Here is a 61,608-nt window from a genome sequence, read left to right as displayed (position 1 = left end):
GAAGTTAGTGAAAATCTCTGTGTGACAGTACCGCTTCCTCTAAGGGGGGCCTCTGGACCCTCAGGACCCGATCTCTTATCCTGAGAGACCGGGTTCTGAGGATGACAATGAAATGTCCTAACCACTCGCTCAGCATTGATATCTGAGGCTGGTACCCAAGTCCTCTCCTCAGGACCATAACCCTACCAGTGAACCAAGTACTGGAATGAACGGCAAACAAAACAAGAATCCACAATCTTGGACACCTGGAATTCTAAAGATCCATCGACTAAGACCAGAGTCAGATCTGTGGAATACATTATGGATTTTACAGGATGCTGGTGTGACGCCATGGGCAAGCCAGGGGTCACAGGTCACAACACCACACACACCCCCACCCCCAGCAGTTCACAGCAGACATCCTTAAAGTGACCTGCTTTCTGCCTCGGGCTCAGACTGACACACCAGGTGGGCGGAGTCAGGAGATGGAGACGCCCACCCTGGAGTGAGCTGGCCTGAGGCAGGAAACAAGCGAGGAGTGAAGTTCAGGAGTAAAGGAGAGAGGAAGTCTGCAGAGAGGCAGACGCAGATTGGGGCCTAGGTTGGAGCCTAGGGCCCCTGTGCAGTGGCGTCACGGACAATAAACTATCCCAAAACACCAATTCCTCTTTTCACTCACGGGCGAGGAGCGCCGCTCAAGTCCCCGGGATCCGGCCCATCGCTCGAGCCACCGAGCAGCGGCAGCGGCAGGCCGCAGCAGCCGCAGCGGCAGCCGGACCCGAGCAGTAGGGAGAGCGCGGCGTCCCCTCCTCCGCCCGCGCCACTGGTAATGTCAGACGGAAAGCAACAGGATTACTGAAAGCTGTAAGTTTGAATGGACGAATAAATCAAGGTCCTAACTTCAAAGAAGGTACCTTAAACTTAATGTGTGTTGGTAGATAACCACACCAGATCACCCACACACCGGTCCGGACCATGCACTCATCTACTGTCAGCCACTCGTTTATACTTAGAGCCCATATCCTGCAAATGCCGCTGAACCTTCTCTTATGTAGATGATTACATAGAGACCAATTGGTCCTCCCCAGGTACCCCTGATGAGTGCCCCTCCTGAAACGTACAGAACTGGGGATGTTGACCATAAACACAAGAAAAAGGAGACACCCCAGAAGATTCATGGTGATGATTATTAATGGCAAATTGTGTGAAGGAAAGAGGTCCACTCCTCCTGATTATCTGAAAGAAAGCAACACAAATACTGCTCCGAATGCAGATTCACCCAATCTGTTTGCCCATTAGACTGAGGGTGTACCGAATGAGATAGCTTAATCCCTGAGACTAGAAAGCTCTCCAAAACTTGGCAATAGACTGAATTCCTCTATCCGAGACAATATTAGGAGCTATAAGGAGTTTGACAATCTCCTGTACAAACACCTGGGCTAAAGTTTTGGCATTAGGTAAAGTTGTTGGGGTGATAAAATCTGTCATCTTTGGAAACCTATCCTCCACCACGAAAATGACCCTACCAGCAGAGGAGGGTAAACCCATAAAAAAATCCAAGGAAATGTCTATCCAAGCTTGGCTGGGAACACTCAAAAGGCCCCGTCACACTAAGCAACATCGCTAGCAACATCGCTGGTAACGAACAACTTTTGTGACGTTGCTAGCGATGTTGCTGTGTGTGACATCCAGCAACAACCTGGCCCCTGCTGTGAGGTCGTTGGTTGTTGCTGAATGTCCTGGGCCATTATTTAGTTGTTGCTGTCCCGCTGTGAAGCACAGATCGCTGTGTGTGACAGCGAGACAGCAACAACTAAATGTGCAGGCAGCAGGAGCCGGCTTCCGCGGAGGCTGGTAACCACAGTAAACATCGGGTAACCAAGAAGCCCTGTCCTTGGTTACCCGATATTTACCTTTGTTACCAGCCTCCTCCGCTCTCACTGTCAGTGCCGGCTCCTGCTCTGTGCACATGTAGCTGCAGGACACATCGGGAAATTAACCCCATGTGTGCTGTAACTAGGAGAGCAAGGAGCCAGCACTAAGCAGTGTGCGCTGCTCCCTGCTCTGTGCACATTTAGCTGCAGCACACATCAGGTAATTAACCCGATGTGTGCTGTAACTAGGAGAGCAAGGAGCCAGCGCTAAGCATTGTGCGCTGCTCCCTGCTCTGTGCACATTTAGCTGCAGCACACATCGGGTTAATTAACCTGATGTGTGCTGTAACTAGGAGAGCAAGGAGCCAGCGCTAAGCATTGTGCGCTGCTCCCTGCTCTGTGCACATTTAGCTGCAGCACACATCGGGTTAATTAACCTGATGTGTGCTGTAACTAGGAGACTGGGGGCTGGTCACTGGTTGCTGGTGAGCTCACCAGCAACTCGTGTAGCCACGCTCCAGCGATCCCTGCCAGGTCAGGTTGCTGGTGGGATCGCTGGAGCGTCGCAGTGTGACAGCTCACCAGCAACCTCCTAGCAACTTACCAGCGATCCCTATCGTTGTTGGGATCGCTGGTAAGTTGCTTAGTGTGACGGTACCGCTAGGCTGCAAACATCCCAGAAAAGGAGAGTGAGATGCTTTCGCGCATGCACAGGTGTCGCAGGCAGACACATAGTTTACCACATCCCTCCGAATCCTGGGCCACCAAGAGCGATATGAGATCCAAAATACCTTTAACCCCAAGGTAACCAATGAGAATAGAATTGTGATGCTCTCCCAAAACCCTAAGGTGAAGATTCAGGGGTACAAATGATTTGTTCACCGGAACTCCATATGCCGCATTACCCTGAGCCTAAGCGATTTCAGACTCCACATTAGTACTGAGCGTTGACACCACAACTGCCTTCTGAAGAACAGGGACAGGTTCCTCACAGGGTTCCCCCTCGGAAAATTCCTGAACAAAGCATCGGCTTTAATGTTTTTAGACACAGGATGATAATATGCAAAAAAATTAAACCTATTGAAAAACAATTATCACTAAGCTTGTCTCGGTGTAAGACACTTAGCAGACTCAAGGTAGAGAAGGTTTTTATGGTCGGTAAGTACTATAATGTAGCGCCCCTGAAGCCATCAGGGAGCTATAAGGTTCTGCATCCTCATCAGTATGCAGTGCCTACCCCCTAGGACAGGGGTGGGCAATTAATTTTCCCATGGGGCCGCATGAGAAATTGGGATGGTTTTAGAGGGCCGGACTAATATAATTAACTCAGTTTTACCCAATACTGTATATAGCATATATACTATCCCTTCATATACAAACAGTAAGTTACGGAGTGTGTGACCCCTCGTGGCCCTGCACGCACACATGTCCTTTTTCTCTCTGGCAGCACGGGTGTCACACGGATCGCACACTGATGTGATCTGTGTGACATCAGTGTGACAAATACCAGAGAAAACACGGGTCTTTTTAATAAAAAGATTTTCTATATTTACCTCTCTCCAGCGCTGCTGTCTCTGGCTCTGCTGCCTCCCGCTCCTTATCGCTGGTAATTATACTCACTGAATATTCACTGCAGTGAGCAGCTGGAAGCAGGGACAGCGCTGGGGACCGCATCACTGGGTGAGTACACAGGTGTGTGTGTGAGTTGAGAACCTGGAAGCCGGAGCATCTCGGGGACTCGTTACAGTTCCCAATGAACTCTGATGAACCCATGAAGCTGTAGCGTGGGTGTCGCAGGATGGTCATCAAAGTTCATTGGAAACTCTGATGACCTCCTGGAGGTCACTGTGCTTGCAGAATAGTCACCTGTCCCTGCGGTGATGTCCTCAACGGTGCTGTGCCCGGTGCTGTCACCACGATGCTCCCGCTTCCAGTTCCTGAGTGCGGTGAATAATCAATGAATGAGCGGTGGTCAGGAGCGGGAGGCAGCAGAGCTGAAGAAAGCAGGTAAATATGGAAAATCTTTTTATTTCACAGACTCGTGTTTTCTCCGGTACCTGTCACATGTATGCAAACAGGTACCGGAGAAACGCAATCAGGCCCTGTAATGGCGGTATGGCGCTGCAGGGGGCGGGGAGAGAGCACGTGGTACCTGATGTAACTCCAGTACCACTCGCAGTTACGGGCTTTTCTCTCTTTACATTTACATGCTGGCGGTACATCAAGGCTCGGATCTCACGCTGCACAGCTCTCTGTCGGCTCCCCGCCGCCGTGGCGGCCAGCTGTTGCAGTAGCGTCAGCACATCACTCATACAGTGCTCCATCACATTGGTTCCTAGCACTATCTTCGGGTTATGATCACTGGGTTCATTCATGATCACAATCATACCCTGGTGTTGCAGTTCAGCTTGCCCCACTGTCATAGCCACCTGTTTATACCCCACTTGGGTCAATGGGAGTCCATTAGCAGCAATTAGCGTTATACTAGTATCTGGGGGTGCCAGCTCGTCTGTCCCCCAATACCGTTGGTACAATGTGTATGGTATGGTGGTTAACTGTGATCCAGTGTCCAAGAGAGCCATCACCGGTATGCCGTCCACAGCCACGGGGATGATGGGCCGGGCCCCGATATACCGATCCCGCCAGTCTGGGGGGCCACGGGGTTCTACTCCTGAGGATTGGCCCGGGGCCCCAGGGGTTGCTCGTTTAACGGGCACTGTCGGAAGTAATGCCCAGGCTTACGGCACTTGTAGCAGGTTGGAGGTCTGCTCCGCAGGGTGTTAGCACTTCTCCGCTGCATCCAGGGGACATCCTCAGGGCTGTCGGCAAGCTGTATCTGTGCTGGAGGCTGAGATCTGGTCACAGGTTGGAGTGCAGCAAGAATCTTGGCGAGGTCTCCGTCCATGCGACGGACCTGGGCTGCCAGTTCCTCCATCGTGCTGCTTGGGGCTGTAGGTATTGGAGAGGTTGGTAGGGCAGGGGCCACCACAACGGGGGCCGTCTCAATGGGCCACGGGGCTGGCTCCAAGATTTCTGAAGCCGGGGGCTGGAGTGCTTTAATGGCCCGTTCCTTTAACACGGCAAAGTCCACATCAGGGTGTTCTAGGGCCCAGAGCCGGAGTTGTTTGCGATCCTCAGGGGACCTCATCCCCTGCACAAATTGCTCTACTAACATCTTGTTGCTGTCCGCCTCGTTGATGGGGTTCACCCGCTTTAGCGTGCGGAGGGCGGTTTGCAGACGTAAAGCATAGTCCCGAATGCTATCCACAGACCGTTGCCGGCACTGGTAAAACTGCATCCTCAGCTCAGCTTCAGTCCGGGTCTCAAAGGCAGTCTGTAGCTTCTCAAAGATGGTGGCTACAGAGAGCCGGTCCCCCTCGGCCCAGGTCTCCGCCTCCTGCTCAGCCGCACCGGTTAACTGGCCCAGCACTACCGCCGCACGTTGCTTATCGGTCAGGGGGTATAGTTCTAGCAACGGGTTAAGCTTTTTCCGGAAGACCTGTAAAGCATCAGGTCTCCCGTCATACTGCGGTAGCCAGGTAGCTCTGGGCGCATAGGGCAAGGAGAACGGCATCACCTGAGCGAGCGCGGGGGCCGCGGCACCTCCCGCCAGCGCGGCCGGGACCTGGGCAGGCCCATTCCCATCCACGGGTGCCACTGCGGCTGCGACCACCGCTCCTCCAGCGGCTCCGTCGGGCGCAGACATCTTGTTTCCGTCCCCCTTAGCCTCTTTCCGGCCCCTCCTCTATCGGGGCAGGGTTTTGGCCTTCGCGCCTCTGCTACTCGAGAAGACGCTCGAGCGGGAACTTTTCGCGCCAAAGATGGCGACTTCTGAAATTTTTCAGCCGGATACCTCCGGCGGTCACAAGGCGCACCTCTACCCAACGGCAGAGCGGTAAGATCCTGTTCGTGACCCCAAGTTGTCGCGGGCGGAGGAGGGGACGCCGCGCTCTCCCACTGCTCGAGTCCGGCTGCCGCTGCGGCTGCTGCGGCCTGCTGCTCGGTGGCTCGAGCGATGGGCCGGATCCCGGGGACTCGAGCGGCGCTCCTCGCCCGTGAGTGAAAAGGGGAATTGGTGTTTTGGGATAGTTTATTGTCCGTGACGCCAACCACGGCTGTGGTGATTGAGTGGACACCACCGCTGCTCTGTTTGGAGAGCCCGGGAGTGATGGTACGGAGCAGCCAGTTGTTGATTTGCCCCTCCGTGGATAGGGGTCTTGGTGCTCCCGGGGCCCGGTGATGGGGTTGGTATGGTGGACAGGCGGGTATGGGGCCTGTGGAGGTGCAGGGGCGCAGGGGCAGCGCTGTGCCGCACGGCACGGAGGTACTCACTCAGCCAGTAAACACGACACAGTTCTCGGTAAACAAACGGCTGGTTGGACGGGTCCCTCGGACGGTTCACGGTGCTGATGTTCCCTGCAGTTAGCGGTGACGGTCTTTTCCCTGCACCTATGAAAGTCTCTTTGGTAGCGATGGGTCCCCACCGGTTACCCACTCCTCGGCTTCAAGCTGGGCCGAAGGAGCTCTACTCTTGCCCGCAGGCGCTGGCCCTGGGAAACTGGTGCCCTGGCGGTGGTGGTGTCTCCCCTTCACGGTCGGGCTGTTGCCTTCAATCGGGACTTGGTTGTTAGGAGACAGAGGTCCCCTTCACTGACGGATTTGGCAAATTATGGCGACTCCTAGCCTTGCCGGGATCCGAAAGGCCCCTGCCCTGGTGCTGACTGTTCTTCGTATACTGCTCCAGTACCGCCGGGTCACCACCCGTCCGCGGTCCTTCCAGCAGCCTCCAAACAGACCCCCTGCAGACTATCACCGCCGTCTGCTGACCTTGCTGTCACAGTCCGGGGCACACACCCGGACCAACTTCAGGCTTTACTACTGTCACTTTTTACTCTTTCTCTCCAGCTCCTCTACCACTTCACTTCCTTCTACTTTCACTTCCTAAACTGTTCTGCCTGGTTCTCCCGCCTCCAGGGCTGTGAACTCCTCGGTGGGCGGAGCCAACCGCCTGGCCCACCCCCTGGTGTGGACATCAGCCCCTGGAGGAAGGCAACAAGGATTTTAGGTTAGCTTGGATGTACCTGCAGGGAATGTGGGGTGCATGTGATGTTGTGACCTGTGACCCCTGGCTTGCCCAGGGCGTCACACCTGGTCACGACAACCCTTTTTCTCAGGGAGCTACAATAACAGGATGGATAGTTCCCTCCAGAAAGTGTTGCAATTCCTTAAATGCTAATTTGATCGCAAGTAATTCCCTGTTACGATTGTGACGCCCTGGCAAAACCAGGTAGTCACAAATTAGGCCCCCACATAACACCTTCCCTCACAGGGTTACATACAGCCGACCTGAAACCCTAGTCACCCCCCCTCAGGGCAAGACAGGCACACCAGTGGGCGGACCAGGCGGTTAGGAAACGCTCACCTTGGGGTCTAGACAGCCCGGGGCGGGAAAACAGATCAGATCAGATCAGATGAGTTCTAGTCTGTAGTTCAAGTTGAGAGGAGTGGAGGCTGGGGGCTAGGTGTAGCTCCAGCGGAGGAGAAGTTCAAGTTGACTGGCGCCAGGGTTGGAGCCCTGGTACCTTGGCTAGGTGGCAGACGGTGGTCTCCGTCGGCAGGCGACGTGAAGACGGCAGCAGGAGATCCGAGGTGGACCGGGACAGGGTTGGAGCCCGCCGGTACTGACACCAGAGACCCGACCCAGAAATCGTGCACAGAGGAGGTACTCGGACCCTGAAGGCAGGACCGGAACCAACAGCCTAGCTAATCAACCAATTGAGGGCAGGATTATAGGTCCTGTCCCAACCAAAGTCCCAAAAGCAGACAACCACCCACAGAGAGGGATAGGGCAACCGTCAGGGCCCATAGATCCCATGGGTCAGCGTCGGCGGGCATGGCTCCTCAGGTACACAAAAAGCCGGGAGTGGACTCCCGTGTTCCATACCAGGAAGTCTAAACAAACAACAGAACTAGTGCAGAGGAAAAGACTGCGACCACCAGCCCGGGTGGGGGACCAGAGTGCAACCGGCCGCGGCGGCCGGCCACCAGCACCTTGGTTTACCAAAAGACTCGTGTGATTCATTTAATTGTGAGTAACCAAACATCCCCTGGTACGTCCGTGCGCGCAATCCCTTGCTATCGCCAAACCCTGCACAGAGACACTGGGTCCCGAGGCAACAATCCCTACCCACGGAGGGGTTAACATCTGGCTGCCACTACATCTCCCCCGGGGTGTCCCACAACAGCAGCGGTGGTGTCCCACTTCACCAAACACCGTGGGTGGCGTCACGAACTGAATATGGCCAAGCCCGTACAACTACGTCCCCCTTGTCATTTGGCGTGTCCGCGTGACCCCCGGGTCTGGAGGATCCCTCGAGCCACACAGCAGGTCCGGATCCGAGCAGCCCGGCTGCTACAGGCGTGGGGGCGGCACACCAATATCATAATTATGTGAAGCCCCGCCGGTGCTGTATCAGTGCATACCTTCAGGGACTCCACGTAGCTGGATCTGGTCACAGGTAGGGAATCTTCGGTTTTGATCGTGACGCCACTCTCAGATTTGCGGTCAGAGGGGACCGCCACTGCAGATTAGGAGGCACCTGGGGCTGATGGTGGGTGCAGTCGGGTGTAGTAGCCTCCTGAGAGTGAGGCAAGCCCCAGGGCCCTTTGTAAAGCTGTAGTACCACAAGTCGCAGAATGACCACACACAGGCAAAGTGTCTTTCAGGGTTTTTACTCACTTCAGGTGGCAGGGTGAGTAACCCGGGCGTAGCTGGGATGAACCAGGTGGGAACCAGGTATCCTTCCGGCTGACTGTATGAGGGTGACTACAAACTCGCCTTCCTTAGCCCTTGGTGGTTTGGGGTGACCCCGACTTTGAGTCCCTATGGGGGTCACCCAGGGAAGATGCTCCAAGCCTCTCTCCCCTTCTTGTTTTGCCGTGTGCTTGTTCCCCGGGCCAGGCCACTCCAGCCTCTTGCCTCCTGTGACCTATGGGCCCTACTTGCGGTTACGTGGCTGCGGCTTTTGGTTGTTGTGGTGTGGGCTGTAAGAGCCCCACACCGGCAGGTTTAGCAGGGAAAGGTGAATCTATCCTCGCTTCGGGATCTGCCGCCCGGTTGGGCCTGGTGCTCTCTAGAAGTCTCCTTACTTCCCACTCCGTTGCACTCGCTAGCTGAAGCTGGCTTTCAGGCAGCACTTCTAGTTGACCGTTCTCCCCCGTCTGTAGTCACTGCGCGGGCGCTGTTAGACAGCATCAGCCCCACAGGTCTGCTCCTCACTGAGCCCTCTGGAGTTCTCCGCTCTAACTGACTCACTGCTCCTCCTCTCCTGTTCTTGCCTACGCCACCTAGCAACCAGACTCTCCACCACACCCCTTGAGAGGAGATGGAGGCTTTTAACCCCCTGCCACTATTCCAGTGGAGGTATAGGCTTTGCCCCCTCCTGGGATCCCCAGGGGTCCTCTCATGGGTACATGTGTGAGACCTGATCACTATGCGCCTGTGTTCCACACCCCTGTCAGCCTTCTGGATTACCTGTATTGTACTGTCCCCAGCATGGGTGCAGTACTCAGTGGTGCCTGACCAGGTCAGGGGCGCCACATTCCCCCTTAGTTATCACCAGCACGTCCTCGGGCTGCAAGACAACATTTTAAAATGCATAAAACATTAAAACATGTAAAACATTTAAAAGCACCAGGTATCAGACATCACCACCCTCCACCCACAAGTCCGTTAACCCACCCAAAACCCTTTCACGTTGGCCGCGACTTCAGCCACTTCTGGCAGGATGTAGAGGCGGCTTTCATGGTCTGGTGGTCTTCAGGGTATACCTGGCCTGGTGGATCCGCGCCTTCAGCCTCTTCTGGCAGGATGCAGAGGCGGCCTCCACAGTTGGTGCTGACCAGGTACCCTCTTTGTGGTGGTGAGCCAAGGCCCCATAAACAGGCGTGCTCTCTGGTCGCAGGTGAGCCAAGGCCCTTTTCTACGGACGGGCCCCCCTGGTTGCAGACGAGCCAAGCCCCTAAACAGGCTGGCCCTGGTGGTGGTGCCACTGGTGTAACTATTTACACTGCGAGAGTTTGTGGCTATAGCAAGTTCATAGCCTTAAGTTTGTTTCTCACAATAGTTTTTGTGGGCGCATTTCTTAAACGTTGCAAACAAAACTTTCGAAACTTTAACTTCTGTACTTCTTTTCTGTACTTTACTTTACTCCTCTTTTTCACTAGGGCGAGGGCACGTAGGGCACTGGCACCTGTGACTTTCTTGCTCTTTGTCTCTGTCTTCATCTGTAGGATCTTTATCTTTCCGTTCTTGGTCTTCATCTGATTCCTTCTCTGTATCTGTTTCTTTATCTCTGTCTTGTCTTTCTTGTCTTTCTTGTCTTTCTTGTCTTTCTTGTCTTTCTTGTCTTTCTTGTCTTTCTTGTTGCAGGGGATGGCTGTAAGGTTTGTTGGGACATAGCGTTACGCCCAAAGCATACAGTCCTCGTTCGCCTTGATGCAGGGTGAACTGAACGGAATCTCCCATCTTTAGATTTCTGCAAGGGTGTCCTCTTGGCAGATGAGCGTTCACATCTCTGCGGTTTACAAATATCCCTTCTTTTATTCCTGGTGCTACAATGAAGCCATAACCACTTTTCAAGTTGAAATCTTCCACTACGCCATAACACAGGGGTCCTCTGGCCTGGGCTTTGGACTCTCTCAACAAACGCTTCTCTTTTAGGTCTCTGGCGGTGACTGCTCTCTGTTCAGGAGACTGTGGTGCTGGAGCAAACTGTGTTCTTCTGCGCCGTGTCTTGCGGGCTGGATCCATGCCTGTGGGCTCCCAGGTGAAGCTCTTAGGCAGCTCTTCTTCTGCAGAGGGGGTCAGGTCCTCCTCGTCCCAGCGGGAGTATGGCAGCATTTCCGGCTCTGAATACACATCTGCTACTGGTGGCACTGGAGTCGGAGTCAACCCTTCTGCTTCCTGGCCTCCTCTCCCCCTTAGTTCTTCCTGGCACTCCGGCTGTGGCAGTGCTGGGGATGGATGCTCTTCAGCCGGCCCAGGTGGGGGACTCTTTGGTGTAGCTGCTGCAGGAGTTAGCAGGAGACTCTTTGGGGTATGCGGAGGGGGTATGTATTGGCTCACCAACCATTGTGGAAATTTGGCCTCCAGGTCAGCCGTCATCTGCCAATATGCAGGGTCTTCACCCACCGTGGGCTGCCTATCAGGGACCTCTGTGGACCGGGGAGCGGTGTCTGCTCTGGCCTTACAGGCCGGGGTAAATGCTGAGGTAGCCTTTTCTTGGCGGGCCGCGCCTGGCATGGCGGCGGCCTGGTCTTGGCGGGCCGCGCCCTGTATGGCGGCGGCCTGGTCTTGGCGGGCCGCGCCCTGGATGGCGGCGGCCTGGTCTTGGCGGGCCGCGCCCTGGATGGCGGCGGCCTGGTCTTGGCGGGCCGCGCCTGGCATGGCGGCGGCCTGGATCAGTGTCGCTGTTGCAGGGGGCTCTGTGCAGGCTGGGCTGGACGTCGCTGCAGCAGTCTGGGCTTGGCGGGCCGCGCCCTGTATGGCGGCGGCCTGGTCTTGGCGGGCCGCGCCCAGGATGGCGGCGGCCTGGTCCTGGCGGGCCGGGCAGGGCATCGCTGCAGGGACTGGGTCTTGGTGGGCCGAGCAGGGCATCGCTGCAGCCGCTGGGGCTTGGAGGGCCGCACCTGGCGTGGCTGCGGCCTGCTTCAGCGTCGCCGCACCGGACGCCTCTTCAGGGACCGCGGACGTGGCAGCAGGGGTCGGGGCACTTGCGCGGGACGGGGCATCATTCGACTCACCCGTTGTTGGTAGCACTGGGGTCTGCGTCGTCGCCGTCCCGCCTGACACCCGGCATGCAGCTCTCCCTTCATAGGCCCGAACCGCCGCGGTCAGCTCCTGCAGTTCCATCCGTTCCTCCCGAATCTGCTCCACGACCCGGGTCTCCAGCCGGTTGCAAAACTGGGCCAGCTCTCGGTACCACCAGGCAGCGGAGCCTGGTTCTGGGTTCCTGCGGTCAGACGCCATTTCTTCTGCGCCGTCTTCTGCACGGTCTCCCAGCAGTGGACTCTTCGCTGCCTCCTGTAACAAGCTGTCCAGTTTCTGCTCTGCCTCTTTCAGCAGCTCCTCTCCCAGCAGCAGGCTTGTGGCTTCCTTTCCTTCCCGCCGTCTCTCGACGCTTCCACTCTCATAGCTGGCAAGGTCAGAACTCTGCAGGGGATCTCTGGGTAGCCACGCCTCTTCGTGGGCGGTAACTTCTTCCAGCGCGGGCTGTTGTTGTTTTTCAGCGCGCTTTTCATGGTGGCAATATGGCGGCGCTTCCAATTTTTCAAGCGGACCGCCCAGGCACATGGTCACCTGTCTGAACAGGTCTAGTCCTTATCCTGTTCGTGACGCCAGATGTGAAGCCCCGCCGGTGCTGTATCAGTGCATACCTTCAGGGACTCCACGTAGCTGGATCTGGTCACAGGTAGGGAATCTTCGGTTTTGATCGTGACGCCACTCTCAGATTTGCGGTCAGAGGGGACCGCCACTGCAGATTAGGAGGCACCTGGGGCTGATGGTGGGTGCAGTCGGGTGTAGTAGCCTCCTGAGAGTGAGGCAAGCCCCAGGGCCCTTTGTAAAGCTGTAGTACCACAAGTCGCAGAATGACCACACACAGGCAAAGTGTCTTTCAGGGTTTTTACTCACTTCAGGTGGCAGGGTGAGTAACCCGGGCGTAGCTGGGATGAACCAGGTGGGAACCAGGTATCCTTCCGGCTGACTGTATGAGGGTGACTACAAACTCGCCTTCCTTAGCCCTTGGTGGTTTGGGGTGACCCCGACTTTGAGTCCCTATGGGGGTCACCCAGGGAAGATGCTCCAAGCCTCTCTCCCCTTCTTGTTTTGCCGTGTGCTTGTTCCCCGGGCCAGGCCACTCCAGCCTCTTGCCTCCTGTGACCTATGGGCCCTACTTGCGGTTACGTGGCTGCGGCTTTTGGTTGTTGTGGTGTGGGCTGTAAGAGCCCCACACCGGCAGGTTTAGCAGGGAAAGGTGAATCTATCCTCGCTTCGGGATCTGCCGCCCGGTTGGGCCTGGTGCTCTCTAGAAGTCTCCTTACTTCCCACTCCGTTGCACTCGCTAGCTGAAGCTGGCTTTCAGGCAGCACTTCTAGTTGACCGTTCTCCCCCGTCTGTAGTCACTGCGCGGACGCTGTTAGACAGCATCAGCCCCACAGGTCTGCTCCTCACTGAGCCCTCTGGAGTTCTCCGCTCTAACTGACTCACTGCTCCTCCTCTCCTGTTCTTGCCTACGCCACCTAGCAACCAGACTCTCCACCACACCCCTTGAGAGGAGATGGAGGCTTTTAACCCCCTGCCACTATTCCAGTGGAGGTATAGGCTTTGCCCCCTCCTGGGATCCCCAGGGGTCCTCTCATGGGTACATGTGTGAGACCTGATCACTATGCGCCTGTGTTCCACACCCCTGTCAGCCTTCTGGATTACCTGTATTGTACTGTCCCCAGCATGGGTGCAGTACTCAGTGGTGCCTGACCAGGTCAGGGGCGCCACAATTACACTCCACCGAAGATAGTTTCATAGAAAAGAAGGCTCATCGCCTTAATTTACCAAGAGACGGACACTGAGACAATACACTTCCCAGGCTCAATTCTGGCGCATCAATCTACACCATAAAAGATTGAGATACATCAGGCTGTATCAAACCAGGTGCTGAAGAGAAACATTTTTTAAGACAAATGTGTACAAATCGTCCTCAGACCATCTACAGAGGCCTGTACATTTCTTGGTTATGTCAGTGAGAGGTTTTGCTATGGCAGAGAAGTTCCTAATAAACTTCCTGTAATAATTTGCAAAACCTAAGAAATGTTGCAGAACTTTAAGGTAATTTAGTAGGAGCCATCCTAAAAACCAAGACTTCTTCAATCCTCTGGAATGCGCTACCAGAAGAAGCTACAATGATCCACAATTGCCACAGCTTCAGACAAATCTTTTTAGGGTGGCCTATCACCCCCCCTAATCGAAGTCAAGTCATAAATATCCACTCCACTATTTCTCAGAACATAATTCTTCCTCAAACTCCACTGCACTCAAAAGCATTACAAAGAAAATGGGACCTTCCCCGAAAATAAGGTCTAGCAGGAGTTTTCACCAGGGCTTAAATATAAGACCTACTCTGAAAATAAGCCCTAGTCGCGGTTCAATAATGAAGTGTCCATGCAGCTAAAAAGTTAAAGAATCCTGCAGGGCACTTCATTAGTGAACACGGTGAATAAAATATCCCAAAAACTATTGTATGATCACACTTTTTTTGCAATTTTTCCGCACTTGGAATTTTTTTGCCGTTTTCCAGTACACTATATAGTAAAACTTATGGTTTCATTTAAAAGTACAACTCGTCCCGCAAAAAACAAGCCCTCATATGGCAAGATTGACAGAAAAATAAAAAAGTTATGGCTCTCGGAAGAAGGGGAGCAAAACCAAAACGCAAAAACGGAAAGTGCCCGGGGGCTGAAGGGGTTAAAGGCATTTTAATTACTTTCTGCAAAATCAAAAGTTTAAACATTAAAGCCTGCTTTACACGGGACGACTGTTCGTGCGATTTCACGATCGATCGTACCCGCCCCCGTCGTTTGTGCGTCACGGGCAATTGATTGCCCGTGGCGCACAAACTCGTTAACCCCCCGTCACATGTACTTACCTCCCGTGCGACGTCGCTGAGGGCGGTGAACATCCACTTCCTGAAGTGGGAGGGACGTTCGGCATCACAGCGACATCACGCGCCGGCCGGTCAATCGAAGCGGAGGGGCGGAGATGAGCGGGATGTAAACACCTCCTTCCTTCCACATAGCCGGCGGGAGCCGAGGGACGCAGGTAAGCAATGTTTATCGTTCCCGTGGTGTCACACGGAGCAACGTGTGATGCCATGGAAACGATGAACAACCGGCGCCATGTTTGATAAACGATTTTATGAAACCTAGTGACGAGTACACGATTTGTGAGCGATACTGCGTCGCTAGGAGGTGTCACACAGGCTGACGTCGCAAGCGATGCCGGATGTGCATCACAAAAAACGTGACCCCGACGATCTATCGCATGATAGATTGTCTGGTGTAAAGCACCCTTCAGAGTACTATGCCTTTAAACAATATGGGACGGCCTATATGATGATGTCAAGTCTTTGGAAGCTTCTGATAGGTTTATTGACAATATCTGAGTTAATTAGTGACACACCTGTAGATGTATATTAATGCACACCTGAAACACACTTTGTGTAGCATCATGGGAAAGTCATAAGAAATCAGTCAAGATCTCAGGAAGAGAGTTGTGCACTTGTATAGAGGTGGTGTCACACATAGCGACGCAGCAGCGATCACGACTAGCGATCTGACCTTATCAGGATCGCTGCTGCATCGTTACATGGTCGCTGGTGAGCTGTCAAACAGGCAGATCTCACCAGCGACCAGTGACCAGCCCCCAGCCAGCAGCGACGCGTGGAAGCGTAACTAAGGTAAATATTGGGTAACCAAGGAAAGCACTTCTCTTGGTTACCCGATATGTACCTTAGTTACTAACGTCCGCCGCTCTAATGCTGCCAATGCCGGCTCCCTGTTCCCTGCACTCCTAGCCAGAGTACACATCGGGTTAATTACCCGATGTGTACTCCAGCAACGTATGCAGGGAGCAGGGAGCCGGCATTGGCAGCGTGAGAGCAGCAGTGCTAGTAACTAATGTAAATATCGGGTAACCAAGGAAAGGGCTTCTTGGTTACCCGATGTTTACCGTGGTTACAGCTTACCGCAGGCTGCTAGACGCTGGCTCCCTGCTCCCTGCTCCCTGCTCGCTTCAGTTCGTCGCTCTCTCGCTGTCACACACAGTGATGTGTGCATCACAGCGGGAGAGCAACGTCCAAAAATATGAAGCAGGGCATTCAGCAACGACCGGCGACTTCACAGCAGGGGCCAGCTCGTTGCTGGATGAGAGAGAGAGAGACGCCATCCCAACTGTGACACATGGGGGTGGCAACATCATTTTGTTGGGCTATTTTGCTGAAGGAAGGACTGGTGCACTTCACAAAATAGATGGCATCATGAGGAAAGAAGATTATGTGGCAATACTGAAGCAACATCTCAAAACATCAGCCAGGAACTTAAAGCTTGTGCGGAAATGGGTCTTCCAAATGGACAATGACCCAAAGAATACTGCCAAACTAGATACAAAGTGGCTTAAGGATAACAAAGTCAATGTTTTGGAGTGGCCATCACAAAGCCCTGATCTCAATCCTACTGAAAATTTTTGGGCAAAGCTGAAAAGGCCGGTGCGAGCGGCAACCTACTAACATGGCTCAGTTACACCAGTTCTGTCAGGAGGAATGGGCCCAAATTCCACCAACTATTGTGAGAAGCTTCTGGAAGGAGATCCAATACGTTTCAACCAAGTCACACAGTGCAAGGGCAATGCTACAAAATACTAATGAAATGGTTGGAAACTTTTGACTTTGCAAAAAGTAATAAAAATGCCTTAGACATTTTCTCTCTCATTATTCTGGAATTTGGGAAATATAAATAATTTTGATTCCAAATTGATCTAAAACGAGAAAGGTTTATTCTGATTTCATGTCAAATAGTGAGAAAAACCTGCAGATGTGTCTGTTGAGAGAGTGGATGGAAACTTCTGGTTTCAAATGCACATGTGGTCCCATGACTGCCCACTCTCACAGTCAACATGGGAGAATTCTCACAGAATGTGATGCGCATTGTGAAAAATTTATGTCATAGGTCTCAGAAAACACATACAAAAATCCCAAAACTAACAGGTTTAGACTCTTAAAGATACAGTAGCCCGGCTAGCTCAGTCGGTAGAGCATGAGACTCTTAATCTCAGGGTCGTGGGTTCGAGCCCCACGTTGGGCGACAGAATTTTTTTTTTTATCTTAGCAGCATGACCAGTGAAAATAAATGGTATAATATATTATATGGTGTTCCTGTGCACTGTGCTTGTGGCTGAGCACGGCTTTTCAGTTCAGCAATTTTGGAGGGTCTCCATTGACAATTCCACAATGCTCGAAATAATAAATCCAGGTTGTCACACGTATTAAACAGAGTGTCCTCTTTGAAAGTTTTTGAGTTCCCTTTTATAGGGTGTCATATTATTATTTCTATAATGTACCACTGACAGCGTTTGACAATGCTCCCATACTCTATGTTTTCTCTCTGTTTAACCCCTTCAATCCCCAGTGATTATCAGTTTTTCATTTTTGTTTTTTCCTCTCCTTCTTCCAAGGGCCATAACTTTTTTATTTTTCCTTCAATCTTGCCATATGAGGCTTGTTTTTGCTGGACGATTTGTACTTTTGAATGAAACCATTAGTTTTAACCAAATAGTGTACTGGAAAATGGGGAAAAAAAATCCAAAAGTGGTGAAATTACAAAAAAAAGTTCAATTGCACAATTGTTTTTGGGATATTTTGTTTACCGTGTTCTCTATATGATAAAACTGATGTGCTGGTGTGATGTCTCAGGTCAGTACGAGTTCATAGATACCAAACATGTATAGGTTTACTTTTATCTAAGGGGTTAAAAAAATCAGTAGTTTGTCCAAAAAAAGAATTGCCCTTCTGTCGCCATTTTCCAAGACCCGTAGCGTTCTCATTTTTCGGGATCTGGGGTTCGGTGATCAGAACAGCATCACTCTGATCAGGAGAAATGCAGTGTTCCTAAGAGTGACGGCGCTCTGTTGGCTCTCACAGGAAATATGTCATGCTAGCGTCATCGGTCATCAGCTGACCCCACGTTACCATGACATCACATTAGCACCCCTGCCATCACAATGGTGGCTGGGAATGGCGCGATCCCCTCCACTTCCATTTAAATCATGCTGTCAGATTTTTTTTTACAGCGCAATCTACAGTAAGTGGTAAGCAGGCATAGGTGGATCTCTGATCCACCCTCGCCTGTTAGCCACACATGTCTGCTGATCGGATGAGCAGACATGTGCAAGGATTACTGCAGGCTCACCGCCAGAACCCGCGGTTACTGTGCCTTTTCATTCCTGAGGTACGGCCCATTCTTACCTGTATATAAATCTAGTTTTGTTTAGCTGATAGGGTGTGGTCTGTGGCGCCCTGGCCAGGTAGTCACAGATAATATACAAACACCCCCACCCCATTAGACAGGGACAACAGCCAAACAAAAATCCTTGTTGCCTCCCTCCAGTGACTGATGTCCACACCAGGTGGGGCGGAGCTAGGCGGTTGGCTACACCCACCGAGGAGTCCACAGGCCTGGAGGCGGGAAAAGTGACAGAACAGTGTAGGAGTTTGAGGAGTGAGGAGCGAGCACTTGGGTGTCTGGGTTTGTGGCCCAGGCACTGACAGCAAGGTTGGCAGACGGTGGTGGCTGTCTGCAGGAGTGGTGGAGTAACGCGGAACTGTAGGACCGGGGACGGGCGACGGCCCGCTGGTACCGACCGGGGAGCGAAGTGAAGCCAGCACACATAGGCAGGGCCATCGGACCCCGACCAGGCTTGGAGCCGCCGTCAATAGTCAGATCCGAATGTGACTGGAACCCCAGGGGTTTCACAACAGCAAAAGTCCCGATTGAAGACAACCGCCCACACCGTGAGGGTATACAGCTACCGCCTAAGGCTAGAGACCCAAGGGCCAGCGCCTGCGGGCAAACGGGCTCCTCCAGTACCCATACATCGGGGAGCGGACTACTGTTGGGAATCCATAGTAGTCAGCAGAAGAACATCAAGGTGCAGGGAAAGACAGCCACCATCACCTGTCCAGGGAGAGACACTGCAACCGGCTGCGGGACCCATCCATCCAGCCGTTTGGTTTACCGAGGACTTTGTACCTTTCTTGCTGAGTGAATACACGCATGCCATCCGGCACCACGCCGCGCTGCCCCTGCAACCCTGCACCTCACCGACCCTGCCTCCCCGTCACATCAACGGGCCCCGGGACCACCGACCCCTACCCACGGAGGGGGAAAACAACATCGCAGCTGCTCCCTACCATCGCTCCCGGGATCCCCGTCACCAGCAGCGGTGGTGCCTATCTTCACCACGACCCGTGGGTGGCGTCACGGACTAAATTCCCCAAACCAACCACTCCTTTCACTCACGGATGAGGAGTGCCGCTCGAGTCCCTGGATTCGACCCACCGCTCGAGCCACCGAGCAGCCGCAGCAGCGCCGGACCCGAGCGTTAGCGAGAGCGCAGCAGCGACGGCGTCCTCCCCGCCCGCGACATGGTCCTCAACTCTCCTCTATGGTCACCGCAGGTAAACACAGCAGCTAACACTGCAGTGTGTGAGTGACCACAGGTGTGATGAGCGATGACATCAAGAGGTCAACTCAGTTCATTGCCCGATGCAATGAACTCTGTTGAACTTGGGACATCACCACTTATCACTGAGTTCAATGCCCTCTACCGTTCTCACGCGAAGTATTGCGAAAGCCTACAACGTCATCGCATGCTACAGCTGCGAGCTCTCGCAATACTTGGCATGAGAATGGTCACGAACATTGAACTCAGTTGCGAACAGTGCAGTCAAAAGTTCAGCTGAGTTCATTGCCGTGGGCAATGAACTAAGTTGACCTCATGACGTCATCGCTCATCACGCCTGCGGCCACTCACACACTACTGTGTGAGCCGCTGTGGTTACCTGGGGCGATCTCATAAGGTCATCTCGGATCACTGCAGTGGTTCTCACACAGCAGTCTGTGAAGCTGCAAACACTGCTCTCCCAGCCAATGGAGAATGTTCTGTTCTTCATTGACTGGACAGCGAGTATGGGATCATCATGGGACCCCCTTATTGGATTACGCTGGACCCAGATTAGAGATTTTCCAGGAAAATAAATTGGTGAATGAGGGTGTGTCTTGCCTTTCTTTTTTAACTAATTTTCTCATTTTATGTCTTTCAGGTTTGCTTTTGGAGAACGTCATGGAACCTTGCTATAGATTACAGGTTTTTTTGTTTCTTCTTCTAAATTGTAATACATTGGTGAATGAGGGCTATAGTCAGAGGGTGTTTATCAAATAAAATGTAGCTTTCTTGTTTCAACTACCGGAATAGTAATGGAGCTGCCTGCTACACACCCACCAATTACTAATACCAGGGATTGATGCCAGCTGGTAATTCATAGCTGGCATCAACTCCATATATTACCCCCTTTGCCACCACACCAGGGCAACGGGATGAGCCAAGGCAAAGCACCAGTATTGGGACATCTAATGGTTATGCCACTTTTGGGGCAGCTGCAGCCTGCTATTTTTGGGTCGAGGAGGGCCCAATAACTATGGTCTTCTCCAGCCTGAAAATACCAGACCACAACTGTCTGCTTTACCTTGGCTGGTGATCCAATATGCAGGGGACCGCACGTTTTTTGTTGTTTTTTTACATGTTATTTAATTGTAAATAAAAAAATTTAAAGCAACAGCATGGAGTGAGCTCTCTTTTAGATTCCCAGCCAAGGTACAGCTGCCAGCTGCGGTATGCAGGCTGCAGTTGTCTGTTTTACCTTACCTGGCTACCAACAATAAGGGGGACCCCACATCATATTTTTTTTAAGTATTGAATTTGGAACTAAAAGCATGGCTAAAACCCTGTTAGTGCCACATAAAATCACTAAAAGTGCAAGCTTACCTTATGCAAGGGGTAGGACATCATGTAATGCTCATGGCCGATGTAGTGGCAACAAGCGGGATTAGTGAACTCACTGGACCACAGGGGGGACCTGGGCTTACCCTTTAGTGAGAGTAGCTAAACTAAGCCCCCATCACTGCCATCTTTATACTTCTGCCACAATGTGAGGCACAAAAATATAGCCAAATAAACATATTGGCATCTCCACATACATAAATGTGGCCTATCTAATATATAAGCTGAGTGTGTGTGTGTGTGTGTGTGTGTGTGTGTGTGTGTCCGCTAAAGGAATCCACACCGTGGCATTTACAATCACGAAATTTTGCACAGACGCCCCATGTGACTCTGGGAACGTCATAGACTATGTTTTGATAGGAAAATGTAACCCTGTGCTTTACAGTTACTCGCCAAAAAACCTGCCTCCATTAAAGTCAATGGAGCTGCGAGCTAAAGGTTATTAATAGCAGCTGTGATTGGTTGCTACAGGAACAAAGGACATTCACAGTATAAGAAGCTTATGTGTGAGCTAAAACGATGTTGGTGGGGAGATGGATAGAGAGAGACAGACAGGGAAAGAGACAGAGAGAGAGAGAGACAGACAATCAAAGAGACAGAGGCAGACAGACACAGACAGATAGGCACAGACAGGGAAAAAGACAGACAGCGAAAGAGACAGACAGGGAAAGAGACAGACAGAGGCAGACAGACAGGCATACAGGGAAAGAGTCAGACAGAGACAGACAGGGAAAGAGACAGAGAGAGAGAGAGAGATAGATAGTCAAAGAGACAGAGGCAGACAGATACAGACAGGGAAAGAGACAGGCACAGACAGAGAAAGAGACAGACAGACAAGGAAAGAGACAAAAACAGGGAAAGAGACAAACAGACAAGGAAAGAGACAAGGAAAGAGACAAGGAAAGAGACAGTCAGGCAAAGAGACAGACGGGCAAAGAGACAGATGGGGAAAGAGACAGCCGGGGAAAGCGACAGCCAGGGAAAGAGACAGATGGGGAAATAGACTGACAGACACAGAGATAGAGAGACAGACACAGACAGACATAGAGATGGAGAGAGACAGACAGACACAGAGATAGAGAGAGGCAGAAAGACAGAAAGACAGACACAGAGATAGAGAGAGACTGATACAGAGACAGACAGAGTTATATGTAGACACAGAGAGACACAGACAAACATGGATAGAGACAAACACACAGACAGGGAAAGAGACAGAGAGACAGACATACAGAGACAGACATACAGAGACAGACATACAGAGACAGACATACAGAGACAGACATACAGAGACAGACAGAAAAAGACAGACAGAAAGAGACAGAAAAAAAGACAGACACAGACAGAGAGAGACAGAGAGACAGTTATTATCCCGGGAAACGCCGGGTACTACAGCTAGTATAAGTATAAAGTTAATGAATCGGTAAGGCAAACACTACAACTGTCGTTTTTCTGTCAACACACCTCCCTAAAAACATCATATGTGCCCCAAATTAATATAAACAAAAAAATCTTTAGCTCAACACGTAAAAAAGCTTTTCCACAGCTCTATTTGGTGGAATAATTGATTTTATAGTTCTCAAAAAATGCCCAAAATCCCCAAACTAACAGGTCTAGCTCCTTAAAGCAACAGTAGCCCGGCTAGCTCAGTCGGTAGAGCATGAGACTCTTAATCTCAGGGTCGTGGGTTCGAGCCCCACGTTGGGCGCTTGCTTTTTTTTTTTGTCTTTACAGCATGAGCCATTATGGATGATTTTTTTTTTCCCTCTCTCACTTATTTTGCAAGTAAATTAAATTTGTTTTTCAAGCAGCGGCCAAAACAGGAGTGATAGGTGAGGTGAAGGGAGCAATCTTAGGTAATCCCTTTATAGCATTGTACAGAATGACTGACACCCAGTGGCAGCATTAGGTATTGCATTTTTTTTACTTGTAATATTTTTTACAAGGGCTTATCAATAAATGAGAATATTATCAAAAAATGTATTTATATATTCTCACTAAATATGAAGATTATGAATATGAATATCTAGAATATGACTATCAAAAATTACATGCTCCAGGTGAGGCTCGAACTCACAACCTCGGCATTGCTCACCAGTTACTGTCTTATAAGTACCGCGCGCTAACCGATTGCGCCACTGGAGCAGCTGATTTTTGCTTTAAAATTGGCTTTTTTTCCCTGAAAATGTATCACCTAGCGCTCTATAGGTAGTATATTCCTATATCTCATAAAAGGAAAGGGTGCTGAACTAGAAGCGGCCTGGCATATGGAAAATCTGATAAGATTATAGAAGCATTGAATTATTTCTGTGGGATATAATATATTGAAATAGATCCCTCTGTGTGTAATGACTCTATATAATATATAGGAATAGATCCCTCTGTGTGTAATGACTATATAATATATATGAATAAATCCCTCTGTGTAATGACTCTATATAATATATAGAAATAGATCCCTCTGTGTGTAATGACTCTATATAATATATTGGAATAGATCCTTCTGTGTTTAATGACTCTATATAATATATAGGAAAAGATCCCTCTGTGTGTAATGACTCTATATAATATATAGGAATAGATCCCTCTGTGTTTAATGACTGTATATAATATATAGGAATAGATCCCTCTGTGTGTAATGACTCTATATAATATATTGGAATAGATCCTTCTGTGTTTAATGACTCTATATAATATATAGGAATAGATCCCTCTGTGTGTAATGACTCTATATAATATATAGAAATAGATCCCTCTGTGTGTAATGACTTTATTTAACATATAGGAATAGATCCCTCGGTGTGTAATGACTCTATATAATATATAGAAATAGATCCCTCTGTGTGTAATGACACTATATAATATATAGGAATAGATCCCTCAGTGTGTAATGACTCTATATAATATATAGAAATAGATGCCTCTGTGTGTAATGACTCTATATAATATATAGGAATAGATCTCTCTGTGTGTAATGACTCTATATAATATATAGAAATAGATCCCTCTGTGTGTAATGACTCTATATAATATATAGAAATAGATCCCTCTGTGTGTAATGACGCTATATAATATATAGGAATAGATCCCTCGGTGTGTAATGACTCTATATAATATATAGAAATAGATGCCTCTGTGTGTAATGACTCTATATAATATATAGGAATAGATCCCTCTGTGTGTAATGACTCTATATAATATATTGGAATAGATCCTTCTGTGCGTAATGACTCTATATAATATGTAGAAATAGATCCTTCTGTGTGTAATGACTCTATATAATATATTGGAATAGATCCTTCTGTGTGTAATGACTCTATATAATATATAGAAATAGATCCCTCTGTGTGTAATGACTATATAATATATAGGAATAGATCCCTCGGTGTGTAATGACTCTATATAATATATAGAAATAGATGCCTCTGTGTGTAATGACTCTATATAATATATAGGAATAGATCCCTCTGTGTGTAATGACTCTATATAATATATTGGAATAGATCCTTCTGTGCGTAATGACTCTATATAATATGTAGAAATAGATCCTTCTGTGTGTAATGACTCTATATAATATATTGGAATAGATCCTTCTGTGTGTAATGACTCTATATAATATATGTGTTTCCCTTTTTGTATTAAATTACTGAAATTAATTAACTTTTTGATGATATTCTAATTTATTGAGATGCACTTGTGTATGACATATATATTCTATAATTACTGCAAGTAATTAGTGATTTTACCTTAAAAACAGATTTTGATTAATGGTTTGGAATCCCACAGAAACAATTCAATGCCTCTTAATCTTATTATCAGATTTTCCAGCTACCAGGCCATTTTTACCTTGTTTACCCTAAAATAAGACGTAGCAGGAGTTTTCAGCAAAGCTTAAATATAAGACCTCCCCCGAAAATAAGCCCTAGTCGCGGTTCAATAATGAACTGTCCATACAGCTAAAAAAATTAAAGAATACTTCCGGACACTTCATTATAGAAAGTGGACACCCCCAAAGAAAGAAGAGAGAAGACCCCGCGATCATACTCACGAGACGCCAACTGGAAGCAGTGGAAAATGCATCGAGGACCTGAGGAGGAACGCATACCCTCACACATGGAATCGCACACACACAATCATATATCAGATTGCAATCACACACTCACTCCATCCAGCAATTTTGATTGCTTCTCCCCGGCGTAAGGACCTGTGACGCTGTGTAAGTGCAGCTCCAGGACCTTCGCGTGGAATGCATCATAGAAACGAGAGCAGAGAGTCCCCTGCTGGCCGGAAGCAAGTGGTATCACCGGATGTGGTGAGTGTATGTATGCACAATTGTATGTACGATCTCATGAGTGTGTATGTATGCATACGATCTGATGTGTATGAGTACCAGTGTGTGTATGCGATCTAATTTGTGAGTGTGTGTATGAGTGTGTGCGCGCAATCTAATGTGTGTCGGCCAGGAGCAGGGGAGGACGGTTTGCAGCATACCTGCTGGGAGCACCCACCGTAGAACACAGAGGACCTGGGAGCCACGCAGATGCCCAGGATCTGGTAAGTATGACAATCCTGGGAATAGAGGATCTGCATTTTTTTGGGGGGGGTAAACTTACCCCCAACCACGTCTCCCTGAGAATAAGCCCTACCCCGAAAATAAGCCCTAGTGCTTTTTTTCTGGGCAAAATTAATATAAGACAGTGTCTTATTTTTAGGGAAGCACGGTAGTTCAGCACCTTTCCTTTTATGAGCTATAGGAATATACTATCTATAGAGCGCTAGATAATATGTTTTTAGGAAAAAAGCCAACTTTAAACAAAAAAAAACCAGCTGCTCCAGTGGCGCAATCGGTTAGCGCGCGGTACTTATATGACAGTAACTGGTGAGCAATGCCGAGGTTGTGAGTTCGAGCCTCACCTGGAGCACATAACTTTTGATAATCTTCATATTCTTTTGATAATCTACATATTTAGTGAGAATATACTTGTGCCCTTAGATTCGTCAGATTTTTTTTAATGAATATATTCATTACCAGACTATGATCCAAATGCACCTCAAATTGTGTAGGAAATGTGTTGGAAGAGGAATAGGTAATTTTTTTTTTTATTTATTTATTTTTAATTAGATTGGTCACCAAATTCGATAATTATATCTGTATTCATTATTAAATCTGATGAGGCTGGTGTACTTACATTAAAAAAAAATAGATGTTGGAATAGCGGTATCATTAAAGGGATTTTCCGTACCGAAAATAAATATGTGCAGTTACTTTATTTGACTGCAGATTTCTGGATCATGACTGTGTGTAATGTGCACACAGTCTGGATTCCCCTTTATTTTGGGGGTGAGTGAGTGGGTTACGTGATTTGCATACTTGTGAGGACGTGACGACTATATTTTTATCTTTTTCTCTCAATGTTTTTATTTCAGACAGGAAAACCTTTGAATAGAATGATATAGCCACTCTGGCATAGATTTTCTAAGTAAGTGAACCAATCTCATCAGGTCCTAGGAGATCTATTAAATAATATTTAAATTGTCCTCTGAAATCTGGTTCCAGATGCCGTTAAAATGATTGTTGTACTTACAGATGATTTGTGTATCTTGCTGTCTAGTGCCTGCTCTAAAGGTAATCTGTTAGAGATTAGTTACAGGACGTGGGGGATGGGCCTTTGTCTCTCCACTCCTGTCTAACTTCATACATGCATAACAAAGAGGTTTCCGATGAGGGCAAGAAAGCCATTGGACAAGGGCAGGTATAAAACATTCTGTGAAGTGGAGGAAAGGAAGATCTAAAACCTATAGTGCTGTCAGAATGGCGATAAAGAGGAACTATCCACTAAAAAAGTGCATAGAAATTTACAAAACATGAGAAGTGGAGTTCCTAGACATACAGGTGCAGCTCAATAAATTAGAATATCATCAAAAAGTTAATTTATTTCAATAATTCAATACAAAAAGTGAAAAGCATATATTATATAGAGTCATTACACACAGAGGGATCTATTACTATATACAGTCATATGAAAAAGTTTGGGCACCCCTATTAATGTTAACCTTTTTTCTTTATAACAATTTGTTTTTTTGCAGCAGCTATTTCAGTTTCATATATCTAATAACTGATGGACTGAGTAATATTTCTGGATTGAAATGAGGTTTATTGTACTAACAGAAAATGTGCAATCCGCATTTAAACAAAATTTGACCGGCGCAAAAGTATGGGCACCTCAATATAAAAGTGACATTAATATTTTGTAGATCCTCCTTTTGCAAAAATCACAGCCTCTAGTCGCTTCCTGTAGCTTTTAATGAGTTCCTGGATCCTGGATGAAGGTAGATTTGACCATTCCTGTTTACAAAACAATTCCAGTTCAGTTAAGTTTGATGGTCGCCGAACATGGACAGCCGCTTCAAATCATCCCACAGATTTTCCATGATATTCAGGTCTGGGGACTGGGATGGCCATTCCAGAACATTATAATTGTTCCTCTGCTTGAATGCCTGAGTAGATTTGGAGCGGTGTTTTGGATCATTGTCTTGCTGAAATATCCATCCCCTGCGTAACTTCAACCTCGTCACTGATTCTTGCACATTATTGTCAAGAATCTGCTGATATTGAGTTGAATCCATGCGACCCTCAGCTTTAACAAGATTCCCGGTGCCGGCATTGGCCACACAGCCCCAAAGCATGATGGAACCTCCACCAAATTTTACTGTGGGTAGCAAATTCTTTTCTTGGAATGCCGTGTTTTTTTGCCTCCATGCATAACGCCTTTTTGTATGACCAAACAACTCAATCTTTGTTTCATCAGTCCACAGGACCTTCTTCCAAAATGTAACTGGCTTGTCCAAATGTGCTTTTGCATACCTCAGGCGACTCTGTTTGTGGCGTGCTTGCAGAAACGGCTTCTTTCGCATCACTCTCCCATACAGCTTCTCCTTGTGCAACGTGCGCTGTATTGTTGACCGATGCACATTGACACCATCTGCAGCAAGATGATGCTGCAGGTCTTTGGAGGTGGTCTGTGGATTGTCCTTGACTGTTCTCACCATTCTTCTTCTCTGCCTTTCTGATATTTTTCTTGGCCTGCCACTTCTGGGCTTAACAAGAACTGTACCTGTGTTCTTCCATTTCCTTACTATGTTCCTCACAGTGGAAACTGACAGTTTAAATCTCTGAGACAACTTTTTGTATCCTTCCCCTGAACAACTATGTTGAATAATCTTTGTTTTCAGATCATTTGAGAGTTGTTTTGAGGAGCCCATGATGCCACTCTTCATAGGAGATTCAAATAGGAGAACAACTTGCAAGTGGCCACCTTAAATACCTTTTCTCATGATTGGATACACCTGCCTATGAAGTTCAAAGCTCAATGAGGTTACAAAACCAATTTAGTGCTTTAGTAAGTCAGTAAAAAGTAGTTAGGAGTGTTCAAAACAAGAAATTGATAAGGGTGCCCATACTTTTGCACCGGTCAAATTTAGTTTAAATGCAGATTGCACATTTTCTGTTAGTACAATAAACCTCATTTCAATCCAGAAATATTACTCAGTCCATCAGTTATTAGATATATGAAACTGAAATAGCTGCTGCAAAAACCAAAATTGTTATAAAGAATAAAGGTTAACATTAATAGGGGTGCCCAAACGTTTTCATATGACTGTATTATATAGCCATTACACAGAGGGATCTATTTCTATATATTATATAGTCATTACACACAGAGGGATCTATTCTATATTTATTTATGTTGATGATTATGGCTAACAGGCAATGAAAACCCAAAAGTCATTATCTCAGAAAATTAGAATAATTACCACAAAACACCTGCAAAGGCTTCCTAAGCGTTTAAAATGGTCCCTTAGTTTAGTTCAGTAGGCAGCACAATCATGGGCAAGACTGCTGACTTGACAGATGTCTAGAAGGCAGTCATTGACACTCCACAAGAAGGGTAAGCCACAAAAGGTCATTCCTAAAGAAGCTGGCTGTTCAGAGAGTGCTGTATCCAAGCATATTAATGGAAAGTTGAGTGGAAGGAAAAGTGTGGTAGAAAAAGGTGCACAAGCAACCGGGATAACCGTGGCCTTGATAGGATTGTTAAGAAAAGGTCATTCAAAAATGTGGTGGAACTTTACAAGGAGTGGTCTACTGCTGGAGTCAGTTCACGAGTCACCACACACAGACGTATCCAGGACATGGGCTACAAGTGTCACATTCCTTGTGTCAAGCCACTCATGATCAATAGACAACGCCTGAAGCATCTTACCTGGGCCAAGGAGAAAAAGAACTGGACCGTTCTCAGTGTCCAAGCTGTTGTTTTCAGATGAAAGTAAATTTTGCATTTCAATTGGAAATCGCGGTCCCAGAGTCTGGAGGAAGAGTGGAGGCCACAATCCAAGCTGCTGAGGTCTAGTGTGAGGTCTCCACAATCAGCGATGGTTTGGGGAGCCATGCCATCTGCTGGTGTAGCTCCACTGTGTTTTATCAACACCAAAGAAAGCGCAGCCATCTACCAGAACATTTACAGCACTTCATGCATCCCTCTGCCGACAAGCTTTTTGGAGATGGAAATTTCATTTTCCAGCAGGACTTGGCCCCTGTCCACACTGCCAAAAGTACCAATACCTGGTTTACTAACCACAGTATCACTGTGCTTGATTGATCAGAACACTCACCTGACCTAAACCCATAGAGAATCTATGAGACACCAGAGCCAACAATGCAGACGAGCTGAAGGCGGCTATCAAAGCAACCTGGGCTTCCATAACACCTCAGCAGAGCCACAGGCTGATCGCCTCCATGCCACGCCGCATTGATGCAGTAATTCATGCAAAATGAGTTGCGATTAAGTATTAAGGCATTTACTGTACAGACTTTTCAGTAGGCGCCAACATTTCTGAGTGTAAAATCATTTTTTCAGTTTGTCTTATATAATATTCTAATTTTCTAAGATAATCACTTTTGTGTTTTCATTGGCTGTAAGCCATAATCATCAACATTAACAGAAATAAACACGTGAAATAGATCCCTCTGTGTGTAATGACTCTATATAATATATAGGAATAGATCCCTCTGTGTGTAATGACTCTATATAATATATAGGAATAGATCCCTCTGTGTGTAATGACTCTATATAATATACTAGCTGTACTACCCGGCTTCGCCCGGGTTAATAACTGTTGTTAACAAAATAGAATGTATTAACAAAAATGTATTCTGCACACAAAAACCACAAAATAAATAGATATAAATGTAATTATAATGTCTGTCTCCCCCTCTGTATATATCTCTCTCTTTGTCTGTCTGTCTCTTTCCCTGTCTGTCTCTTTCTCCGTCTGTCTCAATCTCTTTCCCTGTCTGTCTATCTCTGTCACTTTCCCTGTCTGTCTCTTTCTCTGTCTGTCTCTTTCCCTCTCTTTCCCTGTCTGTCTCTTTCCCTGTGTCTGTCTCTCTGTCTGTCTCTTTGCCTGTCTTTGTCTGTCTCTTACCCTGTCTGTCTCTTTCCCTCTCTTTCTCTGTCTGTCTGTTTCCCTGTGTCTGTCTCTTTGTCTGTCTCTTTACCTGCCTGTGTCTGTCTCTTAACCTTTCTCTCTATTTCCCTCTTTCCCTGTCTGTCTCTTTCCCTGTCATTCTGTCTCTTTGTCTGACTCTTTGTGTCTGTCTCTTACCCTGTCTGTGTCTGCCTCTTACCCTGTGTCTGCCTCTTTCCCTGTCTGTGTCTGCCTCTTACCCTGTCTGTGTCTGCCTCTTTCCCTGTCTGTGTCTGTCTCTTTCCCTGGCTGCATTGTGACACACCAACATTCCATTTAAGGGTGTGGCTGCGCATTCTTCTGAAGCTCTGGCTGCACTGTGGCTCCCAGCTCCATTCGCTTTAATGGAAGCAGGTTTTTTGGTGAATAACCGTAAAGCGCGGGGTTAAAATTTCCCCTCAAAACATAGCCTATGACACTCTCGGGGTCCAGAACTGTGAGTGTGCAAAGTTTGTGGCTGTAGCTGCGACGGTGCAGATGCCAATCCTGGACATACATACTTACACACATTCAGCTTTATATATTACATAGGAATAGATCCCTCTGTGTGTAATAACTCTATATAATATATAGAAATAGATCACTCTGTGTGTAATGACTCTATATAATATATAAAATAGATCCCTGTGTGTAATGACTCTACAATGCCTACAAGTAGTATTCAACCCCCTGCAGATTTAGCAGGTTTGATAAGATGCAAATAAGTTAGAGCCTGCAAACTTCAAACAAGAGCAGGATTTATTAACAGATGCATAAATCTTACAAACCAACAAGTTATGTTGCTCAGTTAAATTTTAATACATTTTCAACATAAAAGTGTGGGTCAATTATTATTCAACCCCTAGGTTTAATATTTTGTGGAATAACCCTTGTTTGCAATTACAGCTAATAATCGTCTTTTATAAGACCTGATCAGGCCGGCACAGGTCTCTGGAGTTATCTTGGCCCACTCCTCCATGCAGATCTTCTCCAAGTTATCTAGGTTCTTTGGGTGTCTCATGTGGACTTTAATCTTGAGCTCCTTCCACAAGTTTTCAATTGGGTTAAGGTCAGGAGACTGACTAGGCCACTGCAACACCTTGATTTTTTTCCCTCTTGAACCAGGCCTTGGTTTTCTTGGCTGTGTGCTTTGGGTCGTTGTCTTGTTGGAAGATGAAATGACGACCCATCTTAAGATCCTTGATGGAGGAGCGGAGGTTCTTGGCCAAAATCTCCAGGTAGGCCGTGCTATCCATCTTCCCATGGATGCGGACCAGATGGCCAGGCCCCTTGGCTGAGAAACAGCCCCACAGCATGATGCTGCCACCACCATGCTTGACTGTAGGGATGGTATTCTTGGGGTCGTATGCAGTGCCATCCAGTCTCCAAACGTCACGTGTGTGGTTGGCACCAAAGATCTCGATCTTGGTCTCATCAGACCAGAGAACCTTGAACCAGTCTGTCTCAGAATCCTCCAAGTGATCATGAGCAAACTGTAGACGAGCCTTGACATGACGCTTTGAAAGTAAAGGTACCTTACGGGCTCGTCTGGAACGGAGACCATTGCGGTGGAGTACGTTACTTATGGTATTGACTGAAACCAATGTCCCCACTGCCATGAGATCTTCCCGGAGCTCCTTCCTTGTTGTCCTTGGGTTAGCCTTGACTCTTCGTACAAGCCTGGCCTCGGCACGGGTGGAAACTTTCAAAGGCTGTCCAGGCCGTGGAAGGCTAACAGTAGTTCAATAAGCCTTCCACTTCCGGATGATGCTCCCAACAGTGGAGACAGGTAGGCCCAACTCCTTGGAAAGGGTTTTGTACCCCTTGCCAGCCTTGTGACCCTCCACGATCTTGTCTCTGATGGCCTTGGAATGCTCCTTTGTCTTTCCCATGTTGACCAAGTATGAGTGCTGTTCACAAGTTTGGGGAGGATCTTAATTAGTAAGAAAAGGCTGGCAAAAGAGATAATTAATCCAAACATGTGAAGCTCATTGTTCTTTGTGCCTGAAATACTTCTTAATACTTTAGGGGAACCAAACAGAATTCTGGTGGTTTGAGGGGTTGAATAATAAATGACCCTCTGAATAAACTTTTCACAATTTAAAAAAAAAAAAAAAAAAAAAGAAATATATATAGAAATAGATCACTCTGTGTGTAATAACTCTATATAATATATAGAAATAGATCACTGTGTGTGTAATGACTCTATATAATAGAAATAGATCCCTCTGTGTGTAATAACTATATAATATATAGAAATAGATCCCTCTGTGTGTAATGACTCTATATAATATATAGAAATAGATCCCTCTGTTTGTAATGACTCTATATAATAGAAATAGATCCCTCTGTGTGTAATGACTCTATATAATATATAGAAATAGATCCCTCTGTGTGTAATGATTCTATATAATAGAAATAGATCCCTCTGTGTGTAATGACTCTATATAATATATAGAAATAGATCCCTCTGTGTGTAATGATTCTATATAATAGAAATAGATCCCTCTGTGTGTAATGACTCTATATAATATATAGTAATAGATCCCTCTGTGTGTAATGACTCTATATAATATATAGGAATAGATCCCTCTGTGTGTAATGACTATATAATATATAGGAATAGATCCCTCTGTGTGTAATGACAATATAATATATAGGAATAGATCCCTCTGTGTGTAATGACTATATAATATATAGGAATAGATCCCTCTGTGTGTAATGACTATATAATATATAGGAATAGATCCCTCTGTGTGTAATGACTCTATGTGTTTCACTTGTTGTTTTTGGTAGAGATTGGACAGTGCCTATTTTGGAGAGGTTTTCTTCAGGATCCTCTTCAAAGAAGTGGTATCCGCTCTCTTCTGGAAAAGAAGCTTATGAAGTAGTTTTTGGTGAGGATCTGCCATAAAAAAATAAATATAGTTAAAAAACCCCCCAAAACAACATATTTCTAACATAGCCTAAAATGTGTTTCAGGATTAGAAAGAAAAATGTCTGTCAACTGTTCCGTCTATGGCACTAAAATGACAACTTTTAATTATCTCTCGGGCAAAATCCAACTTTAGTTAACTCCTAAGCAATAAAAATAAAAGATATGTGAAAGTTTAGATTATTTTCTCATTCATTAATGATGTAAATTGTTCCTTATCACATCTTCACTTGCCAACTATTGGACATTTGCCTAGTGGAGACTCTAGGGAAATTGTTGGTAGACATCCATATCTAGATAAGGGTCTGTCCCCATACAAATATCACTTTGAAAACAAAATGTAAGACTGTGAAAGCAACGTGAGCCTATTTTTGTCCCAACCTTCTTTATACACATGCGTGCTCAGCTCAATGGAGCATACATGTATTCTGATAGTGGGGAGTAAGCCTCTGCCAGAAACAGGTGGCTTATCTTTTGCAAGTGCAAAGGTTTAGGCTATGTGCGCACACAGCGTTTTTTTGACGCTGCGTTTTTGGCCACAAAAAAACCTCACAAAAACGCACTGCGTTTTGGTGCGTTTTTGGCTGCATTTTCCAATACATTGCATGGGTGAAAAACGCAGGAAAGAATTGACATGTCCATTTTTTTTTAGCTCAAAACGCAGCAACTAAAAAAAAAAAAAAAAAAAAAAGGTGTGCGGACAGCAAAAATGAAAAGTCAGAAGCAAAGTCATGCAGTTTTGAGCCCAAAAACGCACAAAAAACGCCGCAAAAAACGCTCGGTGCGCACATAGCCTTAAGGGTGCTTTACACACTGCGAGATAGCTAGCGATGTGACACGCCAGAAAAAAAAACGACCTATGTGCGATCTGGAGTGTCAAATCGCTAACGTGATCGCTAGCGAAGTCGCAGTGTGTAAAGCACCCTTTAGACATGTTGGAATTCAATATGCCGATCCTTCTTCTGCCATAATTGAAAATCGGCAGGTAGAGATCTTTAGAACACCATTATCAGCTCTAAACAATAAGGACTAAGGGGTAGTTCTCACATAGCGAGATGCTAAGTCCCAGGTTTTGTGACGTGCCAGTGACCTCATCAGCGATCTCGCTGTGTGTGACACTAAGCAGTGACCTGCAAAACAGGACTGCCGCGGAAACACCATCACATGTCTCAACGCTGGCAGGAAACAAGCCAGGTCTTTCACCGGGAAGGAACAACCAAGGGGAGGGCAGTCTCCAGTCAAGGAAACCGCCTATGCCAAAACATGGTATCCATCCACAGACAGCTGTTTCGGGGTATTTGCCCCTCATCAGTGTGGCGTAGGAAACTGGCTAGTGGGGGCAATGCCTAGTAAAAGACTACATAAGCAAGGATGATTGACCTTAGGGAGATCAACATCCAGCACCACGGAGACACCATCACGTGTTTCTCAACGCAGTGATTCTAGAACAAGGCCCCCTGGGAAAATATCCTACTCTACACTTATGAGGGGAAAATACCCCGAAACAGCTGTCTGTGGATGGATACCATGTTTTGGCATAGGCAGTTTCCTTGACTGGAGACTGCCCTTCCTGTGGTTGTTCCTTCCCGGTGAAAGACCTGGCTAGTTTCCTGCCAGCGTTGAGACATGTGATGGTGTTTCCGCGGCAGTCCTGTTTTGCATATTTTCCCAGGGGGCCTTGTTCTAGAATCACTGCGTTGAGAAACACGTGATGGTGTCTCCATGGTTTTGGATGTTGATCTCCCTAAGGTCAATCATCCTTGCTTACTAAGCAATGACCTGGCCCCTGCTGTGAAATCTCTGATCGTTACACACTGTTCTGTTTCATTTTTTGCTTGTTGGTCTCCCGCTGTGCAGCACACATCAGCGTGTTTGACGGCAGGAGATCAACGAGCACTGACTCTGTGTAAGCAGCATACGCTGGTAACCAGGGTAAATATCGGGTAACTAAGCAAAGCACTTTGCTTAGTAACCCGATGTGTACCCTAGCTACGTATACAGGGAGCCAGCGCTGGCAGCCTGTAAGCGGTGTACGCTGGTAACCAGGGTAAATATCAGGTAACCAAGCAAAGCGCTTTGCTTAGTTACCCGATATTTACCCTGGTTACCAAGCACAACATCGTTACACGAGTCGCTGGTGGCTGGTCGCTGGGAAGATCTGACTGCTTGACAGCTCACTAGTGACCCTGTAGCGACGTACCAGCGATCCTGACCAAGTCGTGTCGTGGTCGGAATCGCTGGTACGTCGTTTAGTGAGACGGTACCCTAAGGCTGTAGTTCTCCTTATCTATCAGGTTGCATAGCCAGGGGAAGAAGCAAAAGAGAGTACACAAGACAGCATGGGATCGCAGCTAATTCGCTCTGAGGTAAAACATTGTTTTTGAACAGGCAGGGAAATGTTTTACCTCACAGAAAGCTGCACCTGCGATGCAGTGCTGTCCTTTCTGTAAACTCTCGTTTTCTCTCCTGGTCAGGAGATCAGACCATGTTCCTGTACGGTCAGACACGGCCATTACACAGTACACAGCAGGGACACATATATAAGATTATCTCAGCACAGGAACATTTGTTTTAATCACATCCAATTGTGCAAATTATTTTTATTCCAAGATCTATTGATTAAAAAGAACTTTGTCCACGGGACTTCCCCTTTAAATAAGGGATATTACAAAGAAAAAACCTTCACATGTACTAAAAATTGCTTATTTCTCTAATCACAGATATCCTGCTTATTATAGGAGTCACTGAGACTTTGGCAAATGCTTCTTATGCCAGAGGTAGCCATCCTCACATGGGTATATGGTATTACAAAGCCGACATTCCGAAAAACGTTCTGGGTCCACCAGTGTGAGAGTCGCCTCTTGTTACCAGCTTTCTACCAGGAGGATCCTCCCTATAGCTGTAAAAAGGGACAACCCATTTTATTGATTACACAGGTTTACAAGGGTAAAAATTGTTTGAAAAGTAAGAGGTGAATTTTATAACCTTTTGATCGCTGAACGCCGTAAAAAATATCCCAAAAATCCCATCACGCACAGTTTATTCACAAACACTGACTCATAGGCTTCCAAAAGAATAGAACTTCATAGGGTTCCAAAAGGAATTCCTTCCATACTGAAAACTATGAGAATTTAGACTTCATTCTCAAGAAACCCGACTACGAGGATCAAAGATGGTCAATATGTGGAGATCTGAAAGTTTTCAGTTTGCTCCTTGGGCAGCAAGGAGGATACATGATGTACCAATGCTTTTTGTGTGAATGGGATAGCCGGGATAGGACTCCTCACTGGAGGCAAAAAAGTTGGCCAACAAGAACATCTTTACAAACTAGTGTCCAAGAAGTAGAAATCTGCGGCAGACATCATCCAGTATTCCAAAGTGCTTGATTCCATCATAAAGTGCAGTTAAAAGTAGCAGGGAGAGAGCCGGATGCAGGCCCACTTATGGACGACAGCCGTTTCGCACTTCCTTGTGCTTCAATGGGTCGGGATTGGACCCGTTGAAGCACAAGGAAGTGCGAAACGGCCGTCGTCCATAAGGGGGCCTGCACCCGGCTCTCTCCCCGCTACTTTTAACTGCACTTTATGATGGAATCAAGCACTTTGGAATACTGGATGATGTCTGCCGCAGATTTCTACTTCTTGGACATCAGTTTGGATCTTCTCTTTCCTTGTCTGCGTGCACCCATTACCGTTGTTTCCATAAGGAGGACTGAAGCTGACCTATAAATCCGGTGACAAGGTATTGCACGGTTTGATGCAGAAACTGCTACTGCATATTATATCTTTACAAACTAGACTCAAGAACATAGATGCAGAAAGTTTAGTTGATCCCACTAAAGTTCTCCTGCCACCCTCCACATAAAGCTAGGGCTGATGAAGCAGTTTGTGAAAGCTCTACCAAAAGAAGGAGAGACTTAAAGGGAACCTGACAGCAGATTTGGTGACTATAATCTGCGGCCACCATCACTGGGCTCTTATATACAGCATGCTAACATGCTATATATAAGAGCCTAGGCCACCGTGTAGAATGTAAAAATCACTTTATAATACTTACCTAAATGGTTGCTGCGGTGGAGTTGGGTCATATGGGAGTCTCCGTTCTCTGGTGCCGGTGCCCCTCTTTCGGCCATCTTCGTCCTCCTTCTGAAGCCTGTGTGCATGACGCGTCCTACGTCATACACACTCACCGGTCCAGCGCAGGCGCACTAAAACACTTTGATCTCTCTGCTCAGGGCAGATCAAAGTGCGTATGCACAGGACCTCAATGCCGGTGAGTGTGGATGACATAGGACACGTTATGCACCCCAGCTTCAGAAGAAGGACGACAAAGATGGCCGAAAGAGGAGGCGTTGGCACCAGAGAAAAGATGCCCATATAACCCAACTCCACCGCAGCGACCGTTTAGGTAAGTATTATAAAGTGATTTTTATGTTATATTCCCGGTCTGGGCTCTTATATACAGCATGTTAGAACGCTGTATATAAGAGCTTACTGGTGGTGACCGCAGATTATAGGCTTCAAATCTGCTGAGAGGTTCCCTTTAAGTTCCGGAGTACCAAGCTTCAAAGACTATCTGAAGCAAAACTGAAGGAAGGAATTTTTGTGAGTCCGGATATTCGGAAACTCATGAAGGGCGAAGTGTTTGAAACAAAAATGAAAGCTGTTGAGAAAAGGGCTTAGGCTTCTTGTAAAGACCTAGTGAAGAAAATTCTAGGTAACAACAAAGATCCAAAATTTAAGTCCATCGTGGAGAACATGCTGAAAACGTTCCACAGCCTTGGGTTGTCTGATGAATTTGAAGTTACGTTTTTTAAATTCTCATTGGGACGACTTTCCTGAAAACCTCAGTGCTGTTAGCGAAGATCAAGCAAAGATTTCATCAGGATATAAAGTAGATCGAAAGACGATGCCAAGGAAAATAGAAGGTGAACATGATGGGGGACGACTACTAGAGGCTTCACAGAGAAGATCCACAGCCTTCTATAAGAGAAAAGGGATCAAGAGAAGCCGAGAAGAAAGGCGCAAGAAATCATTTCCAATCAAGTTGGAGAATGAATGTTCAATAAACTTATATATAATATTGTGTAGATTTTTGGCTACAATAAAGTTTTGGGTTTTTTTTAAATCAGGGCATAAGAAAACATAATACAGTCATATGAAAAAGTTTGGACACCCCTATTAATGTTAACCTTTTTTCTTTACAACAATTTGGGTTTTTGCAGCAGCTATTTCAGTTTCATATATCTAATAACTGATGGACTCAGTAATATTTCTGGATTGAAATGAGGTTTATTGTACTAACAGAAAATGTGCAATCCGCATTTAAACAAAATTTAACAGGTGCAAAAGTATGGGCACCTCAACATAAAAGTGACATTAATATTTTGTAGATCCTCCTTTTGCAAAAATAACAGCCTCTAGTTGCTTCCTGTAGCTTTTAATGAGTTCCTGGATCCTGGATGAAGGTATTTTTGACCATTCCTGTTTACAAAACAATTCCAGTTCAGTTAAGTTTGATGGTCGCCGAGCATGGACAGCCGCTTCAAATCATCCCACAGATTTTCAATGATATTCAGGTCTGGGGACTGGGATGGCCATTCCAGAACATTGTAATTGTTCCTCTGCATGAATGCCTGAGTAGATTTGGAGCGGTGTTTTGGATCATTGTCTTACTGAAATATCCATCCCCTGCGTAACTTCAACTTCGTCACTGGTTCTTGCACATTATTGTCAAGAATCTGCTGATACTGAGTTGAATCCATGCAACCCTCAACTTTAACAAGATTCCCGGTGCTGGCATTGGCCACACAGCCCCAAAGCATGATGGAACCTCCACCAAATTTTACTGTGGGTTGCAAGTGCTTTTCTTGGAATGCCGTGTTTTTTTGCCTCCGTGCATAATGCCTTTTTGTATGACCAAACAACTCAATCTTTGTTTCATCAGTCCACAGGACCTTTTTCCAAAATGTAACTGGCTTGTCCAAATGTGCTTTTGCATACCTCAGGTGACTCTGTTTGTGGCGTGCTTGCAGAAACGGCTTCTTTCGCATCACTCTCCCCTACAGCTTCTCCTTGTGCAAAGTGCGCAGTATTGTTGACCGATGCACATTGACACCATCTGCAGCAAGATGATGCTGCAGGTCTTTGGAGGTGGTCTGCGGATTGTCCTTGACTGTTCTCACCATTTTTCTTCTCTGCCTTTGATATTTTTCTTGGCCTGCCACTTCTGGGCTTAACAAGAACTGTACCTGTGTTCTTCCATTTCCTTACTATGTTCCTCACAGTGGAAACTGACAGTTTAAATCTGAGACAACTTTTTGTATTCTTCCCCTGAACAACTATGTTGAATAATCTTTGTTTTCAGATCATTTGAGAGTTGTTTTTAGGAGCCCATGATGCCACTCTTCATAGGAGATTCAAATAGGAGAACAACTTGCAAGTGGCCACCTTAAATACCTTTTCTCATGATTGGATACACCTGCCTATGAAGTTCAAAGCTCAATAATGTTAGAAAATCAATTTAGTGCTTTAGTAAGTCAGTAAAAAAGTAGTTAGGAGGGTTCAAATAAAGAAATTGATAAGGGTACCCATACTTTTGCACCGGTCAAATTTTGTTTAAATGCGGATTGCACATTTTCTGTTAGTACATTAAACCTCATTTCAATCCAGAAATATTACTCAGTCCATCAGTTATTAGATATATGAAACTGAAATAGCTGTTGCAAAAACCCAAATTGTTATAAAGAAAAAGAGAATTTTGTTTACTTACCGTAAATTCTTTTTTTAATAGTTCCGTATTGGGAGACCCAGACATTGGGGTGTATAGCTTTTGCCTCCGGAGGACACACAAAGTACTACACTAAAAAGTGTAGCTCCTCCCTCTGAGCATATACACCCCCTGGATAACCAAATATAGCCAGTTTAGTGCAAAAGCTGAAGGAGAATAGCCACCCACAAGTAGAGATAGAGCAAGAACCGGAACAACCGGAGCCTCTGTCTACAACAACAGCCGGTGATAACACGCGGAACAAGAAACTGCCAACAGGCAACAGGGAGGGTGCTGGGTCTCCCAATACGGAACTATAGGAAAAAGAATTTACGGTAAACAAAATTCTCTTTTTCTTTATCGTTCCTATGGGAGACCCAGACATTGGGACGTCTCAAAGCAGTCCATGGGTGGGAATAAACAGAAACTGAGAAGTAGGCGGAGCCTAACTTCACAAATGGGCGACAGCCGCCTGAAGGATGCGTCTGCCCAAGTTCGCATCTGCCGAAGCATGAGCATGCACTTGGTAGTGCTTCGAAAAGGTATGCAGACTAGTCCAAGTGGCAGCCTGACAGACCTTCTGAGCCGTAGCCTGGTGCCTGAAAGCCCAAGAGGCACCGGACAGCTCTGGTCGAGTGTGCCTTGACCCCTGGCGGGGGAGGCACTTGAGTACACTGGTAGGCATCGGAAATGGCCGACCTAATCCAACGAGCTAAGGTCGGCTTAGAAGCCGAGAGGCCCTTACGCCGACCTGTGGTCAGCACAAAAAGAGAGGTGCACCGTCTAAGAACAGCGGTGCGAGACACATAGATCCGGAGCGCCCGCACGAGATCCAGAGTATGCAACGCTTTTTCAAAGCGATGAACAGGAGCCGGACAAAAGGAAGGCAGGGAAATGTCCTGGTTAAGGTGGAAAGGAGAAACCACCTTAGGGAGAAAGTCCGGAGTCGGATGGAGAACCACCTTGTCTTGATGAAAAACCAAAAAAGGTGACTCCGAAGAGAGCGCAGCCAAATCAGAGACTCTCCTGAGGGAAGTTATGGCCACTAGAAAGACCACTTTCTGTGAAAGACGAGACAAAGAAACCTCCCTAAGAGGCTCAAAGGGGGGTTTCTGCAAAGCCGTGAGGACCAGATTAAGGTCCCAGGGATCCAAAGGCCGCCGGTAAGGCGGAATGATGTGAGATGCGCCCTGCATGAAGGTGCACACCTGAGCCAGCCGGGCGATACGCCGCTGGAACAACACTGACAGAGCCGAGACCTGTCCCTTGAGGGAATTGAGGGATAGTCCTAGCTGCAGACCGGACTGTAGAAAGGACAGGAGGGTCGGCAAGGAAAAAGGCCAAGGAGCATGGCCGGAAGAGAGATACCAGGACAGGAAAATTCTCCAGGTCCTGTGATAGATTTTGGCCGAGGAAGACTTCCGAGCCCGAGTCATAGTGGAGATGACTTCAGGAGGGATTCCAGAAGTCGTCAAGATCCAGGACTCAAGAGCCACGCCGTCAATCTGAGAGCCGCAGAATTCTGGCGGAAAAACGGACCTTGTGAGAGAAGGTCTGGACGGTCCGGGAGATGCCACGGCACCTCTACGGACAGATGGAGCAGGTCTGGGTACCAAGCTCGCCTGGGCCAGTCTGGAGCAATGAGGATGACCCGACGGCCCTCCATTCTGATCTTGCGCAGGACTCTGGGCAAGAGAGCTAGAGGGGGAAACACGTAAGACAGACGAAACTGGGACCAATCTTGAACCAGCGCGTCCGCTGCAAAGGCCTGAGGATCGTGGGAGCGAGCCACGTAAACCGGAACCTTGTTGTTGTGCTGGGATGCCATTAGATCCACTTCCGGAGTGCCCCACTTGCGGCAGATTGACCGAAACACTGCCGGATGCAGAGCCCACTCGCCGCTGTCCACGGTTTGACGGCTGAGATAATCTGCCTCCCAGTTTTCCACACCTGGGATGTGGACTGCGGATATGGAGGACATGGAGTCCTCCGTCCACTGAAGGATGCGTTGAACCTCCAACATTGCCAGGCGGCTGCGTGTCCCGCCCTGGTGATTGATGTAGGCAACCGCTGTCGCGTTGTCTGACTGGACTCGAATGTGCTTGCCCGCCAACAGGTGGTGAAAGGCTAAGAGAGCTAGAAGCACAGCTCTGATTTCTAGCACATTGATCGAGAGGGCTGATTCGGACGGAGTCCAAGTGCCCTGCGCTCTGTGGTGGAGATATACTGCTCCCCAGCCGGATAGACTGGCATCCCTGGTGAGGATCACCCAGGACGGGGCTAGGAAGGAGCGTCCCTGAGACAGAGAGAGGGGCCGAAGCCACCACTGAAGGGAGCCCCTGGTCTGTGGAGACAGAGCCACTAATCTGTGCAAGGAGGAAGTCCGCTTGTCCCAACAGCAGAGAATGTCCAGCTGCAGAGGACGCAGCTGGAACTGGGCAAAGGGAACCGCTTCCAGTGACGCCACCATCTGACCCAGCACCTGCATTAGGTGCCTGATGGAATGACGGCGGGGCCTCAGCAAAGAGCGCACCGCCAGATGGAGGGACTGCTGTTTGACTAAGGGCAGCTTCACAAGTGCCGGCAGAGTCTCGAATTGCATCCCTAGGTACGTGAGCTTCTGGGTCGGAGTCAGAGTGGACTTGGGCAGATTGACAAGCCACCCGAATTGGACTAGAGTGGCGAGAGTGAGCGAGACACTCCGCTGACAGTCTGCACTGGATGAAGCCTTGACTAGAAGGTCGTCCAGGTAAGGAATCACTGCCAACCCCTGGAGGTGCAGAACCGCAACCACTGCTGCCATGACCTTGGTGAATACTCGAGGGGCCGTGGCTAACCCTAAGGGGAGAGCCACGAATTGGAAATGTTCCTCTCCGATTGCAAAACGTAGCCAATGCTGGTGTGAAACTGCAATTGGCACATGCAGATAGGCATCTCTGATGTCGATGGATGCCAGGAAATCTCCTTGGGTCATTGAGGCAATGACTGATCGCAGAGACTCCATGCGAAAATGCCGCACCTGAACATGCTTGTTGAGAAGCTTGAGATCCAGGATGGGCCGGAAGGAACCGTCCTTTTTGGGGACTAGGAAGAGATTTGAGTGGAAACCTCTGAACCGTTCCCGGGCGGGAACCGGTACAATTACTCCGTTGGCCTGCAAGGATGCCACGGCCTGTGAGAAGGCGGCGGCCTTGGAGCAGGGGGGAGTTGACAGAAAAAATCTGTTTGGCGGGCTGGAAGAGAATTCTACCCTGTAGCCGTGGGAGATGATATCCCGCACCCACTGATCGGAGACGTGTTGAAACCACACGTCGCCAAAGTGGGAGAGCCTGCCACCGACCAAGGACGTTGCTGGCGCGGCCAGATAGTCAAGAGGAGGCTGCCTTAGTGGCAGCAGCTCCTGCGGTCTTCTGAGGACGCGGCTTCGTGCGCCAGTTGGGTTTTTGGTCCTTGGCTGAGTTAGTGGACGAGGCCGAGTGCTTAGAGGACAACCAGTTGGAGGAACGAAAAGAACGAAACCTCGACTGGTTCCTGCCCTGGACAGGTTTCCTGGTTTTAGTTTGTGGCATGGAAGTACTCTTCCCGCCAGTAGCTTCCTTAATAATTTCATCCAGTTGTTCACCGAACAGCCTGGACCCAGCAAATGGGAGCCCAGCAAGGTACTTCTTTGAAGAAGCGTCTGCCTTCCACTCTCAAAGCCACAAGATCCTGCGGATAACAAGAGAATTAGCTGAAGCCACCGCAGTGCGGTGAGAAGCCTCCAGCATGGCAGACATGGCATAGGATGAAAAGGCTGAAGCCTGGGAAGTTAAGGCAACCATTTCGGGCATAGAGTCCCTGGTGAGGGAATGCATCTCCTCTAGAGAAGCAGAGATGGCTTTGAGAGCCCACACTGCTGCAAAAGATGGGGAGAACAAGGCCCCTGCCGCCTCATATACAGATTTGGCCAGAAGGTCAACCTGGCGGTCAGTGGAATCCTTAACTGAGGTGCCATCAGCCACTGATACAACTGTCCGGGCTGAGAGTCTAGACACCGGAGGGTCTACCTTTGGTGAATGAGCCCACTCCTTGACCACCTCTGGTGGAAAGGGAAAACGGTCATCAGAACCACGCTTTGGGAAGCGTTTGTCAGGACAGGCCCTAGGCTTGGTCACAGTGGCCTGAAAACTGGAGTGGTTAAAGAACACACTCCTTGTTCTCTTAGGCAAGGTAAACTGGTGCTTTTCTGCCAGAGAGGGTTGCTCCTCTGATACTGGCGGATTGAGGTCCAGTACAGAATTAATGGACACAATCAAATCACTAACATCTGCGTCACTTTCGGACAGATCAATGGGGCACATGGAGGTAGCGTCCGAGCCCCCAGTAAAGGCATCCTCCTCGTCCTGCGAGTCAGCTCGTGAATCAGAGCCACGGGACGGGGAAGGAGAGGGAGCCCTGCGCCTCCTTTTAGGAGGACGGGGTCTGGGACCAGATGAAGAATCCTCTGTGAGCTCCGCTGAGAGAGCCCTAGCAGCAGAGGCGCCCTGTGAAGGGGTCTGATGCATGGTCAGCAAAGTCCAGGACAGCTGTCCCATGGAGTCGGCAAAAGACTGGGAGATTGACCTAGAGAAGGATTCTACCCAAGCCGGGGGTTCAGCCACCGGAGCCGGAGGGACCACTGTGGGTGTGATACCAGGCTGAGGCATTGCCAGGTTAGAGCAGGCATCACAATGTGGATATGTGCTCGGTTCAGGCAACACGAGCTTACATGCAGTGCATATTGCGTACAGCCTTGCAGCCTTGCTCCTTGTGTGAGACATGCTGCTGAAGTGGGGGCTCTGAGCCAGAATAACCCCCAGAGAGTATATAAGCAGGTCCACAACCGGAGGTTGTGGCTTACTAGACCGTTTGTGTGCCCTCCAGATCCCACAGCCCGGACCCCCAGAGAGATGCTGCAGCCAGCGCCGATCGCTGTGAGAACGCTGATAAAATGGCGCCGGAGCGAGGAGAGGGGGCGGGGCCTACTCTGAGAGCGGGAACTGGAGGGCCAAGGAGATTTACAGGGGAGAGAACATTTCCTCAGAGAGGAGTGTTCCTCCCCTGTGCCGAACGGCCGCTGGGCGGAGCCGCACTGTCCCTCTGCATGATTGACATGCAGGGGCAGTGAAATCGAAACTAGGCCTCAGGCGAAGCCGGGGCCTAAATTTAACGATGCGGCCAGCGCACAGGCACCATCGGCGCGGTTCTCAGATACTTAGCTTGTGAGACGCAGGGTTTCAAGTCCCTGGGGATGAGTGCTCCGTCCGGCAGGATCCTGAAGGGCTGCGGATGGAGACCGGTCTCCTGCAAGGCAGGGAGAACCGTGCTGGCTCCCACTTCAAGCCAGAGCCCGAGGGATGGTGAAGGAGCGCGGCATGTAAGGCTCCAGCCCTGAAATCAACCTTAACAACACCGCCGACACAGTGGGGTGAGAAGGGACATGCCGGGAGTCCAGGCTTGGACCCGCTTTTCTTCAAACTCTTTCCAAAAATCAAAAATCAGATGAGAATGCATGTGTGGATGTGTGCCTCCTGAACACAAAGCATTGAACTGGCTATATTTGGTTATCCAGGGGGTGTATATGCTCAGAGGGAGGAGCTACACTTTTTAGTGTAATCTTTGTGTGTCATCCGGTGGCAGAAGCTATACACCCCAATGTCTGGGTCTCCCATAGGAACGATAAAGAAAAAGAAGGGAATTTTGTTTACTTACCGTAAATTCCTTTTCTTCTAGCTCCTATTGGGAGACCCAGACAATTAGGGTGTATAGCTTCTGCCTCCGGAGGCCACACAAAGTATTACACTGAAAAAGTGTAACCCCTCCCCTCTGCCTATACACCCTCCCGTGGATCACGGGCTCCTCAGTTTTGGTGCAAAAGCAGGAAGGAGGAAACTTATAAATTGGTCTGGGGTAAATTCAATCCGAAGGATGTTCGGAGAACTGAAACCATAACCAAAAGAACAATTCAACATGAACAACATGTGTACACAAAAGAACAACCAGCCCGAAGGGAACAGGGGCGGGTGCTGGGTCTCCCAATAGGAGCTAGAAGAAAAGGAATTTACGGTAAGTAAACAAAATTCCCTTCTTCTTTGTCGCTCCATTGGGAGACCCAGACAATTGGGACGTCCAAAAGCAGTCCCTGGGTGGGTAAAAGAATACCTCAATAAAAGAGAGCCGAAAACGACCCCTTCCTACAGGTGGGCAACCGCCGCCTGAAGGACTTGCCTACCTAGACTGGCATCTGCCGAAGCATAGGTATGCACTTGATAGTGTTTTGTGAAGGTGTGCAGACTAGACCAGGTAGCTGCCTGACACACCTGCTGAGCCGTAGCCCGGTGTCGCAAAGCCCAGGACGCACCCACGGCTCTGGTAGAATGGGCTTTCAGCCCCGAAGGAAGAGGAAGCCCCGAAGAACGGTAGGCTTCAAGAATCGGTTCCTTGATCCACCGAGCCAAAGTTGACTTGGAAGCCTGCGAACCCTTACGCTGGCCAGCGACCAGGACAAAGAGCGCATCTGAACGGCGCAGGGGCGCCGTGCGAGACACGTAGAGTCGGAGTGCTCTCACTAGATCTAATGAATGCAAATCCTTTTCACACTGGTGAACTGGATGAGGGCAAAAGGACGGTAAGGAGATATCCTGATTGAGATGAAAAGGAGATACCACCTTAGGGAGAAACTCCGGGACAGGACGCAGAACCACCTTATCCTGGTGAAAAACCAGGAAAGGGGATTTGCATGACAGCGCTGCAAGCTCCGACACTCTTCGGAGTGAGGTAATTGCCACAAGAAATGCCACCTTCTGCGAAAGACGTGATAAAGAGACATCCCTCAGCGGCTCGAAAGGTGGCTTTTGAAGAGCCATTAACACCCTGTTAAGGTCCCAGGGTTCCAGCGGACGCTTGTAGGGTGGAACTATGTGGCAAACTCCCTGCAGGAACGTGCGGACCTGCAGAAGCCTTGCCAGGCGCTTTTGAAAAAATACTGAGAGCGCCGATACTTGTCCCTTGAGAGAGCCGAGTGACAAATCCTTGTCCATTCCGGATTGAAGGAATGAAAGAAAAATGGGTAAGGCAAAAGGCCAGGGAGTAAAACCCTTATCAGAGCACCAGGACAAGAAGATCCGCCACGACCTGTAATAGATCTTGGCGGACGTTGGTTTCCTGGCCTGTCTCATAGTGGCAATGACATCCTGAGATAAACCCGACGACGCTAGGAGCCAGGACTCAATGGCCACACAGTCAGGTTGAGGGCCGCAGAAATCAGATGGAAAAACGGCCCTTGTGACAGCAGGTCTGTGCGGTCTGGAAGCGCTCACGGCTGACCCACCGTGAGATGCCACGACCGCCTCGGCCAATCTGGAGCGACGAGAATGGCGTGACGACAGTCGGATCTGATCTTGCGTAACACTCTGGGCAACATCGCCAGAGGAGGAAACACATAAGGGAGTCGAAACTGCGACCAATCCTGAACTAACGCGTCCGCCGCCAGAGCTCTGTGATCTTGAGACCGTGCCATGAAGGCCGAGACCTTGTTGTTGTGCCGTGACGCCATGAGATCGACGTCCGGCGTTCCCCAGCGGCGACAGATCTCTCGAAACACGTCTGGGTGAAGAGACCATTCCCCCGCATCCATGCCCTGACGACTGAGAAAATCTGCTTCCCAGTTTTCTACGCCCGGGATGTGAACTGCGGAGATGGTGGAGGCTGTGGCTTCCGCCCACAGCAGAATCCGCCGGACTTCCTGGAAGGCATGACGGCTGCGCGTGCCTCCCTGGTGGTTGATGTACGCGACCGCCGTGGCGTTGTCCGACTGTATGCGGATCTGCCTGCCCTCCAGCCACCGATGGAACGCCTTTAGGGCTAGATACACTGCCCTTATCTCCAGAACATTGATCTGAAGAGAAGACTCTATCGGAGTCCAGGTTCCCTGAGCCCTGTGGTGGAGAAAAACCGCTCCCCACCCTGACAGGCTCGCGTCCGTCGTGACCACAGCCCAGGTTGGGGGCAGGAAGGATTTTCCCTGCGATAGAGAAGTGGGAAGAAGCCACCACTGAAGAGAGGTTTTGGCTGCAAGGGAAAGAGAGACGTTCCTGTCGAGGGACGTCGACCTCCTGTCCCATTTGCGGAGAATGTCCCATTGGAGTGGGCGCAGATGGAACTGCGCGAAGGGCACTGCCTCCATTGCTGCCACCATCTTCCCCAGGAAGTGCATGAGGCGCCTCAAGGGGTGTGACTGACCCCGAAGAAGAGATTGCACCCCTGTCTGCAGCGAAAGCTGTTTGTCCAGCGGTAGCTTGACTACCGCTGAGTGAGTATGAAACTCCATCCCGAGGTAAGTCAGTGATTGGGTCGGTGTCAACTTGGACTTTGGGAAGTTGATGAGCCACCCGAACTGCTGGAGAGTCGCCAGAGCGACGGTCAGGCTGTGTTGACACGCCACCCGGGAGGGTGCCCTGACTAGGAGATCGTCTAAGTAAGGGATCACCGAGTGGCCCTGAGAGTGCAGGACCGCCACAACGGATGCCATGACCTTGGTGAAGACCCGTGGGGCTGTCGCCAGGCCGAACGGCAGTGCCACGAACTGAAGGTGTTCGTCCCCGATGGCGAAACGCAGGAAGCGTTGATGTTCGGGTGCGATCGGCACATGGAGATAAGCATCCTTGATGTCGATTGATGCTAGGAAGTCTCCTTGTGACATCGAAGCGATGACCGAGCGGAGAGATTCCATCCGAAACCTTCTGGTGCTCACATGCCTGTTGAGCAGTTTGAGGTCCAGAACGGGACGGAATGATCCGTCCTTCTTTGGCAACACGAACAAGTTGGAGTAGAAGCCGTGACCATGTTCCTGAGGGGGAACGGGAATCACCACTCCTTCTGTCTTCAGAACGCCCACAGCCTGAAAAAGTGCGCCGGCCCGAGATGGGGGCGGAGATGTTCTGAAGAAACGAGTCGGAGGACGAGAGCTGAACTCTATCCTGTAACCGTGAGACAGAATGTCTCTCACCCATCGGTCTTGGACATGTGGCCACCAGGCGTCGCAAAAGCGGGAGAGCCTGCCACCGACCGAGGATGCAGTTCGGGGAGGCCGAAAGTCATGAGGAGGCCGCCTTGGAGGTAGTGCCTCCGGCGGTTTTTTGGGGGCGTGACTTAGACCGCCACGCATAGGAGTTCCTCTGGCCTTTCTCTGGCCTGTTGGACGAGGAGGATTGGGACTTGGCTGAGGGCCGAAAGGACCGAAACCTCGGTTGTATTTTCCGTTGCTGAGGTCTCTTCGGTTTGGACTGGGGTAAGGACGAGTCCTTTCCCTTGGATTCCTTAATAATTTCATCCAATCGTTCGCCAAACAATCGGTCGCCAGAAAACGGCAAACCGGTTAAGAACTTCTTGGAAGCAGAGTCTGCCTTCCATTCGCGTAGCCACATGGCCCTGCGGACTGCCACCGAATTAGCGGATGCTACCGCTGTACGGCTAGCAGAGTCCAGGAAGGCATTCATGGCGTAGGACGAAAAAGCCGACGCCTGAGAAGTCAAAGACGCAACTTGCGGAGCAGAGGTACGTGTGACCGCATTAATCTCAGACAGACAAGCTGAGATAGCTTGGAGTGCCCACACGGCTGCAAAAGCCGGGGCAAAAGACGCGCCTGTGGCTTCATAGATGGATTTCACCAGGAGCTCTATCTGCCTGTCAGTGGCATCCTTGAGCGATGAGCCATCTGCAACTGATACTACAGATCTAGCCGCCAGTCTAGAGACTGGAGGATCCACCTTGGGACATTGAGCCCAACCCTTAACTACGTCAGAGGGGAAGGGGTAACGTGTGTCATTAAGGCGCTTAGTAAAGCGCTTGTCCGGAAATGCTCTGTGCTTCTGGACAGCATCTCTGAAGTTAGAGTGATCGAAAAACGCACTCCGTGTACGTTTGGGAAACCTAAACTGGTGTTTCTCCTGCTGCGAAGCCGACTCCTCTATAGGTGGAGGTGGGGGAGAAAGATCTAGCACCTGGTTGATTGACGATATAAGATCATTTACTAAGGCGTCCCCCTCAGGTGTATCAAGATTGAGGGCAACGTCAGGGTCAGAGCCCTGAGCTGCGACGTCCGCCTCGTCCTCCAGAGAGTCCTCAAGCTGAGACCCCGAGCAGCGTGAGGAAGTCGGGGAAGATTCCCAGCGAGCCCGCTTAGCCGGTCTGGGACTGTGGTCCGTGCAGGAGTCCTCCACGTGAGACCTAGGGGCCACCCCGGGAGCACGCTGCGGCGCAGACCGAGAGGGGCCTGGAGGCGATGATCCAACAGTGCCCGGGGCCTGTGTAAGGACCGGTCTGGACTGCAAGGCTTCTAGTAGCTTGGCAGACCATTTGTCCATAGACTGAGCCATGGATTGTGAAAGCGACTCAGAGTTTCTCAGCAAAAACTGCAAACTCTGTCCCTGCCGCCTGGACAGTGGAAGCAGGAGGGTCTGCCTGAGCCGAGGGGCCCACTAGTGACCGAGGCTCCGGCTGAGCAAGTGCAACAGGGGTCGAGCATTGTTCACAGTGAGGGTAGGTGGAACCCGCAGGTAACATAGCCCCACAAGAGGTACAGGTTGCAAAAAAACCCTTTGCCTTAGCGCCCTTGCTCCTTGTGGACGACATGCTGTTGTCTCCTAGGAGAGTGATCACTGAGGGTATATAGCCAAAAGTAAATAACCCGGCCGAACAGAGAAAATATATACGAATATATATATATATATACTCCTGCACCCTAGGGGGACCAGCACCGGGTGACCGGTGTGGCTTACCGACCGCCCAAAGCGGAGTGTGTGTCCACCAGATTCCCTGCCTTAGGTCTCCCAGAGCTGCAGAGCTCGTTCCTGAAAATCCTCCACCGGCAGAATGTGTGTAAAAATGGCTGCCGGAGCTCTCAGGGGAGGAGGGAGCCGTGGGCGGCGACTATTAAAGTGCGGGAATCTGGGGCCCACAGTGATCAGTGAGGGGGGGGAGGAAACCTAAAGTCTGCTCCAGCCCTCACTGCCAACGTCAGGTCGACCGTCCCGCCCTTACCCCTGACTGGCAGGCCCGGGGGCGGGAGTTATGGTACTAGGCCGCAATGAAGCCGGGGACTAAAGTTAATACCGCGGCCGACAAACAGGCTCGGTCGGCGCGGAAGTCCCGGTCTTCACAAACCAGCAGCTGCTGCAGCGTCTGTGAAACAAGCGCTCCATGCACAGTCCCCATGGGGACACAGAGTACCTTTAGATGCAGGGCCCTGTCCCTGAGGATACATAGACTCCTGTCCGTCAGATTCCCACAGGGGCTGCGGAGGGAGCCCGGTCCCAGTAAATGGATGACCGGTCAGGATCCCACTTCTCCCAGAGCCTCTAAGGGATGGTGAAGGAAAACGGCATGTGGCTCCAGCCTCTGTACCCGCAATGGGTACCTCAACCTTAACAGCACCGCCAACGTAGTGGGGTGAGAAGGGAGCATGCCGGGGGCCCTGTGGGGGCCCTCTTTTCTTCCAACCGATAAAATCAGCAGCTGCTGCTGACTAAAATGGGAAAGCATGAGTGGATGTGTGCCTCCTTCCACACAAAGCATAAAACTGAGGAGCCCGTGATCCACGGGAGGGTGTATAGGCAGAGGGGAGGGGTTACACTTTTTCAGTGTAATACTTTGTGTGGCCTCCGGAGGCAGAAGCTATACACCCTAATTGTCTGGGTCTCCCAATGGAGCGACAAAGAAAGATTAACATTAATAGGGGTGCCCAAACTTTTTCATATGACTGTAAATCATTGGATTTGAAACAATTTTGATAAACCCAAATTTTTAATTGTGTGTGTTAAAAAAAAATCCTGGTAATGCAGAACTCCCAATTAAAGGGTTTCTCATATTATTAAATGTATAAAACTGCAAAGTGCTGTAGGTTACTGGCCAGCGCTTACAAGCTTTTTGTTTAAAACACTTGGTCCTGCCTGCTTTTGTGCATTTCTCGGGTGCTGCAAAGAGCATGCAGTTCGGACTGCTGGTGTGACCCTCTGGTGGTCCGAACTGTCAATCTTCATGTTTGCCTTGCCCCCTGGCAAGTAGTGGGTCGGGGAGCAGTGTGCTCCTGGAAAAAACGGTGATACCTCCTCTTTAATGGGTTTCACATCTGTATGGAAACACAGCGGTAGCTCTTCCTTCATCACCCGAATTGGTCCATTATTAGTACATTTCGCAGTCTGTCCTCTTAAAGGGAATATGTCAGCAGGTTTTTGCTACCTCATCTGAGAGCAGCATGATATAGGTCTTGAGTTCTATGATGTATCACTTAGATTAGTGGCTGCAGCCATTCTGACACAGTGAAAAAATTTAGATTTTGCATGCAACAGAGCTCTGTGAGCTGCTCCCGCCCACACCAGGCTCTCAGTGTTACATTTCCATAGAAGCTGCTAATCACAGAGGAGGCGATGTCAGACTACAACTCACAAGCACTGAGACCCACTAATGATAAAGATAAGAGGCTTAAGCTAACATGGCAGGTAAACAACAAAAAAAAAAAAAAGACTGGATAACAGACTCCGCTGAATTCTCTGTTTTAAGACCCTGTGTGCACTAGACGGAATTTCCCGCGGATTACCCACGGATTTGCTGCATGTTTCGCTGCAGAAAATGTAAATAACATCTCTGCAGTGATTCACCAGAAAATCCTATGGGAAAAAAACCCGCTGTGCACACTAGGCGGATTTTGCCAGCTACAGGTTTTGCTGCGGGATTCCCGCAGCAAAAACAATTGCATGTTACTTCTTTTCCGCAGATAGCTGCGGGATTTCACGCCATTGACTGTAATGTAATCGTGAAATCCCACAGGGAATAACGAAGGCAGCAAATTCTGTGCGTTTCACTGCGTTTTCCTGCGTTATTCCCTGCGGTATTTTGCGTTTTTCGGGACATAATGTTAATCGCTGCCCTGCGTTTTGCAGGGAAGTGATGTCATCATGACAGGAAGAGGAAGCGGAGCAGAGAGTAAACACACACAGATCACAGACACAGACATAGAATACATACATATCACACACACACACAGAATACACATAGAAATCAAACGTACATATTACAAATAAAAAAACAAAAAAAAAAAAAAATGGGCTCCGCTGTATTTTTACCTTCCAGCCGAGGTAAACACACAGCGGCGGCCCGGTATTCTCAGGCTGGGGAGGGCGAGGGCCAGGGTTAATGCTCCACCCTCCCGCAGCCGAGAAGATCAGCCCGCAGCGGCCCCGGGACTGTCACAACCATTATGCGACAGTCCCCGCGCTTTACAGTTATTCACCAAAAAACCTGCCTCCATTACAGCGAACGGAGCTGGGAGCCACAGTGCAACCAGAACTTCAGAAGAATGCGCAGCCACGCCTTTATATGGAATGTTGGCGTATCACAATGCAGCCAGGGAAAGAGACAGACACAGACAGGAAAAGAGGCAGACACAGACAGGGTAAGAAACAGACAGACAGGGTAAGAGACAGACACAAAGAGACAGACACAGACAAAGAGACAGACTGACAGGGAAAAAGACAGACAGGGAAAGAGACGGACAGATAGAGAGAGGGAAAGTGACAGGGAAAGTGACAGAGATAGACAGGGAAAGAGATAGACAGGGAAAGAGATTGAGACAGACAGAGAAAGAGACAGACAGACAAAGATAGAGAGACAGAGAGATATATACAGAGGGGGAGACAGACAGAGAATGGGAGAGAAACAGAGAGACAGTTACTATCCCGGGCGTTAATATATTCTATTTATACATTCTATCCCGGGAATGTTAATACATTCTATTTTGTTAACAACAGTTATTAACCCGGGCGAAGCCGGGTAGTACAGCTAGTTTTAAATAAAATAACAAAAAAGCCCCCTCTTTCACCACTTTATTACACCCTCAAACACAGCTCCGGCGTAGTCCACTGAGGTCCGACGCTTGAAGACTGATCCAGCCGCGACTGACACACTGTACTGAAAGCAGCCTCGTAACGAGACTGCAGGGGTAACTACAGGTCATTTTTCACGGTCGGCAATGTGAACACATTACCGCTCGGGAGAACTGCAGTGTATCCTCACAGGGACTCTATCTATTGATTGATCTTTCCTCTATATATTATCTATCTATCCATTATCTATCTATCCCTCTATCTATTCTTCTATCTATCTCAGAAGGAAATTACCTTTTTTTTTTCTTTTTTTCACTGTGCTTTATTGCATTGAATGCATTAAAATACATGTACCAACCTGTGGAAAAACCACACCAAAACCGCACCAAGACACATGCGGATTTCGGTGCGTTTTTTTGCGGGTTTTTTTCTGCGGGTGTGGAAATCTTTCAGTGCCTGCAGAATTTTCTTAAAAAAATTCCATTTTCTAGTGCGCACAAGGCCTAACACTTGCAGCATGCGGTCTTCAGGTTACATTGCAGAAATCTGTTGACAGAATTCCTTTAAATAATCCTTTATTACAGTTGCTTTAATCCTTTTTGTCTCCTCTCAGCAGCAAATACTATTAGCATAAAAAATATAAAGGAATTATTTAGCCAGCTTACCCGTGTCCATGAAAGTTTAGTGGATTACTTTCCAGAATGGTAGAGTATCCACAGGGAAACAGGGTGGGAGCCAGCCACACAATCGAGAATTGACAAGAAAAAGAAAAGTAGAATCCAGCGGAAAACACATGCAAAAAATATCTTATCTTCAAGTAAAAAATATCACTTTATTGCAAACTTCATTAAAAATTTAGCATTCCACTACATGGGGTAAAAAGATATAGAGAGAGGTGACAGTACACCGGACTACGCGTTTCAGCTTACACCTTCATCATGGTTCATATTGGACCATGATGAAGGTGTAAGCTGAAACGCGCACTCCGGTGTACTGTCACCTCTCTCAATACCTTTTTGCCCCATGTAGTGGAATGCTACATTTTTAATGAAGTTTGCAATAAAGTGATATTTTTTACTTGAAGATGACATTTTTTGCATGTGTTTTCCGCTGGATTCTACTGAATATAATGGAGAAAGCTGACACATAGGGTTATGCCTGGGGGGGTGGCCCATGACATAGGAGTTGCATGTTGCTGTCATGCTATGCCCCCCTTAGCCCCATACTGGCAATTACTCAATATATCACGTCTGATCGGGGTGTTCCTTTAACACACTTTGTGCTTTGATTATGGGACTTTCCCCCAACTTGGAAAGTTATCACCTATCTACTGTGGAGACCCCCCCCCTCCCCAATCCTGACAATGGAGCTCCGAAATGCCCGGGGAGAAAGAAGGGAATTTTGTTTACTTACCGTAAATTCCTTTTCTTCTAGCTCCTATTGGGAGACCCAGACAATTGGGGTGTATAGCTTCTGCCTCCGGAGGCCACACAAAGTATTACACTCAAAAGTGTAACCCCTCCCCTCTGCCTATACACCCTCCCGTGCCTCACGGGCTCCTCAGTTTTGGTGCAAAAGCAGGAAGGAGGAAACTTATAATTGGTTTAAGGTAAATTCAATCCGAAGGATGTTCGGAGAACTGAAAACCATGAAACAATTGAACAACTAGCCCGAAGGGAACAGGGGCGGGTGCTGGGTCTCCCAATAGGAGCTAGAAGAAAAGGAATTTACGGTAAGTAAACAAAATTCCCTTCTTCTTTGTCGCTCCATTGGGAGACCCAGACAATTGGGACGTCCAAAAGCAGTCCCTGGGTGGGTAAAAGAATACCTCGATAACAAGAGCCGACACGACTCCCTCTTACAGGTGGGCCACCGCCGCCTGAAGGACCTGCCTACCTAGACTGGCATCTGCCGAAGCATAGGCATGCACTTGATAGTGCTTTGTGAAAGTGTGCAGACTAGACCACGTAGCTGCCTGACACACCTGCTGCGCCGTCGCCCGGTGCCGCAATGCCCAGGACGCCCCTACGGCTCTGGTAGAATGGGCTTTCAGCCCCGAAGGAATCGGAAGCCCCGAAGAACGGTAAGCTTCAAGAATCGGTTCCTTGATCCACCGAGCCAAGGTTGACCTGGAAGCTTGAGAACCCTTACGCTGACCAGCCACAAGGACAAAAAGCGCATCTGAACGACGCAGGGGCGCTGTGCGAGACACGTAGAAACGGAGTGCTCTCACTAAATCTAATGAGTGCAAATCCTTTTCAAAACGGTGAATTGGATTAGGGCAAAGAAGGGAATTTTGTTTACTTACCGTAAATTCCTTTTCTTCTAGCTCCAATTGGGAGACCCAGACAATTGGGTGTATAGCTACTGCCTCCGGAGGCCGCACAAAGTACTACACTTAAAAGTGTAAGGCCCCTCCCCTTCTGGCTATACACCCCCCCGTGGGAGCACGGGTCCTCAGTTTTAGTGCAAAAGCAAGAAGGAGGAAAGCCAATAACTGTTTCAAAAACAAATTCAATCCGATAAACAATATCGGAGAACTTAACTTATCAACATGAACAACATGTGCACCCGAAAAACAAAACCCTAAGAAAAAATAGGGCGGGTGCTGGGTCTCCCAATTGGAGCTAGAAGAAAAGGAATTTACGGTAAGTAAACAAAATTCCCTTCTTCTTTTTCGCTCCTAATTGGGAGACCCAGACAATTGGGACGTCCAAAAGCAGTCCCTGGGTGGGTAAAAGAATACCTCGTGATCGGGCTGTCAGGCAGCCCTTTCTTACAGGTGGGCCACCGCCGCCTGAAGGACTTGTCTACCTAAGCTGGCATCCGCCGAAGCGTAGGTATGCACCTGATAATGCTTGGTAAAAGTGTGCAGACTCGACCAGGTAGCCGCCTGGCACACCTGCTGAGCCGTAGCCTGATGCCGTAACGCCCAGGACGCACCCACGGCTCTGGTAGAATGGGCCCTCAGCCCAGATGGAATCGGAAGCCCAGCAGAACGGTAGGTGTGAAGAATTGGTTCCTTGATCCACCGCGCAAGGGTGGATTTGGAAGCCTGCGATCCTGTATGCTGACCAGCGACCAGGATAAAGAGTGCATCCGAACGGCGCAGAGGTGCCGTGCGGGAAATGTAGATCCTGAGTGCCCTCACCAGGTCCAACAGATGTAAACCCTTTTCAAATTGGTGAACTGGATGCGGACACAAAGATGGTAAAGTGATATCTTGATTGAGATGAAAGGAAGAAACCACCTTGGGAAGAAACTCTGGAATTGGACGCAGAACTACCTTGTCTTGGTGAAACACCAGGAAGGGAGATTTGCAAGATAACGCCGCCAGCTCTGACACTCTCCGAAGAGACGTGACCGCCACCAGAAAAGCCACTTTCTGTGAAAGCCGAGAAAAAGAAATCTCTTTCATAGGCTCGAAAGGTGGCTTCTGGAGAGCAATTAGAACCTTGTTCAGATCCCAGGGATCCAATGGCCGCTTGTAAGGGGGAATGATATGACAAACCCCTTGCAGGAACGTGCGTACCTTAGGAAGTCGCGCCAGGCGCTTCTGAAAGAATACAGATAGCGCGGAGACTTGACCTTTAAGGGAGCTAAGCGACAAGCCTTTTTCCAACCCAGACTGCAGGAAGGAAAGAAAAATAGGCAATGCAAATGGCCAGGGAGAAACTCCCTGAGCAGAGCACCAAGATAAGAATATCTTCCACGTTCTGTGGTAGATCTTGGCGGAGGATGGTTTCCTAGCCTGTCTCATGGTGGCAACCACTGCATGAGATAAACCTGAGGCCGCTAGGATCCAGGACTCAATGGCCACACAGTCAGGTTCAGGGCCGCAGAATTTAGATGGAAAAACGACCCTTGGGACAGCAAGTCTGGACGTTCTGGTAGCGCCCACGGTTGGCCTACCGTGAGATGCCACAGATCCGGGTACCACGACCTCCTTGGCCAGTCTGGAGCGACAAGAATGGCGCGACGGCAGTCGGACCTGATCTTGCGGAGCACTCTGGGCAACAATGCCAGAGGTGGGAACACATAAGGTAGCCGGAACTGCGACCAATCCTGAACTAAGGCGTCTGCCGCCAGAGCTCGGTGATCGTGAGACCGTGCCATGAAAAGCGGGACCTTGTTGTTGTGCCGTGACGCCATCAGGTCGACGTCCGGCATCCCCCAGCGGCGACAAATCTCCTGAAACACGTCCGGGTGAAGGGACCATTCCCCTGCGTCCATGCCCTGGCGACTGAGAAAGTCTGCTTCCCAGTTTTCCACGCCTGGGATGTGAACTGCGGATATGGTGGATGCTGTGTCTTCCACCCACGTCAGAATCCGCCGGACTTCTTGGAAGGCTTGCCGACTGCGTGTTCCCCCTTGGTGGTTGATGTACGCCACCGCTGTGGAGTTCTCCGATTGAATTCGGATCTGCTTTCCTTCCAGCCACTGTTGGAAGGCTCGCAGAGCAAGATAGACTGCTCTGATTTCCAGAACATTGATCTGAAGGGTGGACTCTTTCTGAGTCCACGTACCCTGAGCCCTGTGGTGAAGAAACACTGCTCCCCACCCTGATAGGCTCGCATCCGTCGTGACCACTTCCCAGGACGGGGGTAGGAACGACTTTCCTTGTGACAATGAGGTGGGAAGGAGCCACCATCGGAGAGAGTCCTTGGCTGCCTGAGAGAGGGAGACATCCCTGTCGAGGGACGTCGACTTCCCGTCCCATTGGCGGAGAATGTCCCATTGTAGAGGGCGCAGATGAAACTGCGCGAAAGGGACTGCTTCCATTGCTGCCACCATCTTCCCTAGGAAATGCATGAGGCGCCTCAAGGAGTGCGACTGGCCCTGAAGGAGAGATTGCACCCCTGTCTGCAGAGAACACTGCTTGTCCAGTGGAAGCTTCACTATCGCTGAGAGAGTATGAAACTCCATCCCAAGATATGTTAGTGATTGGGTCGGGGTTAGATTTGACTTTGAAAAGTTGATAATCCACCCGAAACTCTGGAGAGTCTTCAGTGCCACGTTCAGACTGTGTTGGCATGCCTCTTGAGAGGGTGCCTTTATAAGTAGATCGTCCAAATACGGGATCACAGAGTGACCCTGCGAGTGCAGGACAGCTACTACTGCTGCCATGACCTTGGTGAAGACCCGAGGGGCTGTTGCCAGCCCGAAAGGTAACGCTACGAACTGCAGGTGTTCGTTTCCTACAACGAAGCGTAGAAAACGCTGATGCTCTGGCGCAATCGGCACGTGGAGATAAGCATCCTTGATGTCTATTGATGCTAGGAAATCTCCTTGAGACATTGAGGCTATGACGGAGCGGAGCGATTCCATCCGGAATCTCCTGGTTTTTACGTGTTTGTTGAGCAACTTTAGATCCAGGACGGGTCGAAACGACCCGTCCTTCTTTGGCACCACAAACAGATTGGAGTAAAAACCGTGACCTTGTTCCTGAAGAGGAACAGAAGTCACCACTCCTTCCGCCCTTAGAGCGGCCACCGCTTGCAGCAGAGCATCGGCTCGGTCGGGCGGTGGGGAAGTTCTGAAGAAACGAGTTGGAGGACGAGAGCTGAACTCTATCCTGTACCCGTGAGACAGAATGTCCCTCACCCAACGGTCCTTGACCTGTGACAGCCAAATGTCGCCAAAGCGGAAGAGCCTGCCACCGACCGAGGATGCAGAGAGAGGAGGCTGAGAGTCATGAGGAAGCCGTCTTGGTAACGGTTCTTCCTGCAGTCTTTTTTGGACGTGACTGAGTCCGCCAAGCCTCTGAGCCTCTCTGATCCTTTTGAGTCCTCTTGGACGAGGAGAATTGGGACCTGCCTGAGCCTCGAAAGGACCGAAAACCAGACTGACCCCTCCTTTGTTGGGGTTTGTTTTGTCTGTGTTGAGGCAAGGACGAGTCCTTACCCTTGGAGTGTTTAATGATTTCATCCAAACGCTCCCCAAACAATCGGTCACGAGAAAAAGGCAAACTGGTTAAGCACTTCTTGGAAGCAGAATCTGCCTTCCATTCTCTCAACCACAGGGCTCTGCGCAAAACCACGGAGTTGGCTGACGCCACTGCCGTACGGCTCGTAGAGTCTAGGACAGCATTAATCGCGTAAGACGCGAATGCAGACATTTGAGAGGTCAATGGTGCCACCTGCGGAGCAGATGTACGTGTGACCGAGTCGACTTGCGTAAGCCCAGCTGAAATAGCTTGGAGTGCCCATACAGCTGCGAAAGCTGGCGCCAACGACGCTCCAATAGCTTCATAGATGGATTTCAACCAGAGCTCCATCTGCCTGTCAGTGGCATCTTTAAGTGCCGCTCCATCTTCTACTGCAACTAAAGACCTAGCTGCAAGCCTGGAGATTGGAGGGTCCACCTTGGGACACTGGGTCCAACCCTTGACCACGTCAGGGGGAAACGGATAGCGTGTATCTTTAAGCCGTTTAGAAAACCGCTTTTCAGGATAAGCGTGGTGTTTCTGGATTGCGTCTCTAAAGTCAGCGTGGTCCAGAAAAGTGCTTAATTTACGCTTGGGATATCTGAAATGGAATTTCTCCTGCTGTGAAGCTGACTCCTCCGCAGGAGGAGGTGGCGGAGAAATATCTAACATCTTATTGATGGACGCTATAAGATCATTCACTATGGCGTCACCATCCGGGGTATCTAGATTGAGAGCGGTCCCAGGATCAGAATCCTGATCAGTTACATCCGCCTCATCACCCATAGATTCGTCCCGCTGGGATCCTGACCAGTGAGACGAAGTTGAGGGCTGCTCATAGCGAGCCCGCTTAGGTTGTCTGGGACTGTCGTCCGAGTCAGAGTCGTCACCCTGGGGTGCATGTGACACTCCCGGAGCTTGGAAGTGTTCCAGCTGAGGGGGACCAGGGAGCAATGATGCAACCGTGTCCATGGTCTGAGTTACTGGTCTAGACTGCAATGTTTCAAGAATCTTTGACATAGTCATAGACAATCTGTCAGCAAAAGCTGCAAACTCCGTTCCTGTCACCTGGACAGCATTTACAGGTGTTACACCCTGGGTCACGTCCAGCAGAGGCCCTGGCTGTGCAAGTGCCACAGGGGCCGAGCACTGCACACAATGGGGGTCAGTGGAACCTGCCGGTAGAACAGCCCCACATGCGGTACAGGCAGTATATAATGTCTGTGCCTTGGCACCCTTGCGTTTTGCGGACGACATGCTGTTGCCTCCTTGTAATCTAGGAGGGTATATAGCCGAGAATCACCAGCGACCGTACAGTGTAAAGTATTTGGAAAAAACAAAATACTAAGTACACAAAACGGCACAAGTGGGGGTGAGCCCTGAGGGCTGCTTACCGCCCGCTGAACAGCGGGTATGAGGCCGTAGAATCCCGTGTCTGGGTCTCCCCGTCTCCCCTCTGCAGCTCAGCGTGCAGTCAGGAATGGCTGCCGGCGTTCAGTGAAGAGGGGCGGACCGTGGGCGTGCCACAAACAAAAGTGCGGGAAACTGCGTCCCCCTGTGCCTAGTGTGAGGGCTGGAGTATGTAAAAAAGACTCCAGCCCTCAGCGCTGATGCTCTTTACAGCGTCCCGCCCTCCTCCTGACTGGCAGGTGCGGAGGCGGGAACGAACGAACTAGGCCGCAAAAGCCGGGGACTGTAGTAATAAGCGCGGCCGTGATATGCACGGCCAGCGCGGTCCCCGGCGCACCACAAGTCCCAGCCGCGTCGCAGTCCCAGCGGCCAGCGCGACCGTTCGCTCTCAGTCTACTCACTCAGCAAGCTGAAGTGAGGAAATGGCACAAGCGCAGCAGCGCTGATGTCCCCGGCGCACTAACACACCCAGCAATGCTGCGGTGTGCGCGCGATATGCACGGGGACACAGAGTACCTTGACGGAGCAGGGCCCTGTCCCTGACGATACTCAGCTCCATATCCAGCGCTTCTCCAGGGGCTGCAGATGGAGCACGGTCTCAGTGCCTGGAGACCGGTAAAATCCCACTTCATCCAGAGCCCTAATGG

At 49.0% G+C, this 61,608-nt stretch overlaps 4 non-coding genes across 4 annotated transcripts; 3 read left to right on the top strand and 1 right to left on the bottom strand.

The window, feature by feature from the left end:
• The first annotated feature begins 16,693 nt into the window (after positions 1-16,693).
• On the top strand, positions 16,694-16,766 carry TRNAK-CUU (transfer RNA lysine (anticodon CUU)). The gene has a single exon. It is a non-coding gene; the product is annotated as a tRNA-Lys (tRNA).
• A 5,386-nt stretch (positions 16,767-22,152) lies between these two features.
• TRNAK-CUU (transfer RNA lysine (anticodon CUU)) lies at positions 22,153-22,225 on the top strand. Its single transcript has one exon. It is a non-coding gene; the product is annotated as a tRNA-Lys (tRNA).
• A 344-nt stretch (positions 22,226-22,569) lies between these two features.
• TRNAI-UAU (transfer RNA isoleucine (anticodon UAU)) lies at positions 22,570-22,662 on the bottom strand. The gene is given in 2 exon segments: positions 22,570-22,605; positions 22,625-22,662. It is a non-coding gene; the product is annotated as a tRNA-Ile (tRNA).
• Positions 22,663-25,346: 2,684 nt separating this feature from the next.
• On the top strand, positions 25,347-25,439 carry TRNAI-UAU (transfer RNA isoleucine (anticodon UAU)). Its single transcript is given in 2 exon segments — positions 25,347-25,384; positions 25,404-25,439. It is a non-coding gene; the product is annotated as a tRNA-Ile (tRNA).
• The last annotated feature ends 36,169 nt before the right edge of the window (positions 25,440-61,608 follow it).

The sequence above is a fragment of the Anomaloglossus baeobatrachus genome, chromosome 4 (genome assembly GCF_048569485.1).
Source record: "Anomaloglossus baeobatrachus isolate aAnoBae1 chromosome 4, aAnoBae1.hap1, whole genome shotgun sequence".
Classification (NCBI taxonomy): domain Eukaryota; kingdom Metazoa; phylum Chordata; class Amphibia; order Anura; family Aromobatidae; genus Anomaloglossus; species Anomaloglossus baeobatrachus.
The sequence above is the reverse complement of the archived record's forward strand: the minus strand, read 5'-3'. Positions and strand labels throughout refer to the sequence as shown.